The sequence below is a fragment of the Bidens hawaiensis genome, unplaced genomic scaffold, assembly GCF_021521415.1.
Source record: "Bidens hawaiensis isolate Kalapana, Puna unplaced genomic scaffold, B.hawaiensis_p1.1 tig00044231_1, whole genome shotgun sequence".
NCBI lineage: Eukaryota > Viridiplantae > Streptophyta > Magnoliopsida > Asterales > Asteraceae > Bidens > Bidens hawaiensis.
This window is the reverse complement of record NW_027497860.1, coordinates 89,369-157,018: the sequence shown is the minus strand read 5'-3', so window position 1 is coordinate 157,018 and position 67,650 is coordinate 89,369. Positions and strand designations below refer to the sequence as shown.

The 67,650-nt window shown below is 36.6% G+C and overlaps 2 protein-coding genes and 2 pseudogenes across 3 annotated transcripts; 2 read left to right on the top strand and 2 right to left on the bottom strand.

Moving 5' to 3' along the window:
• Nucleotides 1-7,041: 7,041 nt before the first annotated feature.
• LOC143594837 (protein FAR1-RELATED SEQUENCE 5-like) lies at nucleotides 7,042-16,274 on the bottom strand (annotated as a pseudogene). The gene is made up of 8 exons (XR_013146414.1): nucleotides 16,137-16,274; nucleotides 14,889-14,979; nucleotides 11,782-11,850; nucleotides 11,034-11,195; nucleotides 10,139-10,940; nucleotides 9,804-10,062; nucleotides 8,941-9,510; nucleotides 7,042-8,842 (listed from the first exon to the last, which is right to left on the bottom strand). The product of XR_013146414.1 is annotated as a protein FAR1-RELATED SEQUENCE 5-like (transcript).
• A 1,217-nt stretch (nucleotides 16,275-17,491) lies between these two features.
• Nucleotides 17,492-20,241, top strand: LOC143594836 (protein WEAK CHLOROPLAST MOVEMENT UNDER BLUE LIGHT-like 1 pseudogene; annotated as a pseudogene).
• A 499-nt stretch (nucleotides 20,242-20,740) lies between these two features.
• Nucleotides 20,741-23,167, bottom strand: LOC143594839 (uncharacterized). Its single transcript, XM_077074049.1, has 5 exons — nucleotides 23,154-23,167; nucleotides 22,592-22,915; nucleotides 21,344-21,539; nucleotides 21,138-21,269; nucleotides 20,741-21,012 (listed from the first exon to the last, which is right to left on the bottom strand). Exons 2-5 carry the CDS (start codon nucleotides 22,894-22,896, stop codon nucleotides 20,890-20,892), a joined length of 756 nt encoding a protein of 251 aa, XP_076930164.1. The 5' UTR covers nucleotides 22,897-22,915; nucleotides 23,154-23,167; the 3' UTR covers nucleotides 20,741-20,889.
• A 4,027-nt stretch (nucleotides 23,168-27,194) lies between these two features.
• On the top strand, nucleotides 27,195-27,675 carry LOC143594838 (uncharacterized). The gene has a single exon (XM_077074048.1). The coding sequence runs from the start codon at nucleotides 27,243-27,245 to the stop codon at nucleotides 27,435-27,437; it is 195 nt and encodes a 64-aa protein (XP_076930163.1). The 5' UTR covers nucleotides 27,195-27,242; the 3' UTR covers nucleotides 27,438-27,675.
• Nucleotides 27,676-67,650: the final 39,975 nt, after the last annotated feature.

Here is a 67,650-nt window from a genome sequence, read left to right as displayed (position 1 = left end):
CATCTTCATCATTACCTGTAAAACAGTTTAAAAATATGTCAGCAACACTTGCTGGTGAATAAGCTGACGCAAAAATATTTTATTTACTTATTTACCCCTTGAGACATAACTTGGGTATCGGCCCATTATGGCTTGAGATATGAACGGGTATTGGAGAGCTATAATATTTTATTTAAAGTTTGTTTTAATGGTTATTAAATTTATATTAGTGTTAATATATAAATACTTTTACTTAATAAGTATTATAGTTGTAGTAAATAATATATATAAATAATGATTTGAGATCGATCCATATTTGTGAAATTAAACATATTACATTGTATTATTATCAATAAAGATCTCTTTTAAATTAATATTGTAAATAATAAATTATAATATATTTATATAAATTATAATCTTTTATAAAATAATTGAACTTATACTATATTTTAATATTTTAATTAACGTGATTAATTTAAAATATATGTTTTAAACTAAAAACCTTTTTAAATATTAAAACCTTTATCAATTTTTAATAATTATTATATATACATATATATACACATATGTATATATACATATATATATGTGTGTGTGTGTATATATATAGAGAGAGAGAGAGAGCAAGGTTATAATAAGAAGTAGATTTTTCTAACAAGCGTAAAAAGTCTGTTTTTACCATTAGATCTAATAAAACACACCGCACAATAAACACATCGCAACTAAAATTAAACACACCACACACAAAACACACTTCCCATATCCACCATCATATCAACATATCTAACGCACCATATTACTTCTTACATAGACACACTTCATTACTTATTTTAACCCCACCTTATATATATATGGGGGATGGATCTTGCGAGAAGTAATCTTGTAGCGAGAAGCGCGAGAAGTAGATCACAACCATTAATTATATAGATCAATGGTATATGTTATAAGATGGCATGTTAGTAAATAAAGGGAACTTCTAACCAGATTTTAATTGATGTAGAGGGCAAACTAGTAAAATGAGTGTAGCTAATAAAATGGATTTGGTTTAATTGTCCCTTGTTTCATTCTGTAACCTAAAAGCCATAAACTAGCCGCGAACTATCCTATCGAATTTCAACTGATTAACAATCCGGTGAGTTGAGTTATGTCTACACAGGAATTGATGCACCAAATCAGCTCAAATATCATTGCAATTTTAAGCCACAAATTAGACAATAATCTCTCCATAAAATCCTCGGCGATATCCGATCAATATACACAATCGGGGGAATTAAAATTGTTGATTCCAATCGGGTGAGTCTAAGAAGCAACCATCTCTAATCAAGTGTTTGCCCTTGTTCTTCAATTCGAATCGGGGGTTTTCTTGGTCGCCTTTTTGGTCAAAGCCTACAGAAGTTTTCGAAGGTATGTTAATCAGTTGTTTGTGTAGTTGTTGTGTCGTTGGAGGTTTGATTATGTTAGATGTTTCGTGTTGTTGCTGAGTTGATTGTGTTACATGTAGCTTAATCAGATGATGATGGTGATGTATTGTCTATTATCATTGTATCATTGTTGATTGTATGCGTAGTTAAGTAAATATTTTGGTTTTCTATATGCATGGTTTTGTGTAGGCTATGTTGGTTGTATTTTCAGTAGGTTTGTATCTGATTAAAAGGAGAATGGTTAGATCCGCGTTTGCTGGTCGCTTTTAGGTGTTGTCATATATTAAAGTGTTATTGTAGTTGTCGGTGTGTAATAGTTAGTAGGTGTTGTGTAGATGGGTGAATCGTGTTGTTATGTTTAGTGTATTGCGTAGTCGGAGGAATTGTGATGTTTGTGTAGGTACTAGTTTGTCGGTTTATTTTGTAAAAATTGTGTCTTAGTGTGTATATACATGTTGTTAGTCATGGGAAATCGTTATGGTCGTAATGCGTTGGTGGACATGAAGTGTTATGTGTAGATGCGTAAGGTAGCAAGGTCTTTGGTTTTGGGTACATCTGTTAGTGTTACCTTGATGTTTGTGTAATGTAATGTATTGTATGTAGAACTGGTGTTGGTTGACTTTGTTGTATTTTGGATGTGTATCAAACTGCTGTGTAGGTGACAAAAATTGATACTTTAAAGTTTGTGTAATGTAATGTATTGTATGTAGAAATGGTGTTGGTTGACTCGGTTGTATTGAGGATGTGTATCGAACTGCTGTGTAGGTGACTAAAAATGTTACTTTGAAGTTTGTGTAATGTAATGTATTGTATGTGGAACTGGTGTTGGTTGACTTTGTTGTATTGTGGATGTGTAGCAAACTGCTGTGTAGGTGTTTAAAAAAGATAAATTTGATTTGATAGTTAGGTTTGTGTTGCAGGTAGTAAGCGGATAAAGCCAGGTCTTACAATGTCGTCAAGTAAGTTGATAATAAGTTTGTTTTTATTAGGTTATGAACATAATAGTTTCGTATTGTGTTCGGTGAGTTGTGAGAATAAATGTGTGGTTTCTGTTGCGTAGAGAGGAAAAGCGAATGGATTGCAAAGAGGAATAGCTTTTCAAAGTTTGTGAATGATGAGGGGAACCCAATTTATGTTGACGCGGAGGAGGAGATAAATCGTATGAGTGAAGGTTTGTTTATTTGTTTTTAATCTTTTTCTTAGTGTTTTAGAAGTCATGGATTTGTTTGAAAGCAACCCATGGTGGTGTGTTGTAAGTGAGTCAATAAATATTTATTAAGAACTATGTGCGTTTGTAGGTAATGTGGAAAATGTTTCAACAACCAATAAGTTGATTAAAGGACAACGTTCGCCGGCTATGAAGAAACAGAGAGGTATGTATATGTGGTATGAGATGCATGTCTACTATTTTGGTGTTGAAAAATTTTATATGGATGTTCACTAAATTTTTCTTAATTATATACGAAGTTCCAGTTGATCAAGCGGGATCTCATGGTGGGGGTGGGGCGTCCACGAGAGTCCTGGATGTTGATGAAGACTTTGTGAACGAGCAACCTGATGTAGTTGTAGGTAATCAGGAGCTACTCGTTCCAAAACAAGAAAAATTGAAAAGAAAGACGAAGCAGGAGAAGTATGACATGCCAAGTATTAGGACCAGATCGTCTCCACACTCATTCTGTAACGCAATGAAAAAACTTTCGAAAGCACAGAAGGATTGTGTGGAGGCAATGGGTTTTGGTAAGTTTTTAACGATGACGGTGGACGGTATACCTGGTAACTTGGGGTACAATGTGGTGGACAATCTTGATACCACCACAATGATTTTGAAACTTAGCGAAGGTGGAATAAAAATAACAAAGTCCGGTATTCATGCGTTGACGGGATTACCAAACGCGGGTGTTGTAATTGTGCAAAGTCGGATGATGCAAAGGCCATAATAAATGCTAGTAAAATATGGAAAGCTGTTCACGGTAAAGGTGATGTGAGCCCCCCGGATATAGATAGTAGATTAGGGGAGTATGATGAAGCGGGCTGGTCGTTTCAGGTGGATTTTCTGATGCTCTTCATTGCCACCATGGTTGAGTGTTCAGGCAATGGTAAATGTCTGAAGGCATTCCTACCATGCTTTAGTAAGGGGTGTGATTTCAAGAGGATTGATTGGTGTGAGGTTATTTACCAGAGTGTTAGAGAGTGTACGGACAGATGGAAGCGTGATGAGCGGAAGGCTTACTTTCTTGGGTCGTTGACGATTTTTTGTGTAAGTTTACTAAAACTTTATTGGTAATTTGTAGTGTAGTATATTGACTAATGTGTTTGAAGTTGATTGCAATTGGTTTGCAGTTACGTAACAGTGTCGTGATGGATGTAAACGTATGTGGTGTTTTGATATATATATATATATATATATATATATATATATATATATATATATATATATATATATATATATATATACGAGTAGGTTAACATTAACGTAATCAGTGTAGTGATAGTGGATACTAATTATTGATTTGAATTTATAGCTTACAAACGAGAGCTACGTATGTAGTTTAGAGTCTTGAAATTAATTATTTGTTATGTTGATCTTGCAGTTGTATTATGTTGACACTGTAACAAGTGACAACATACCACGCACACTATTTAATCTTGGGTTGTTTGGCTGGACTTTGGACAAGTTGAAGGAAAGACAGAATCTTGAAATGGCAGGGGGTGGGTTTGGGTTATGTACAATAAAGGAGGTCGGTGTAGCAGGTTGCAGTAGGAGTGGTAATGCCAAAGATAAGATGAAGGCCAGCAAGTCAGTCAATACATCTCTGTTGCATGTATTTAAGTAAACACGGTATATAGTTAAGGATTATCGTATTAACTGATGTATGTAAGCCTGAATTTATGAAACTTCATGTTGATATTTATGTAGGATAAGTTGATTCGTATGGGAGACGTGTTGGACAAGATCAACCAATGCAGGGATGAGTTTGAGCAAATAGCGACAGTCGCGTATGCTGAGTATCCAGGAAATGTTGATTTACGTGTACTTGCCGACAAGTACAAGGAAACAGTTGTAACACAATCAGGGTGGCTACCTAATGTCGGTACATGTGGAGATAAAAATAAAGGTGGCAATCTGATGGAGGTGCGGGTAGAAACTGATCAGGACATGGAAGTTTCTAATCAAGAGGGGAATCATTGTAAGAGAGAGGAGCAAAACATGGAGAATGAGCAAGGTAATAAGGCAGAAGGTGAAGATGAAAATTCTTCAAGAGAAATTGTTAGTGTATGTGCGGCTGAACCTATTTGCTCACAGTTTTGGAGTGATCCAGATGTAGTTAAAGAAATATGTGATACTATTGACAAGGTAAGTGTAGGAGGCAGTGGAGGCGGGAGTGGTGGTGCTGATGGATCTGTTGGTGGGAGTGATAGTGGTAGGTCGATGATGAATATGATGCCGAGAAATGATGAGAATTTGGATGTGCCGACATTTAGTTTGGGGCTAACTCAAGTTGGTGAAGCGAATTCTATGAAGACACCAACCACAACAACAATGTCCATTGATAAAAGGTTGGTGGATGATGAGTTGATGACACCGGCGAATGAAGATAAACAAGAGATGGACAGTGATACTGAGCACGTACCCTTGGGAGTGTTGTCAAGAACGATTGCACAAAAAGGTAATGGTATCGCGAGGGAGAAAAGAGAAATGCGTCAAAGCTACCGGGTTAGATCGCCGTATATGAAAAGGCCGGTGGACATTAAGAGTAAAGAAGAAAAATCAGAAACACTGGTGTGGAAATACATACATGTGACTGGTGGTCCGGAAACGTAAGTTTTTATGTTGGAATTCATATTTTGTTAATATGTCGGCGATATTGGTTGTAACCAAGTTGTGTTTCTGTGCAGAGAAACAATCTTTGTTACCGATGAAGGTGTGGCAGGATATAGAGGTGCATTTGACTCAATGCAGCCCAACATGGCGATAAATAGCAACGTCATCAAATGTTTCTCCATGGTACTGAATGAGGCGGAGGCGAGAGGAGCGACACGTCACTGTATCGGCTGTTCCTTGGACCCATCGAGCTTGTAAGTAGCTATAGTTTTATCTAATCATAATGGCTTGAATTAATTGTATATAATTGATTTTAGGTTTGTTGGTGTAAAAAGTTGTGAAGATAGTTAGGTGTGTCTAGTATGTAGTTATAGTTGGTGCAGTGTAAGTACAGTCTAGGTGTTTGATATGTTTATCGATGTTGTCTGGCATGCGTTAGTAGTATAGCCGTGTTATTAACTGCTTATGTTTTATTTACAGATGGGTAGCATGATAGGATTTGAAGGTGTCACGTTCACAGCAGGTGTTGGGATGATCAGGGAGAGTATTAGGGGAGCTGTGAAAAATGATGCGAATAAACTAAAAATAAGACCATATGAGATGTTTGTTATACCTCTTGTGTCTGGTGACCACAGCTATCTGGTGTGCTTTGATGTGAAAAATTTAGCTACTGATGTGTTAGATAGTGTTGACAAATTAGAAAACAAACGCCGGTCGAAAGCGGAGAAGAAGTTGGATGAAGAGTATGTTGGTGTATGCACGGGTACGGTCATGAAACTGGTTAGTATGTTTTGATTATTATAATAATTTTGATGATGTTTTATTGTTTGAGGCTATAGTTCCAAGTCGTTAGTTTAATGATTGGTGTTGGACGCAGAAGTAGTTTTTTGTGAGCTATTTGATAATTGTCGATCATCCAAAAGCAAGTCCAATGGAGGGGGTAGAACCAAGATGGTTGAAGTTGAAGTGCAAGATAAAGGGTTACGAGGAGTCTGGGTTGTTTATGATGAGGCATATGGAGACGTTCATGGGTGGAGTGAACTGCATATGTGGGCTCGGTGATCATTCGTTGAGGTCTAAAAAGGTGTTACTCGGCTTAAGGGTGAAGTACACAGCCAAGATCCTACTAGCTCCCATAAACAAGCATAAACGGATTATCGATGACGTGCTGATGAACGACGAAAATTTGACAACCTAAAGGCTTCTACCCTAGTTTAATTGTTTTATGTTTTTTGCTTTTATGTGTTATGGTTTTATGTCGTTGGATCTTTTTGTTTAACAGAGAACTATGTGTCGATTGGGCTACGCAAACGGATGTGATCTGATGTGTATTTGTTTGTGATGTTTTAGCCAGGATTTTGTGTTTGGGTAATGTAATCGGTCTACGTTATGAAGTTATTATGTTAGCATAAATTGTGTGAAAGTATAAGTGATTTTAGAAGTGTGTGAAGTTGGTTGTGTGTTCATGTTTAAAAAGCGGTGCAGGTGCGTTTCATTCCTACAAAACCTAACCAGAGACCACCCAAACATATGTGCCAACATAATAAGCCGCGTGGTCACGTGCTAGTGGAGACATGCTACCCACCGTTAGCGGCGTCACCATTAAACCGTGATTGATACATGGCAAAGGCGAGTAGGGAACAACTGTGTGTTGGTTCACGTGGTTACATGGTCGGACCACACGTGAATAGAGACACATGCGTGGAAGCAAGTATTTTCTTAGTCCAATGAGATTGTTTAAGACACATGGATTTGAGCCGTATGGACCAAGATGTAAGTGTACGTTGGTAGATCATGTGAGTGCAATCGTGTATATGCGTACACATGACTGGTGTATATGCGTACTGACGAGAACGTTAGTATATGGACGTACACACCCACGGATGTAAGTGAAATCGTGGGGGTGTAGATACGTACAATGTGAATGTGAACGCGCGTACAGATAAGTATTAACGCGCGTGGTCAAAAGTATGTATGCAGAAGTTTGTTAGAGTTACGTGTGCACGTTCGTGAACACGTGTGTTCGTACGTGCATACAAGCAGTTGCACTGTATGTCATGTGAAAGCATATGTTGGCGCCTACCGCTGAAGTTGTCGTAAGTACAAGCAGAGTTAAACATACCTTGCGACTTACATGGGTACATACGTTTATAAGTGCAAACACTAAGTTTTACAAAATTTGTTGATCAATTAAAGACTAGCAAATATATGGATAAACACATTAACTTTCTAAAGGAAAGTATGTACACATGGTTATACACACTGATCCAGGTCATAACATTCATGGTGAACAACTGGTGTTCATATGGCACTGCGTACCGAGAGTCAAGCGTACCATAGTTAACGAGATGTTGCTAATAGCTAATGGCTACGTACATACGTATGTGAAAAACAGATTAGGTATGCACGGACTGCGTACACAAGGGCTGTTAACCCCGAGGCTAGTCTAAATCTGTATTTACCCGGGTTAAAAAATCGTTGTGATACAAAGTTTGTGAAGTGTTTTGAACATACATACACACCTAGATATTAAGTTATACACACACATATTCTGATGCAATTTGTATAGAAGTTGATATACATCTTCGTTTAGAAATTCGTTTGTTAACCACGGGTGTTATTGAGATAAACCAACGTTCGTGCATCGAATGAGAGCAACATACAAACATATTGAAGATTTGTTCAGAATTGAAAATTTAATGATGGGTGTGTGCATCGGTAATTGATAAAAAAAATATAAACTTATGAAGAAAACTATCATTTATTAAACAAAAATGATAAAGACAAAGGCTAAGGTCCGTAAAATATAAAAGGAAAAAAGTAAGCAAAAACACTTTCATTCATGAGAACTCGGTTGGGTGTCACTGCTGTCATCAGAATCGTCAGATGAGTCTGTTTCAGACGTGTCTACCCATCTCGTCACTTTCCACATATTCCCTTCCCTGTTCCTCCATCATTGCAACCTTTTCTTTTCTCTTTTGGTCCCTGTTTTTTCGCCTTTGCTCCCTCTCTTTGCGTTTTTGTTCCTTCAGTAGCATAACTTTCTCATGGTTGCGTGAGTCGTGGCCATGAACATGTTTGTTACATTTTTTGCAGAACCTTTTTGGTTTCTTGTATTTTTTTTTGCCTTCTCCCCGGGACCTATCTTGCGCTTGCGAGAACCAGAACCCTTATTTCTAATCCTTGTCGGTGGAGTTATTGTGACTTTTGGGGGTATTTTGTATCCAACCAAATCTTCAATTATGGCAGACTTGCTATTATAAGACGGTTCTATAGGAATCTTTTCCCATATGTTGTTCTTCATTTGTTTCATTTGGTCGACCAGGGACTGAAGAAGTTCTATGTTACCGCGTGCCCGGTCCGCGCATTGATTGGCCAAAGACAAAAACTGTTGCCTTAGTTTAGACCTGTCATCGACCGGGACACCGTATCTTGATTCAATCTTGAAAAGTGACGATGGTAGGACGTCACTCCTCCACCGTTTTGGGATGTACTTTTCCGGGATTTCATCTATTAGCTCGATTTGGAAGACTTTGAAGATGTGTCTACACAGGTAACCAATACGAGTGAAACCCTTACAGGAACATGAAAACGTATCATCATTGGGATTGTGACACACCTGCAAAATACATTATAAAAAAAGGGTGAATAGTAAACGAAATTGAATTATGTAAACGATAATCCTAAACATTGTTTTTTTGGTGAAAAAATACGAACCTTAAATTCACCAACTAAACCATTCCTTTTGTCTTTGTGATTGATGTAGTGAATGTTTAGTCCGTCTTTTGTCTCAAGACGAGAACGGGCGTAGTGATAAAGTCCCTTTGTAATCTCTTTCTTAACCTATTTGAAAATTGTTATAGTGTAGACATAGGATGCATGGCGCTCAATTGGCAAACGGGTCTCTATTGGCGGTCTCTTTGTTGTGGTATCATTCTGTAGTTCGCGTTGCACATGTCGCTGAGCATTCAAAGCCATATCAAAACAGTTCATGAATTGAACAAGGTTGTTTCCATGGCTAGAATAAACTTTGAATTGTGAATTTAAACTCTCACACCGAGATGTAGTCTTCATCAAACAACACATTGGCAACTCTCTAAAGTAAGCGGGTACCCAACTATCCCTAATAGCAAACATGTCTTTCAACTATTTGTTTTCGCTTAAGTTGAACTCGTCAATCAATTCATGTCATCTGGACTCAAACGTCTCAGGCTTGATGAATACATTCCAAACCAGCTTATTAACACGACATCTGATTTCTTCATTAACCTGAATCTCGCCCTTCAACTTTTAAAAAAAATCAAATCAGTACTATGTTTGGTGCGGTAGGCACCGCACCAGGTTAATGAAATGATGCTAACATAAATTTGTAAGTACAAAATAATGAGACAGAATTGGGCATTGAAAGTATCCTAAAATGTAACAACATTTTATAGTTGCTAATAGGTGTGTATGCTGAATTAAAATAAAGCAAAGGGTAAATACAGTGATGAATTAAAAGAATGTAATGTTAGGAAAGCAATCAACACATCGGTCCAAAAAACTGAAGCTGACCATTCTAATGAAACGCATATACATACCTTAACGGGTATTTTATTTGTGACGTGCCACATGCACAGTCTGTGTGTAGATTCAGTCAAAACATTGGAAACTGCTTGTTTCATTGCTGCGTCCTGATCTGTCAACACCAACCGCGGCTGCTTGCCATGAGATGTTACAAAAGCATTTAGTAACCACTTATAAGAGTCAATTGTCTCATTATGTATCAAGCCAGCACCAAAGGTAACACATTTCTTGTGACAGTCAACGCCCGTGAATGGAACAAAAATCATGTTATAACTGTCGTTACAAAAAACTTGATTAACAAAAGAATAACAAAGCATGTTAATAATAAGCATTATACGCTGATCATTACCAGTTGGTAGTGTATGTAGCGTCGAAAGCTAAAACTTCACCAAACATGTTGTAGTTGCATCTTGATATGCCGTCAGACCAAAATATTGACGATAGCACACCGTCAACAGCTTTGTATTCGAAATAAAAATCCTCCAAATGACTCATGTTGTTGTTAAATCTATCCACAATCATTTGTGCATTCGCATCAACAATAACACCCCTTACATTGCGAGCATGGTTCTTAAATTCGGTCTTTGATCCCGCTACCAAGTTTTGGCCACCCTTCAAAGATGATTGCACACGGTGAGCAACGGTTGGACCGAAACCCGTAGTTTGAAGACAATGTATGAATTCCTTGTCTGAAAACTGTAGTTGTCTTCTTCCTCTAGTTAGATCCATATTAAAATCATCGACAAGTCCATGATTGTGAGCCTCTGAAAAATTATATATCTCGAACCCCACGGAGCTTGATGGAACTTTAAGTCTAATACATGCATTGCAACCAGTAACTTTGATATTAATGTTGCGGCGCTTAGAGGACGATGATGAAGTTTCCAAGGTATCCACATCTTTACAGCGTGGGCTACCGGCTTTGCTGCAAACAATGTACTTATGAGAAATAACACCCTTTGTCCATGTTGAGGTTGACTTCCTTACATCAAAACCAGCTTTCGCAGCGTAAGCCTTTTACATATTAAAAGCATCATCCCAAGATTTAAAATGTAGCCCGACATAAGGTTTCTCATCTGGAACATCTGGAATCCATTGTCTGGTACCATCAGGTGTGTAGCAACAGTTGGGATGCACGTATTGCACCGCTTCTGCAATTTTTATTAATTAAAAAATCTAATTAAAAACAAATAAATGATTACATTAAAGAAGCTCGGGTAACATTTAACATTATTAAGTCTAACCTTCATGGTTCATACCCTGTTGAACACCAGACTGGCTGAGTATTGTCTCGTTAGTTAGGGTAACTATGGTTTGTAGATCAAGAACATCTTTAGATGTATTTTCTGGGACCACGGGTTGTTTCTCTGTGACCACAGATTCATTCTCAGGAGCATGAGTAGCTGCTGTTAACATAAGAGTAAACGTGTGTAAAAATAATTATACACAAGCAAATTAGCAAGAAAAAAAAACGTAAGCTACTTTATCAAAAAGAAATGAAAATACAAGATACAGGTATACATATATACAGACACACAAAGAAATATATATGCATGCATACAGAGAAATAAAACGATGACTGACATGAATACGAAAACACATACACACATACGTATGAACATATACACATACACACAATACAGAACATAAACAAATGGACATACATACATCAAAGATGGACAAAAAGGGAACAATGGACATATATGATATAGACTAGCAAACCTACACAAAATACAGAACATACACAAATGGACAACCATACATGAAAACATACACATAACCGAACACACCTACGTACATAATGACATACAAACCTACATCCAAATATAAGAAACGACATACACACATAACAACAGATCCTTTATGGATTCAATCACGTTTAACCATATCGCTAGGACGGAAAATGAATACAACAAAGTCCTATGGATTTTTAAAGATAATAAGATGAATATGTCTACACTCATGATAACAATACACTTCCAGGTAACTTACCATCATAATCATCAGACCATACGCTGCTTGACTGACCAACATGTGTATTTGATCCAATTTCCATTACACCTATTAATAGATCAAATTAGAGAGAAACAGGGCAATTGAACATTGAAAATAAAGAGGAATACTTATACAAGGATATTACTTACGTGTTTTGTGTAATCTGAAGATAATAATTAAGAGGTGAGTATAATAAGTTAAGGATAACCAATAGTTTTATACTGGTAGTCATCCATTTATGGTTGTATATTCAGTTAATGATCTGTATGCATTAATGAATTAATCTTTGACAAATAATAACAAAATATCAACCCTAACATTAAAAAGATATAAGATTAATTTTTTAGTAATTGAAAATCAATACAAAACTTCAGTGTTACGTTCGGGAACAATAAACTCCACATTAATTTAATCAAACCCTAATAAATTAAATTATTATGATAGACATAATTGGGAAACACAATGAATTATTAAAACTGAAATTAATAGAAATAAGTTGAGATAAACCTGATGTTGCTGATAGAGAATATATGTATCATCGTCTGGACGTTCAATCGAAACAATCTTGATTTAGGGCGGAATAATATATGGCATAACAGACGCTTGGTGAATCTCATAATCGAAATTGGAATCATCGTTAACAATTAATCGGTAATCGAAATCGAAACGATCTTGATTTAGGATATTATGTGGCTATTTGACAGGGATTGAGTTCTGATATCTTATGTAACTATTTGACAGGGATTGAGTTTGATGGGACGATGGAGTGACCGGATTGTTTAGGATTATAATAAATAATTATATTAAATATATTAATTATTATAAGTTACCATTATTAGAATTAGGATAAATTGACCATAATAACCTTAAATATAAATAAATCAAAATAATAATAGAAAAATTCTGATTAATTAATATTACTTCTCGCACTTCTCGCTGTAAATTTACTTCTGAAAAGAACCAATACTTATATATATATATATATATATATATATATATATATAAGGGAAGGTAAACATACAAATGAAATTAACATGCTAAACGTGAGAATCAAGTAGAGTAATTATGTAATTACATCAGAGAGCAATTATGTAATTACTACATGATAATTACTCTACTTGTATATATAACTACTCTACTTGATTCTATTTATTACTCTATGATAATTACTCTACTTGTATATATAATTACTCTACTTGATTCTCACGTTTAGCACGTTAATTTCATTTGTATTTAATCCAAACCATATATATATACACACACACACACACATATATATGGTTTTAACCAAGGTTCGGAAAAACTAGTTAATATGTCGTTTTTGATTAAATAATATTTATTTATTATATTTATAGTACTTATAATTTAATTTAAATGATTTAATGAAATTACTATAATAGTTAAAACAATTTTCAAAACAACAAAGAGGCAAAACGGGCTATGGGTGGCTCGAACTCGCGCCCGGCCACTTACAACCTTAACACATCCACCCTAGCCATCTGGGCTAGGGTGTTATTTGATTATAAACTCGCAGTTGATTAACTTTAAACACACAGCCAAATACCCATCTCACACTATGAACCCTAACAAGATCAGTCGGCCAAATCGTTGGATGTTTGGCCAATTGATCATGTGGCTAATGATCCTTATAAGATGACAATCATAACTATATAACCAATTACCTTAGAAGATTAAAGAATGGTGATCAATTAGAGTTATCATAGGCCGGTTAGAACCCGATGAAGACTGGGTAATTTGAGGTTTATATAACTTAATTCATCATGGGGGGGTTTGAAGGCGACGGGTAAGAGGTGGTGCAGACGCAATTAATTGGTTTATGGTGAACAGAATAAATATAATCCCAATTAGGTTAAGGTCGATTTGTATATTAATCAATATGTATCACAAGGATCTTTTTTTCCTAATTGTAGCGTCGGTGAGGCCGTATATGGAGTGTATAACAATATGCATTGATCGATTTCCATGTTTACGTGAAGATTGTGGTCCAAGAATAACAAATGGGTAAACGGGTTGCGATATGAGTCACGGGTAAACGGGTGTGGGTATAGTGGTAAATGGGTTTAATATATTAATAATACATATTTTGCAAATAGGCCCCTCAAATATAGAGATGGAAACAAAAGGGGAATAAAGTTTAGTTTAGTTTAGGGTTAATAATGAATATTTATCAGAGTAGTTTTAATAATTAAATAAATATTTAAACATTAATATTAAAATAATAATGACTCGATAAACGTGATATTTTATCGGTAAAATTTCCCGAACATCGAAACGAGTCGGGTAATGGATAAAAATATTAAGTGGAAAAATCGAAGTTGTTACACTCGCACCCTTTATAATACCCTCAGCTATCGTGGTTGCAACATCCTTCTCATCAATTAACCAGAAAGCATGTTGAAGCTCCCCCGAGCTCTAACACATCAGTCATGGCTAAAATTTCCCTAACTCGTCCTCAATCCCTATCGGCTCCCATCGGTATGAAATGTCGAATCTTGAAATGCCCTAATGACAAACGACACTCTCCATATGTAGTAGGTAATCCTCTGGAATGACTTTAACCATAATAATACTTGTTATCTTAATCCATTGTTTGGTAACTCTTGGTAAAGCTTTGACTGGCTGACTACATGTGCTCCTATTGCCACGAAAACCCCTAACTAGTTTTTTCCAAATCTATCGCCTAGCTCGTTTGACCTAAATATACTCTCTATCGTTTGATTTATCTCCTGTAAAACGAACATTCTTCTGCCCATTAGACTCTATGAGCCAGACTTTGGTCATAGGTCTTCTTCTAAACTGGGGTGGTCCCTCCCTCAGACGGTAAACGAACCATGTAAATCAAACCTCTCTTTCTTCCTTGAGCTATGATAGTACTTCCTTTAACAACTTTACACTACTCATTCCCAAATTTAACCTAATTTCCTTGTTCATTTAGCTGCCCAATGGAAATCAACAATTTTTTTTAAGTCTAGAATCACCCTAACATCCTTCAAGATCCATGAATCGGCAGAAGTAACTAAATCCATGTTTGCTCGTAACATCAAAAACATCATTGTTCGCCAACCTTACCTTACCAAAATAACCTTCCTTCAAATTCTGCAATGTTTCACTATTGTAGGTAACTTGAAATGAAGCACCGGAATCCATGATCCAGGAATCAAAATTTCCTTCACACTATAAACCAGAGCATCATCATCGTCTGAGTATTATTCTGTGATGTTAACTTCTTTCACTTTTTCTTATCGTTCGTAGACTAATTCCTAAAGTGTCATGTCTCATTACAATTCAAACATACAATATCTTTACGAGTCTTAGACTGGCTCCTTTTTTGCTCCAACTGCCTCCTTCTTTTTCCCCTGCCTCAGCCTTTGTGAATAACATATTACTTGATGATCAATCTAAGCTTCTACATCTGGAATGGTCTCCCAAAATCAGGTCTTGGATCCCATCAAAGGTAATACTGTAGATGAACTACAAACTGCAATCATTGTTCCTAACCAACTTTCCGACAAAGAGGATAAGAACAAAAGGAGTTTTTAACTTCATCATCAAACTTAATGTCGACTAAAGCTAAGCGGGCCAAGATCGAAATAAGATTATTCATGTGCATTGTAATTGACCCATCTTGGGATTTTGGATGCAACCTGGATAATTCAAAGAGTCATGTGATAACTTTCAGATTAAAAGTTAATATGGTGGTTCTCCAAATTACTCTAATCGGATAAAACTCTGAATTGAGACAAGCATTTAGTTTGATTTCATGAGGAAGATGAAGTAGAGATCAATCAATTTAATAGGGCGTCATATTTATTTGCAAGAGTAGTTAGGGTTAGGATAACCGCCTTATGTAGTTATAATTCAAATTTTAAATTTAATAAATATGTATCCATATTAAATATTAATGATTATGTGTGATACAATCATAAATTAATTTTTCTAATGAATTTTTAACGAAGCAGCTTAACCCCAGCTAGGTGTTCTTCCATTTGGGCCTCTCTAAGGGTTGCCGCCCCTAAAACCCTGCAACCAGGGGCAGCGACCTCTGTTTGATAGGGGCTTCGGCCCTAACATCATAACAAACTAAAGCAAGCATGCACTCCGCATATTCCGAACTTGCTTAATATTTATTATGATTACATTGGTCGACTAGTTAATCCAATTACATTGAAATACTAACAGCCCACCCTCTTTCATTCTTGTAGGATTAGATAGACCATATTTGTTGTCGAGGGCTTCTCATACATGTTGGATAGTGCCTCCATGATACTACAAGTTGTGGTTTCTTTCATGACGTTAAGCATCACATCCTTCAACAACGATAGAATAATTACCGTCCTATCCTTCTTGTCTAACTTCTTCCAATTTGCTTGAGGCATATTTTCCGGTTTTCCATTCTCTAACGCTACATCCAAATATTTCTGACAAAGTAGCGTGTCAATATGCATCTTCACCAACAAAAAATTGTCCATCGGTATTCAGTATCGAAACCTTTCTATCTTCTATCATGAGAATGACTAAACGAAATATGGGGGGCGGGGGGGGTGGGACAAAGGAAAACACAGTGTTGGCACAGGCTTAAACTTCATGGGTGTTCTACAAAACTCTATTAAACAAACCAATTTGGCTAAATTGGTTGTTAAATAAGCCAAACCCTGTTCAAAGCCAAAACCAAGTTCCGATAACCCAATGCTCCAAAACCGCCAATAACAACCATATCATCTGAAGCTACCGAAAATTAATCAGAAATTGAAACGAACATGAAACGCAAACCTACTCTACAATTTCTTTCTAATTAAAATGAATAGAAAGCGTACAAAGCACGAACATGATACTACAAGAGAAAAGGGAACTTCTAGAAAAATCTCAACATCAACAATCATACTTAAATACAAAGCATGGGTTTTACTCGGAAACCGTTGGACTGGATAACGTTGTCATGTCATGGGGGCATGAAGAGTAGACGTATTCGGTATTAATCGACTCTTTACTCCTCAAAACTTTCTTTTGTATTGTTTTAGTATGATTGTTGACAACGGGAATATGGTTATGAAAGGATGACAAAATGAGTAAGTAATTTTAGTTTCATATTCAATTGTAAAGCCGCGTTTCATTATCATTTATTTTATAATTCAATACTAAAACGGTTTGTCGATACCAGGCCCCTTGGTCTTACCTACACTCCCATACTCTAAAAAGGGTAATATAGTCAATTCTTGTCACCAACCTGCTCAAAATCAAAAAAAATCACAAAAATATTCATCTAAAAATAGACTAAGAAATGGAAATTTATGAGAAATCAGGCCCGCCTCTCAGATTACGTTGTGGTGAAAAAAATCACACAATGTCATTCAACCCCCTTGGTAATTTCGATATGCAAATCCTTTGATTCTTCTTCATTCAGACTCGTAAAATTTCAAAATTTTCTTCATCCGGAGGTAAATTTTATTTGTATTATGATATCTGTTTTTCATTCCCGTATATAATTGATTCCAATTTTGTTATGCAGTGGATTTGTTGGAGTTTCGGGGGCCAAAATCCAGAGGGGTTTTGTAATACGCTTCTGGATTTGACTCCGGGTACGTACGTGAATTCATCTCATGATTTTATGTCGTGTTCGATCGGGCTCCAAATGAAATGACTATTTTTTCAGATACTCTTGGTTTCTAATATTAGTACTGGAATTGGAATGGATGCAAATCCTGGTGATGAAAGCTCCTCTGATGTTGGCAGTGAGGATTCATTTTTAACTCCAGATTCATCTTCAGGACGTTTTGATGTTCGTATTTCTCCAAATGGTTCATCTTCAGGACGTTTCGATGTTCGTGTTTCTCCAAATGATTCATCTTCAGGTTGTTTTGATGTCCGCGTTTCTCCCAATCATCTAGTCAAAACTGCTTCAGATAAACACCTTGACAAGTGTGGCTCGAAGATTGATACAAACGCACCTTTTGAATCGGTTAGAGACGCGGTTGCCAAGTTTGGTGCCATCGCCGACTGGAAAGCTCATAGAGCTCAAACAAATGAGGTATATATCTTTAATTTCACTTTTTTTTTTAATATATCATGCTATTGGCATTGTGTTTTTTTACTGACATACATTAACTTATAGCAGCGTTATTGATAGGATCCAATATAGGGTTAAGGAGAGTGTGATGAAGATAAACCTTACCTTTATTTATCCTAGGGGATAGAAAGCCTGATCCTGTTAAGACTCCAAAAACTTTATGTTTCATTTTATTATCTGATCCATAAAATATGATTAGAAAAACTATACTGAGCCAAGTTTCAATACACTTTGCGCAACTTTTAACCCGGTCATTTGATGGTTTTCATTTTAAGCATTACATACAAGTGTGATATATGAAGATAAACCTTACCTTACCTCTGTCCGTGATAGATGCATTGCCATATATCATATGTATGCATTTATGTTTGCATTCATGGGAAAATTAATGTCATGCATCATACATTCAGAAAGATGGTTATTTTCATGATTTTCTCAATAGTTTTAATACGAAAACTGCAAATATTAACGTTAAAATCTTGTGGGCTTACGCAGAGACGCAAGTTCATCGAACAAGAACTCGAAAAAGCCCAAGAGGAGATCCCCATATTCAAACAAAAATCCAAGTTAGCCGAACAAGCGAAACAAGAAGCTCTAAAACACCTCGACAACACAAAACGGCTACTCCAAGAACTCAGCCTGCACCTAGAACGAGCACAAACCGAAGAGCGCCAAGCCAAACAAGACTCTGAACTCGCCCAACTACGCCTCCAAGAACTCGAACAAGGAATCACCAGCGAATCAAGCGTTGCAGCCAAAACCCAACTTGAAGTCGCCAAAGCCCGCCACCAAACCGCAGCCTCTCAACTTATAGCTGCCAGAACCGAGCTCCAAGAAACCCGTAAAGATTATGAAACATTAATATCCGAACGGGACTTTGCGATTGAGAAAGCCCGAGAAGAAGTGTCTGTAGCTAAAGAACTCGAGTCAGAAGTTGAAAACTTAGCTATCCAGCTAATAACAACGAAAGAATCGATCGAGTCGATTCATGTTTCGCATTTGGAAGTCGAAGAACACTGGGTTCAAGAAGTCAATGAGCGGGATCAAGAGCTGTTGGATTTGGATCTTGAGCTGAAGAAAACCGAGGCCGAGTTAGTCAAAGTCAAGCACGAGATCGTGTTGACCGAAGAGTTGAAGTCAAAGCTCGAAAGCGCCTCTCGCTTGCTTCGTAGTTTGAAAGATGAACTCGCGGTTTATATGCAAGGAAAGATACCCGAAAAACACGAGAATGAGAAGTTTACGCGAAAAGATGTACAGTCGGGTGTCGCGGTTGCGAAGAAGAATCTTGACGAAGTCCACCAAAACATCGAGAAAGTGACCGAAGAGATTGTGAGTTTGAAAACCGTGGCCAAGTCGTTAAATGCGCAACTCGAGAGTGAAAAACAAGTTTTAACGAGTATACGAAAGCAAAAAGGGTTAGGTGCGGGAGCGGTTGTGAACCTTGAAACCGAGATCAAACGGGCCCGGTTAGAACTCGATGAGATTCGGAGGCGAGAAAAAGAAGCCCAGGAAAAGCTTGCGGACCTCCCGACACGGTTACAAAAAGCAAATGAAGAAACCGAAAATGCTAAGTTGTTTGCGGAGGGGGCCCGTTTGGTGTTGAAAAAAGCGAGAGAAGCGGCGAATCAATCGAAAAACGAGGCGAGTCAACTATCAAGTCAACTCACTAAAACCAAGAAGGAAATCGAAGCCGCACGAGCTCAAGAAAAGTTAGCTTTAGGAGCGATTAGCGCGTTACACGAGAGCGAGTCAGCCCGAGGTACAAAACGCGACTCGAAAGGCGGGATCACGATCACGTTAGTAGAATATTATGAGTTAACCAAACGGGCCCACGACGCGGAGGAAGCAGCTAATAAACGAGTTGCGGAAGCCACGGCCCAAATAGACGAAGCAAAAGAGGCGGAAATGGAGAGTTTGAATAAACTTACAGAGTTGAACTCAGAAATCGCTGCCCGAAAAGAAGCTTTAAGTGTTGCATTGCAAAAGGCGGAAATGGCTAAAGAGTCAAAGGCGAATATAGAGAGCGAGCTTAACAAACGGAATGGTGAGAGTCATGATTTGAACCCGAACACTCAGGATGACCGGGAATCGGATGATGTTGCGGAATCTAGTGTTTCGAGGTCGGAAGGTAAAAGTAACAGTAAGAGTAAGAGCCACATGAGTCTCATCGGGAAGTCGACTAGTATAAAGGGGTTGTTTAAGAAGAAGAGGTTCATGCCGAAGTTTTCGTTGATGTTTGTTGGGAAGAAAAAGTCGAGTTCGCATAAGAGTTCTTGAGTATTGTTTTGGTTTGGTTTGGTTTGGTTTATTATTGTACAAAATATGTTGGTTCTTTGTTGTATCATATGCTCATGTTGTCTCTCTTTGCATGTTGGTTGGAAGCTGTAAAACATGGCCGGTTAGGGTTGTAACTAGCTAGGGATGGATGGATGGATGTTTTCATGGTTGAAACAGTTTTTATGAATAAAGGTTAAACGGCATCTTCACTCAAAATGTCTAAATCTTTAATTTGTACAGAGATACACAATCAAATAAACATTATCAGTACATAAAACATCATACCGTTAAACCATCCCAAAGCAGGGATCGAACCGTCAAACGTCTTCAACTTGGACAGTTCTTTCGATTTCGCTATATACATATGCTGAACTACTAAAACCAAGCCCTTGGTCAAGCAGGCTCAACGGGTGATCACTTTTGTTTAAAAGGTTCAGTCGGTTTGATCGAATACCTTTTATTTGTGGAACAACGAACTACATAGGGAATAAATCTAAATAGAAAACATTAACTAAATCATTTACATGCAACAAACAGGCTTCTTAAATCTTAAAACCAGAATCATGGGTATTTTTCTCAGTTCAAATTTCCATCTATAAAGTAATTGAAATGCTGATTTGTGGTTTTTTTAGCACATCCATCAACAAATTGTAAACATACAAGTGATGGATATTCGTAAAAAAAAACGAACAAATGTACCACACCACATGGTGGTTAACGCAATACTTTTACCAATTAACTTGTCACGCGTTTCGTTCAATAGCATTTCCATGAACCGAGACCCCAGGCCCGTATATCAGACGACAACGGTCGTCGAAAGAACTAACTATTCGAGTTACCACTTCCTTAAAAAACATTGATGCCATCTGCAAATCACAACTTATCATATTTAGATATTAAGATAATAATAATAATAATAATAACAATAACAATAATAATACTAATAATACTAATTATAATAATTGTGTCGGGTTTGCAAAATGATTATTACCTGCGAATACAACGGTGACTGGAACTTAAAATCCACAAAAAAATGAAGATCACATGTTCCTGGAACAGGTCCAGGATTAAACTCCCAAACGTTTATCAAGTGATCAAAAAGGCTGCTTTGTGATGAAGTCGTCTGCAATTGTAACAAAATATATTAAAACCGATTACAAGCATTTGTTGATTTAAATATACAAGAAAAACGCTCACCTTTACCATCTTCGGTTTAACCAACTGCACATGCGATACATAGCTTTCAAGAAGAAATTTAAAACCAATTTCCAGCTCAGCATCAAAAGACAAATCTGAATGACGTTTAACTATATCCGAACGTTGACACCATGGAAGGAAATCCTGATACATGTCTACAGCAGCAACTACTGCAAATAATTGCTCTGGAGAATATCTGTAATAAACCAGATCGAATGTAAACGAACATGGACACAACTTTTTGTTCCATTGATTAAAGAAACAAACTCACTTCCAGCACGCTAATTTACGTTCGCGGACCTTGATTTATGTTTGTTCATTTACGTTCATTCATTTAATAAACGAACGAACATAAACACCAACTTTTGTTTAATTAAACAAACGAACTCATGCCTGGTTTGTTTTTTTATGTTCGTGAATGTTCATTACGTTTGTTTGTTTAAATAATCATTAAAATTTATTTATTACTACTATTAAATTAAAATCCACTTGATTTCATACTTTAAGATCCTTTGTTAAGATATCTATGTTAACTTTTGAAATCTTGGATGTAATGATGATAATATTTTTTAGACTTTAGTTTGGATGTTCAAGTGTACCTTTAATTGGTATTAGTTTATATGTGCATTTGTGTTTGTGAGTTGTTTGTTTACTAACAAGCGAACATAAACAAACATGAGCATGTTCATTTTCTTAACAAACGAACACAAAATGAAAATCCGCCTGTTTAATAGTTTGTGATCGTAAGGGTGTTCGGTTAAAGGTAAAACGAACAAACATGTACACACTCAGTTTCCATTATTAACCGTTCGTGGTCGTGTGTTTGTTTGATCAAAACTAAACAAAGGAACACGGAACACGTTCATTTTTTTAACAAACGAACACAAAACAAAAATACGTTTGATTAAGTGTTCGTGGTCGGTGGTCGCTTGTTTGTTTAGTTGAAGTAAAATGAACGAACACACTCATTTTCTTAACGAACAAGATAATCCGTTCGTTTAACTATTTGTAGTCGTTTGTTCAATTTAACTTAAATGAACGAATACGAACACGTTCAATTTCTTAACGAATGGACACAAGCGCGCTCATTTTCCATTCGTTGAAGTGTTTCTGGTCATTTGATTGTTCAATTAACGTCAAACAAACAAAGCCTTGTTTTTATTCATTCGGTTTACAACCCTATAACCTAATGGTTACTAGTTTACTTACAAGAACTAAAACATATTAAACACAAAAACGACTAATTACCCCATAATACGCTTCTCCTCGTGAATTTTTGACAAGACATTACTTCCTTCATCTCCATCACCACATCCCAAAAATCCCCTCCTCTGAACAATAACACCCGAGGACACATTATTTTGCAACGAGAAAGGAATAGTAGCAACAACCGTTTGAGAAAAAAACGGTAACGTTTCAATAGTCCCAACAGTTTTAATAGGTCTATTTTCCAATTCAGGTTTGTTCTGTAAACACCTCATTAACCGTCTGCAGACGGTTTTGGATGCAGTGAACTGTCTCACAGCCTTTGAAGTTGACTTTATTGATAACATAGCAGTAACTGAATAATACCTGTAAAAGTTTAATCTATGTTTAGTTGTGTTGCTGTATTACTCAATGTTCAAACCCTAACGTGATTTTAGTCTGCAAAGTGCAAAATGAAAAGAACTTGCTACGGGTGACCCGATCCGGATCAAACCCAGTTAGGGTCCTAAGAATACAACTTGCTCAAATATTCATTCGTACAAATAAAATTAACATCCTAAAACCAAATAGTATCGAGAAATGATATGAAGATGAGGATTAATACCTTGGAAGGAAGGAAGAAAGCGTGATTTGGAATGAGAATGGAGATAGGGTAGAAAATTGAAATTTTGTTAGGTGTCAATCGGATACAAATTCCTTCGGTTCGGTTTGTGGCGGTGACGGTGAAACCGGCCGGTCGTGTGTGTTTGTTAAATTAAATATATTATTTGATGATCATCTTACTCGTTTTGTGTTTTCTTAATTTATTTCTACACGTTTTTATTTCATTTGCCTCATTATTTTCATAACAAAAAAAAATTACATAGATGATATCTGAGAGGATAGAATTAGGTCTAGTATGGATGGGTCCACTTGTTCGTTTAAAAAGGATTGTCTTTCGATGTGTACAAGTTGTGCTATGGACTTTTGATAAATTATCCAGCGGGGTTCAACAACTATCCTGACTAGCCTTATGAACCAACTAAAACTAGAAATGAGCATCGGTTTTCTTGTTCTTTAGAGCTTCAGTGTTGTAAAAATCTCAACTAGGCATTGCTTTCCTGATTAATCAATAGTTCTCATCCTATCGCTCGACTAACGACTAGCGGTTTTTACAACATTGGCTTCAATATGCTTGAATCACAGTTAATTACAAAATATCACTGATTTATACTGACCTTATTTTTTTTGTATTATGAGCAAGTTTGAGATTGCGTTTGAAAACTGCTTATTGGCTTATTTCTTTTTTAAAAAAAAACCATTTTGAAAAGCAAAGATTACGGGGCTTTTGAAATTGTTTATTAACCTTTCATAAAAGCTAAAACAAAAAAGATTTTTATAATTGTTAAACACATTTTAACTTATTTATTTTTTAAAAACACCAGTAACCAATAAACATTTTCCAAACTCAATCCCAAACATGTCCTATTTAAGATATGTTATGAATTTTGTTTTATTCATCTCTAAACTTCGTGGATGAAATATGTATACAAAAGTCATACGTAGGGTAAACATAACTCATTTTCACGTACTATTTCATCCACAATTCATATGTTTATGTGACAAATACACGATGTTAAACACAATAATAGGTTCTTTTAAATAATTATTAACTAAATTACACTAAACTATACACTAAGTAATACTCTAGACTTTTTAAAACTCGACTAAACTACTGACCAACAAGTTAACTATTTGACTCTTGTATAACTAAGTAAGTCCGGATATCGAACTCACAAGACTTTTTAAATTACGTATATTAACTAATTCGACTCAACTGAATGACACGACTATTTATTTTATAATTATTAAAAGGGGGGATTTTAATTTAATTAATATTAACTAATAAAAACAACCAATTAAGAAAAAGCAAATATTAAAACACAAGATAAATAAGGTTGACTGACTCAGATGATGATGAAAAAAAACACCTAGGCTGGAATCCCCAAAGTTTCAGTTTATCAAATAGTTGGAAAATAATAGTTATGAAATTGGTATTGTAAAATAGATACTTAAAAGAAACCCAAACAGAACCTCTGACCCTTCTCAAGAGGACACCTATGGATTTCTAATAAGTTTTAAGACACACTAGTTTTATAAATTAAACTTCCTTACAGTTATCTAATTAATTATGAAAGAGTTTTTTTAGTGAAATCCTACCTTGCAGCGCGAAAATAAAAGGTAATTTAATAAACTTAAATGTAATAATATTATTCATATGATCACCTTACAACTTTATATGTTAACAACTAATGGAGGATGTTGGAGATAAATGGATCAATGAAAGAATGTCATGTCAAATGTCGCTTTTAGATATTTATAAAACTAACACACTTCACTTTGCCATTAACATGGGTTGCCAATGAGCTCTCAAGTCATAGTCAAGTCACTGGATTTTACGAGCCAATTTTCTCTTGGAACAGGTTGGCGTCAGTCTCGAGCATCAAACTAACGATGGATGGTTGAAATTCCGTGTGAGGTATGGACATACCACTAACCACGAATTTGTCATCACCGTTAAAATAAACATAAAAAAACAAAACACACCCTTAAACCATTAGGGTGATGGAACCTGATTTTAAAAGCCATTGATGAACACGAATTGTTGGTTGCTTTTTCAAAACCAGGGGTACCCGAAGATACCCCTAACACCCTGATAAGTAGCATTATTCCAAACTGGATACCGAAGTTTTGAATATCCGGACATTTCAGATAGTGGTTTTCAGTATTTGATTCCGAGTCCAAAATTTTGAATATCCGATCAGATAGCGAATTTGAGATCCGAAAATTTTGATAAAAAAGCTTATTTTAATAATAAAAAACATACATCATCTCAGTTTTCAAAAATCCAACTAACCCAAACACAAAACAACCAAATAACACACAAATCATGGTCAACGATGGGAGTCTGGAGTTCCGTGGAGGAGAGGAGGGGGAATGTGGTCAACGTACTGGAATGAACAAAGAAGGCAGTGGAGCTGTGGAGGAGAGTGAAGTCTGAACGATTTAAGAAGAGACGTGTTTTAAGAAAAGATCTAAGGTTACTTAATACTATTTGTTATACAAATTAAAATAAAAAAGTAGTAAATTAATAAATCAGATAGTTCGGATATCCAAACTATCCGATTCAAATAGGTCGGATACATATTCGAATTCTGATTTATTTTTTGATGTATACCAGCCGAAGCATAAAAGGAATCATCAAGTCGTTGTGGTTTTCGAATCGCTGAGGTATTCGACTTCTCACTTTCGTATCCTTCCTCATATTATCCCACCAATTTACTATTTGTTAATGTTTCACTTGATGTAATTGCCTATTTCACCGGTATCGTTAATCCAAATTAAAGATGTTTGATTGTCTGCTTATTTTCATCAGTATCATCTACCTGTTATCCAAAATAGCATTTTTATATAATAAATAATATATAGTTGCTCAAATCTTGCTATAAAACTTGACAATTTGGTCAAAACAATAATGTTACAAGAACATGTATAACTATTCATGTTCAAGTTTATATGCAGCAACCAGTGTTTAATATGGTGATAATGTGATGAATAATCTATTATATTCTAAGTTAGGTATCATTTGATTCATGTTATATGTATTTTCAATTTGCTTACAAAGGCATTTTCTAGATATTATTGTTCCTTTTCAGTTTCTAAAATGAGTTGCAAGTTTTGTCTGCACTTCTCGTCGACCAATCACAATTTCTGCTTCAATAGGTTATAATAGGGAAGATCATACTTCTGTTGGTATGGTATGGGTACCCTATAGATTATATCACATTTGCTTTTCTCGCTTGCCCTTGTAATTCAAATTGGTCTTGTTGTGATTAGAATGCAATATGCTACATTTGAAAAAAATATAAAAATTAGAATACATGGTTTAAAGTTTAAACTTCTCGTTTGCCAATTGAACTGAAGTAAATTACCGCCAATTCATAACAGTAAGTGACCTAAGCCTATACATAGACCGCACGTTCATGAATCATGCAACAGAATGTTCATTTTTTTTAATAAAACGGACAAACATGAACATAATTTTTTTCATTTAGTTGAACGTAGAATATGAAAGCATGATTCGTTCGTTCATTTATGTTTGTTTATATAAGGTATTTTGACTCATTACAATTTAGTTTTTTTTTATAAAATTAGAATACCATCTCTTACAATTTAGTCTAGCTTTATTAAATTTTTAGGTCAAGCATATATAACTCTGTTCGTTCCTGACTCGTTCTTTAATACTATTAACAAACAAACACACTCGCTTTCTTAATGAATGAACACGTACAAGAAAGCCAACCCTGTTTTGTTAATTGTTTGTGTAATCGTTTGCTCGGTTAGGTTAAATGAACGAACACAAACATGCCCATTTCGTGTTCATTCGGTAAGCCTAGAGTGACCCGTTTATTGTTGGAGAAAAGACAAATTGGCTATTAGTTAAGATTGTAAATAGAGTAAAAGGGAAAACATAACAAATAGATTAAAATTGCCACCTTTAGCTAGCTAACAAGCGGGGTCACATCTGATATATGAATGAAGGTTTTCATGTATACTTTAATTCTACGCAGTGTATTTATTTGTGTTAAGTGATTCACAGATTTTTGATGGCCGTGTTGAATTCTATGTAGGTTAAGATTATTGTTCGAGTTAGATGGCGGGATTTGGGAGTCTGGCACCGAAGACTAAGAATCTGGTGGTTGCAGGTGGTTTGACCGGATTTGTATTTGGGGTGTACTTTTACACCATGAGAGCGGTTGGTGGTTCAGATGAGCTTCAAGTAGCTATTGATAAGTTTGAATCTAAAAAAGTCAACGAGTCCGAGCCAAAACTTGCATCCAAGGTTTGACCTGATATGAAGACTAGAAAGTTTGCATGTTTCTTAACGAACTTCTGTCACTATGATGTTCTAGTGTTTTCATGACCGTTTAGTGTTTTGAGATAAGTTGAGTTGTGCATTAAGTGATGTAAGTGATTCAAATAAAAGACCAATTTGAGTTTATTTTGGAGTCGAAAATTTGGTTTTTGACATTTTAAAGACGGTTTGTTTTGATTTTACTATTTTAGCTTGAAGTTTTTAGGCTAAAAAGTTGGCTCAATATCATGAATTTAGGTTTAAATATTTTTGTTAAGTATTGATTATTATTCAGTTGAGCAATATTTGGGTTATACTATTTACTAAATTTTCTGTAAGTTAACATTCAAAATAAAAATGAAAATCTATAAAGTCGGCTTAGTTTGATTTTAATTACAAAAAAAGCAACTAAATCAAACCTAAAATCTAGTGCTTACAAAAACATAAAACCAAACTATTAGTTTTGTTTGGTTTAAGCTATTTTAGTTTTCGGTTGCAAATTGGTTTTCATTAGTTTCGTGTATAGTTACATACATCTTAAGCTTTCTTCGTTTTCTCTCATAACCAATCACAATACTCGGTGATACCACAAACTTGCTAGTCTGGGTCAATGTACTTTTAAAGTTGAAGTGATATGCTTGATGTTAGTGTTATTTTACATTACTACATTTTATATATGTTAACGTATATATGTATTAGCATATTCGGCAGTACTATTAAAGTTAAGGATTTTTAGGGAGAAAGGAATTCCTTAAGGTTTCTATTTACCTTATTTTGGTCACATATATATAGTATTAGTATATTCTTCCCATTATTATTATTATTATTATTATTATTATTATTATTATTACTAGTATAATTGTTGAACTTTAGCTTCATTTGTACTGCTTCATACATATGTACTTTAGAGCTGAGGGTATCTCTGGAAGCCACCTCTTTATCCCTTTGGATAGAGGTACAGTGTGCCTACATCCCACCCTTTCCAGACCTTACATGTAGCTTTGCTGTTGGTGGGACTTCACTGGATACGATTGATTGATATATATATATATATATTCTCAGTACTATATCTTGAGAGGAATCGAGTTTGAAAGTGAGGGTTTAACTTAATACTTCTATTTTATTTATGATGTTAAATCATGTCAAGTTAAAAGATTATGTGTAGATTCAAATATTGTGTGCGTTAAATCGTTTTTTTAATTCTAAACTAAATTACTAAAATGATTCATATCTAACTATCTATATAATTGTCTATCATGAAATCCTGTGTGTCGCTCTCAGGTTGTTTCCCACATTCTTTAGAGACACCATATTGCTTGATTTCTAAATTGAGGTTTCTCATGCATTTGATCCGAATTAACGGGTATGGGTCTTACCAAACTCAGATAGTTTTTAAATGGGTTATAACATCTCATATATTTATGAAACTCTTTCATAATCAAACAATAATTTTTGTGCGTCATGGGTCTCACCAAACCCGGATAACTCCTAAACGGGTTATAATATCTCATTTATTTGTGAAATAACCCCTTAATCATCAAAGAATAATTTACACGGGTTATGGGTCTTACCAAACCCTAATAGCCCTCAAATGGGTTATAAGATCTCATTTATTGGTAAACACTATCTTTAAACCCTAATTTGATTCATCTCTTTTACATGTTCTCTGTTGCTGGTCTATCATCTTCATCGTCGGTTAACTTCCGATACTACCCACCATTGTCAACTACATGTTTGTTCGTTAAAAATCTAAAAAGCCTACACATCTCAATTGAAAAACTCAAACGCTAAAAAATATAATAACTAATATATATGTATTAAATTAAAACTAAACTACGTTAAAAAATAAAATAAATCATTATTTAATAGCAAAACAATTAAAACAAAACTTGAATAAACCCCCGTAACACGGAAGGATCAAACTAGTAGTATATACATAGTTAGGGATTTGGTCCCCGAGTATTTACATTGATGTAAAATAGATGGTCGTCAAATAATAACTCAGTCAGCTAGTCCACAAAACTTTAATTTTAATTATATTTTAAAGTAAATCAATTAAAAAAAATCTTTAATTTTATATTATAGCATTACACTCCAACCAGGCTTGTTAAAAAGGTCATGTTACAGGTTGGCAAGACCGGCTCAACCTCTTTGAAGGCCTAAAACGATGTTTATTAACATGGTTTTTGTAAAAAGTTATCTTGCTTTCACTCTATAGAAATAAGTAATGCAGTTTCTTACACATTCTCAGATCTAATTCAGTTAAACGCCACTCAAATCACACACACTAATCCAAGTCCCAAAATACAAATGTATAATTATTATTTTTGTTTTGTAAATTGGAGGCCTAACGCCTTGGCTTCATTTCGCTTTCCCTATAGACGGCCATGTAGGTTGGTGGGTTATACCTTGCACGAACCCAAAAGTTTTAAAAAAACTCAAACATGACACATGTATTCGCAAAAGCGGCCAGTGTTCATGCTATTAACATGAAAAAAAAACTATTCGTATTTATTTTATATTAATACTAGAGTCTAGATTAAGATATTATTATATTGTGTTTAAGCTAGGCTAACATATTTTTAACTTTTCAATTTTGGCATAAAAATACCTAAAATACATAAAAGCACATTTAAAAAAGGATATTGGTTTTAAATACTTTCAACTTTAACCCATTGGTAGATAACACTCCCAGCTTACGAAATGTTTCCCAACACTTCTAACTTTTAACATATTTTCTTTTGGCACTCCCGGAGTAACGAGACACTAACTTCGTTTGTGTTTGGGACAAAAAATGTCATTTTTCCAAAGTTCAAGTGATAAAATCAAAATTTTAATTTATTATATATTTCACATCATTCTCCACCCAACCAGCACCCCCGCTTCCCTGCCACCACCGCGACCCACCTCTCTGCCAACAACCACCGCCATCGAAGACCCCAACGAAAGAATCTGTCACCATCACTGTCTTACTTACCCTCGCTACTAGATCTGAGGTCACCGCCTTACCCTACCACTGCCCTGCTATCATCACCATCTTCGGCCGACCCCGTGTTTCTCTTTGCTTTTATGGTAAGTGCACCGCCATCATCATCTCTGACACACACACACAAACACCGTCGCCATCATTATCTCTGTTTTTTGGATTTTAAAATCGGGGGTTTTGTAGTCAGGCTCGTATAAACCTAACGGGTTCCATTTATTTCTGTGAGTGTTTCGGTACTCCGGGAGTGCAGAAGAAAATATGTTAAAAGTTGGGAGTGTTGGGGAACATTTTGTAAATTAGGAGTTTAAAAAAAAGATATAAACAGAAATAAATGGAACCCGTTAGGTTTATACGAGCCTGACTACACTAAACTAGTGAGTGTGCTGAACTGCTGATTGAAACACAAGTGCAGAGTTCCAAACTTCAAATGTGGGCTGGTCTTAAATAACAGCCCACTGTCATAAAACCAAATTTTGAATGCGATCAAATTAAAGGCAATTGTGTTCCATCTCAACAATTTATTTCGAATGCGATTGGGGAGGGTGAAAAGTATGCAAAGAGCACGGAGAATGGGTATCCGTGATGGCAATGGATGCCTTTATCACGGATGATACCATTGCACGCTTACAATCGTGATTTTTATGTTACTTAACGATTAACGAATAAATTTTGGCTACCTGGATTAACCCAATAACAAAAGACGACCTCATATGCCCGTGATCGAATACAAATCTAGGTAGCCCAAGTCCCCCTACTCCTGTTTTGGGAAATCCCACCACCCGAACTGTGGTAAAACCTGGTTGGGTTCATATTCGAACTTAAGTGTTGATCAGTTTTTCATGTTAGTAATTGAAAAACATGATAATATAACCAATAATTATATGCATACCTGTTACAACAGGGAGAATAGTAACCGCAACAAAGTATGATGTAGTCGACATGTTTGTCATCTTGATCGAGTTCCTCTTTAGGATGTATGGTTAAGGATGATGTTAGGATTTATGAGAGAGAGAAGACACGTCTTATGTGTGTGAGATTAAGTTATGATGTCAATTTATTCTCTCTACATATACACCCAAGGAGAAATCTTTTATTAGTATAACTTTCGTCCTTTCTCAAACCGATCAATTTCAAGACGTTTTTTATTATCTTTTATGTCCTTTTCGTGGGTACGTTTGTGTTATTTTTATGTATATTTCTATAATTTAGACACTTCATGCCATGTTAAGCTTAACTTAACATTAGTATTAGTTCATAAAAAACGAACTTGATCGCTTACGTATTTATTCGGTTCGGTTTAGTCATTTTATATATCCACATCTAAAACCAAATTCTTTTAATATATTATTCCATAAATATTATTTTACCAAGTTGGAAACGAACCCGGTTGAAAAAAAGTTGAGTTCGGGTCTGGCCAAAAAACGAACCACTCGCTTAAACTCATATTTGGGTCGTTTGGGATTTTTCTTGAAACAAGCCCGATTTAATAACATGACTAAGAAATATTATAACCCAACCTTTTATAAATAATTAAAACTAACCAAATTATAAACTTTACGACAGAAACTCTAAAAGAATACAATTATAGAGTAAATATATATTTTTTTCCAAAGGTTTAAAACACTAAACCGTGAACCGAATCTTCTAAAGACTGCCATTTTCGTTTATTTTCGTTAATCCTATATTGAATCTAGAAATATTTTCTAGGACCACTAGTCGAACCAAACTTTCCCGGTTTAGCTCGTTTAAACGCTTAATTTCATCTTTCGCTTGCTAGCTTTATCAAGTGAGTTTCCCACACCCCCTTTTTAATGCTTTTACAAATTTGGGGGTAACAAATATATCCTATCAAATCAATTGTTTACTTATTTATTTACAAAACTATAATTCACATCATGGACTTGTGTGTTTACTTTATCACTTGACCAAAACTTACTTGCACGTGGTATCCTCAATAAGTATGCTCATACGCCCCTCTTAGCACTCATGACCATTTTTTAATGAGTGAAAAAGGGATCCCTGATCCGAGTACGTTGGTTGTTACCAACTGGAAATGACCTTACTTGCTCTATTATCCAAGTACGTTAGTTGTCACAAACTGGAAAGTGTCACACCCCGAAAATCTCAACTTAACACAGCGGAAGTCTTAACTTAAGCCGTTCGGGTTATGACAGATGCCGATAGCCAACAATAATAAACAATTAGTAATAAAAGCATCAAATTTTATTATAAGAAAATATTTTACAAAATCAGAGTTTATTACACATGCTAATGCACGGTTTACAATACTTCAACTTTGTTCAAACACCACACGCTCTCCTTTACATGCCAACTCGAAATCTTCATTTACCTGAAAAGCATATTAAAATATCGATCAACACAACGTGTTGGTGAGTTTCCCTTTATTTCAAAATAGTCCATATATATATATATATATGAATCGAAAACATAATCCGAATTATAATTAAATCTGATATCAATTCGTGTGTAATCGTCACTACACCCCGAATTATATCTATAATATATTCCGTGTATAATGGACTATTGCCATTATATCACAAATCCGTGTGTAATGATCTACCGTCATTACATCACAAAACAATAGGCATTTCATTTCTTAAACAAATTGAGCCGTTGTAAACTAGCTAAGAATACAACATTACGTATGACTATCATAGTTGATAACCCGATACATACAATACTCAAAATATTCCCACTTTTAACCCAACGCGATTGGAAGTGGGGGGCGTCACCCCAATAGATCTACTAATATTTTTGTGCCCCCTTCTAGGGTTAACTGTTAACTAGCCAAACAGACTCATCCCGCATTATACACAAATTTGTAAAATAAAATGCCTTTAAAAAGAAACATCAACGAAAATAATATGTAATAAAGAATATGTTTTTCCCCCAAAACACAATTAAATATCGTTTTAAAAACATTTTTAGTTAAAAATCGAGGGGGGTCGATAGAGAAACTCACTGTCTTGTAGCTTTTCCAAAAATCCCGTGTCCTATATTAGAACACGTTTTGTTAATAAAAACTTTATTTTAGTTTTTATACAAAACTCTTTTTAATTTATTAATTTTACTCTAGTATACACATTAGCACATAAACACATAAGCACATAAGCGAGTACACATAGTTCGGTTTTTCGTTAGCTATTAATTAATTTAATTAATTAATAAACAATTAAAATATAAGAACATAATTTAAGATTCAGTTGCTGGAATTTTTCAAGAAAATATTAATCTTTTATTTTTCACAAAACTTGACGGTTTCGTCTGTTTTGTCGGTTTTATACTTAAAATGCGTTAATTCGGTTTTCCGTTAACATGTAACTTATAAATTATGAAAAATACTCGTTACATAAATATTAATCAAGTTTTATAATTTTACTTGAGAAAATATATTATTTTCATTTTTGTTAATATTTTCTTAAAATAGCAACTTTTTAACGTTTTCGTGTCGGTTTTCGCGACACGAACCGTTTAGGACTAAGTTTTATCATCTTGTCGCTTTCTCATGTATTAAATTATGTTATACATGGGTATCTTAACACTTTAGGGGCTGTTGTAAAACAGTCCCTAATAGTTGTGTTGGTTTTGCTTAAAAAGCCGATTTTTCGACCGTTTAAGTTACCGACGAGTCAAATAAATTACACAAGTCTATACTAATCATCCTATGAACTAAACACACATATAATAACATATAATTTATCATAAATTTCAGTTTTTGACTATATATGTTCATAAGATACCTTAATCGCGTTTTTCGGTTTCTAGTTCGTATTTTAAATTACATTAACAATGTTACTAGTTAAACTTGTTATTTATGTATATATGATTATGTTTAAATATTGTAAAAGTCCAGATTTTAATTTATTTTTATGAGTTTCTAATAATCCAAAATTTCACTTTTAAATTGAAGGTTCTTATTCTCTTTTCAAAAGAATCTAATCTTCATATTTTTAAACACTGTCTTTTTCAACAATATCAAGTATGATTATTTTAGATGCTTCCATACCTTTATAACTACTCACTTTTATGTTATTCCCATCTTTGTCAAAATGTTAATCATTCATTAAAAGCAAAGGATTATGGATTAACAAAATTTTCTAGGTGTTGTTCTTACAAAGTTTCCCATTGTAAGGCCCCGTTACCGGTGCCTCACATTTGGACATTGGATTTACTCTTAAACACAGTTCTATAAATCAGAGTTAATTGAAACTTTACGCGGAACATAAAACCTTCATTAAACAATTATAACAATTCATAAACTTGTCTTAACCAAACATCCTTGTCTTTCAATTATAAAACATTAATCATAAAAACATCTTGAGTCTTCAGATGCCAGCCTCTTATTTTTCCGCCATGTATCCCGCTCAAGCTATCTGCCTCATTCTACTCACCTGCGTGCATACTAAAATCAGCTGCGCTGAGTGAGTTCTAGTTAATCATATAACATGCAATACATCCATACACATTCTTATATACGAACCCGAAGGTACATATACATACATAGTTCCTTACCTTTCTTCATACATTCATACAATCATACTTTCATTCTTTCCTTTTATACATATATATATACATACACTTACCACTTAATGTAAGTGTAATAACTAATCACATCGAGTATGCACACAGCCCCGAAAACATAACAAGGAATGGGGCTAGAAACTCACCTGATCTCGGTTGCGTTCGTCGTTTAAGGTTATTCCCTACCTTTGTTGTGCGCGACTAACTGTTTAATAGATACAATATTAAATATTGTTCTAGCCCTTCTTACTGCTTACTTAACTAATCCTAAGCGTCTAAGCCGATTTTACTCCATTGATTCATTACCCGGTTAGTTAATGTTACACGTTAACCTTTAAAGGTATCTATCATAAATTAATAAAGTCCAGGGGCTAATATGTAATTAAACCATTTATTCTAAGTCCAAGGACCTTTCTGTCATTCTTTCAAACTTCTAATTCGTTATTCAGAATATAGCGTTCTGGGTGAGTAACGAATCACCTGATTTGTTATCTGATTCGCTATCTTTCATTATCTGATTCGTTAACCTAGTCTTTAACGAATGGCCACATAACGAATTGTCCTTTATAACAAATTAACCCTTATAGCGAACTGGACTCTTTATAATGAACTGATTTTTTATAACGAACTGGCTTTAACGAATTGAAGCTAGTTCGTTGTTCTTCCTTAACAAATCATCAGAACGAATTATTTAACAAATCGGAGCTAGTTCGTCATTCCTTCATTAACGAATCAGTTCAGGAATTAAGGCTAGCCCGTTAACGAATTACCTTTAATTCGTTAGTTTCACATAACGAATTAGGGTTAGTGTTTTAATATTCTTTTCATCCTTGTTTACGCTTTTCCGGCGCCGTCATCGCCGGAAAACCGGGATCTTACCCCGTTTACCCCGTTTTTCATTCAAAACAACTTATTTATGTTAAAGTTTACATCTTTCTCATATAATAGGGTCCGATTTACTATTCTACTCAGTTTCATGAAAAACCGACTTCGTTTACCCGTCCTTTTCATAAACCGAACACTACTCGTTTAACCCGAAACGAACCAACTAACCCGTTTACTATTAAGTTCATTACTTTATCAATAATCATGACACTATCTATCATCCTACCAACTTTCATGTAAATCCGTACACGAAAAGTAAACCTTTTTAACAAAAACGTACCTTTAATGTTTATAATCTAAATCACGCGAATAGACCAAAACCATATCAAACAAACTCGGAATTGAGTGATTCAAGCGGCCACGGAACCTTCTCGCCCCGATCTGCAAACCCAATAGATCTTCTTCGTCATAAAACGCCGCTACAGTCGCCGGAATAGCTGAACAGTCGCCGGAATCTTCACTTTTAAGCAGCTATGGTTTTGCTGATTTTTAACGGGACTTCCCGACCGCTGATCGAAGATCTTTTCGGTGGAAAACTTCATTTATATGTCCTGAATACTTGGTTAAAATTAGAGACCGATCCGACGGTTAGATCTCCGGGAATCTTCATGTCTTGGTGGGTGGTTTTCTCTAAAACGGGAATTGGGTTAAGTGTGTGTTTTGATGGTGTAGGCTATGGTGTGGAGATGTATGAAAATGGAAAGGATTAGGGTTTTAAGGGGTATTTATAATCCCTTAAGCCCGTGGACCTTAAGCCCATCTTTCCTTTTTGGTCCATAATTAATTACATCTAATTAGTCTACTTATCCTTCCATCTATTTTTATTTTACTATTTTTCTATTAACTCAAGTAAACTTTTCCATCTTAAATAAATAATATATTAATCATTTATTCTTAGAAATTTCGGGATGTTACAAGTCTACCCTCTTTATAAGAGGTTTCGTCCTCGAAACCTGCTTAGTCCTTGTAAAAGGAATACTTCCTGTATTCACATTCTTTGTTGAACCGGCTTAGCTTCCTAACTTACCGGTTTATCCTTTGTCTCACAATCGTCGAGTGATGTTAATTAGTTTTAGCTTTCTTAGGTAGCTTATCCATGAAGTCATCTACGATACGCTTCCTTTTCCAGAGTTTGCAAGTGCATATTACTTCCACAAGTATGGTCTCCTTTCTTGTCCTTTAAATTAGCACTGAATGACCATTCCGTCCAATTACAACCTTTTGCAAATATACTGCTTTTCAATACGTTCAATACATATTAATTCCAAAAATGAAACCTTTCCAGTTTCTCCTTAATGGTTACTTCTTAAAAATTCCTTTTGTCTATTCCTTGAGAGAGAACACTTGTTGCAATTCTTGAGTGCATCCATTGCATAATTTGTCGGAGAACTCCTTAAGTCATCCCTTATACCTTCTTTCATTCTCAGCTCTGCATTAACATGTAATGTTCATGAGTTATAGCTGTCCAAGGTAGCTTAATCATGAAGTCCATGATGATACATCTCCCTCTTTCTTGAATAATTAAGCCTCACATTGTCCTATGAATCCATTGTTGTTTGCCGTTGCATATCAGGCTGCCTGATCTATCGTAACCAATTACCTTAACCGACTTTCTTTCCGGTATGTCTTGACCTTCTTTTATAATACCATTCTATCCTTTCCGTTCCAGAGGACTTCCTGTGACATTCATGACAAAACGAGGTATACTATATTCTTTACGTAACAAGTAAACGATAAATCGGTTAATTCGTAGTGCTTAAACGAGTAACCGACCGATATTAATTATGACCCGTATACATACTGAGAGGTCATATCATATATGTTATAGAGGCTAACATATTGATATTTAGGCCTTAGTACGTTTAAAACTCTTTAAACGAAAAAGGTTTCGTTTATCGATACGCTATAAGCTTAAACGCAATCGTTAATGTCAAAACAAGCATTGTAGCATCCGTTAAGCCGAAAAAGATTTATAAAACACTTATATGACATGTTCTAAGTAATCCGTGAAAATATTTTGGAATTTTACAACGAGTTAGTACGTTTTTCTTATTTTACAAAAACAAGCTGAAAAACACTCGTTTTTGCGCTATTTCTCACACCCGAATTAATTTTCTTGCGAAAAACCGAACCCGAACTAAATTTGGACTGGGCTTTTCATGTTTGGGCCATTGGAATTAGATTATGGGGTCAAAATGGGCCCAAATTGGGCCCATACATTCTTGCGGCCGTCATTTTTATTATTAATATTATTAGTAGAAACTTAATAAGAAAGCAACTTAAGATAGTTTGTCAACCACTTTTCCAGAACGTGAACAAGGGTGATCTGCTGTTCTTACACAAACCCAACAAAAACTTAAGGTATTTTGATTATTTCATCATTTTTAACTTGATTTCATTAACTATAATTAACATATAAACATGTTTTAGTTAGTTTTAAACATGTTTAACCATCCAAAAACCCTAAAAATCAAGTAAAACCATGTTTTGATGTTAAACATGTTTACAAACCAGGAACATATACTTTTTTGGTCAAAAACGCGGATTAGAACATGAATACAACGTTTTTACGATTAGAAAGTTCGGTTTGAACCCAAAACCGAAACCCTAATTATCAAGGCTGTTACATGGATGATTTATGCTTGGTTTGATGTTATATGATATGTAGATATACTGAGTTTGCAACCCGAGACCCGGAAAGTCGTTTAAGCTAGCAAAATTCATCGAAAACCGACAAGGTAAACCCGTAATACTCGTTTAGGGGCTGTTTAGTATTAGGTTGTGACGTGCTTGTTGTTAGCTTGTGAAAACTTGCAGAGACATTAGGGATCATATAAATGAGTCCCTGTTCAAATTTGGTAATTTTTCGATAAACGGAGAATATTTGGTGAATTTATTCCCGTTTATGAGCGTTTATTTGGGAAAAATAGCTAAAAATATTGAAAAATTATGAAACTTGGTTTTGGAGTTTAATATGTGATGGTAAGATCACTAGTAAAGTTTGGGAATCATTGGAAATGTCTAAGTATGGTTTGTGCGATCATGGCTTAACCGAATTTTAACAGCCGAAAAACGCACAAAAAGGCATTTTGTCAAAAGAGTTAGGTTCTGGAAATTTTGCAGGGGCTATGTAATGACATTGAGGCCATTGGTAAAAATTATCGGATTTTTCGGAGGTCGTTTGATATAAACGGGCCATTTATTACACGATTATAACCTATAAAATGAATTTTTATAAATAAATAAATAATCATAAAATTTCTGAAAATATTTTTATAAAATTCTCCATGTCTTAATGTATTTTTACAAAAATTTACATAATTTATATATAAGTACATATTTAGTTATGATTAATCAAAGAATTAAATTATAATTGTTTTAACGAAACCGGCAGTTTTGTGTTTAACGGACTAACTGGTATGTCAAAATGTCAAAAGTGGTCAAAGATCATATTTTTGAATGATATTAATAAAAACGAACTTTTTACGAGAATTCCGGACAATTCGGGTGGATTGCGCGCGTTTTGTATAATCAAACCCGTGTAAAAACGGAAACGAACCCTGCAATCAAACCAGACACCGAAACTTTAAAATTCTTTCATAAATCAAATCATTTTATCAATCAATATATTTACTTAAGTTTTATGTGATCTTACCTAATCCCGAAACGTATAAACGATCAACTGAGCTAGGCTCGGAAAACGGTGAAACTGAGCCAAATCCAGTTTTAAACATTTCATAGTATACAACGTCACAATCTAAGACTATGGTCATGTTCTGGGCCTAACAGCTATACCCAGATTATCTATACAGCCCGACTTAGCTTGAACACTGTACTAGTATTAACGATACGATACCGTTTATAGGAATCAGGCTATAAACGAGACATCTGACTATTTGATACGTGATTTCTGTGCGAACTACGATAAGGTGAGTTTCACGACCCCCACTTTCTAAACTGTTTTACGAACTTTTGGGGTGAAAATCATGTTTACATAAACTGTTATACTTGAAAACGTGTGATGATGTGGATTATCTAAGTACTAACACTTGACAAGTCCCCACAAACACAAGTGATTAACTTCGTGCCGGTGGCGTGTGGATAGTACTATCGGTTTGACAAACCCAACTGTGACAGAGCCGGTGGGGTAAGCCGGAACATATGTAAAACCAGTTGCACATTGTCATTATATATTTACATACTGCTATGTGGTGTTAGACATAGTACATACATGGGGCAAAATGGCTGTTAAATGCCAACAGGAGTGCATGGGCAGGAGAGGCCATGCAGTATAGCTCGTTTCGGTTTCACTTGTGGCTTAGTATAATACATCATACACATACATGTACACATACACACTGTAAACTTTACGAACTCGTGTACTGATTTCATTGATACTCGTGAAACTTGAAACTCACCAACTAGACGTAGTTGACCCGTTTTAACATGCTTTTCAGGTAAAGCAAAAGTGGAATGATTTGCTTACATGCTTGGTGTTAGGAAGAAAGTTGAATAGCTGTGAATAGACGCTGATATAATACTGTATAAGAAGCTCGTAAACCGGTTATGTGTTTTTCTCATCTAGTTTGTAAACTTAGTACCAACCCATGTATTATGATGTAAATTAGTTTATGAATTTCTTTATAAACAATGTTGTTGATACCAGTGTTATCTGTTACATTCCCGTATTACGCTTCCGCAACTACCAAGTCGGGGTGTGACAGAAGTTGGTATCAGAGCCATTGGTTATAAAGAATTAGGATGTCCCTTAGGATAGCCTAAGATAACCGTAGGCTCGATTAACTCTGGGAATAAAATAATATTAAATAATATACACGAATGATTCTCGTGATGAACGCGAATGGACAAGTGGGTTATTATGGTCCGGAACGTAATAACAGACTTGTTTGTACGAGGAAATTCGAGAATAAGTCGATAAACAATCGAATAGGTAAAAACAGCAACATATGTGTATAAAATATAATAATAGATAAATATTTGTGTATATAAACGATTATTTGTGCTTATGTGTATAAATACCTGCACGTATCTTAGTATGATTAATATAGAAGGATATTATTCTTATCACTAACAATTGTGCAGGAATATGTCAAGATCTACTGATCGTGTACCTAATACCCTACCAACAGGGCCTGAGGAGGAAGAGGAGGATCCGGAAGAGTAAACTGAGGAGGAACCAGAGGAAATGGAAGAAGGTGCAGATGCGGTAATTCCTTACGAGGTACCCGCAGATCAACCCGACTTATCGGGTTACCGTTGTGACACCTACCCCCCTAGGAATGTTACAGGACAGGGAGCTACTAGTGCTTATCGTTCACCTGTTAGAGCACCCAGATCCCCTACTCCACCTGTACAGCATACACCAGTACCCTCACCCACTATTAGAAACCGTCAGACCGCTCGCATTTCAGTGCGTCCACCTGAGCACACTTCTCTCCCACCTCGATCTACGTACCATAGGGGAGAAACATCACGTGTCCAGGTCACTGAGATACCTATTCCTACTTGGGGTTTACCCGCCCCGGTACCCGAGCCACCTCGTCATTCTGATTCAGCATGGTTTGGTTTAGCAACTGATCAGCTTTTAGACCACTCACATTCTATAAATAACCTAAACCAACATAGACATGATATGTATGATCACATGAGGTATATGCAGCAAGAAATCAGAATTGTGCAAAGATCCAGTGCTCACAGCCACATGCGTCAGGATCGAGCGATGATACTACTGGGGGTGTGTTTAGCGGTTAATGCGGCCCTAGTGGCTGCTGTCGTTTGGTTGTGGTTCCATGTTGCAAAGAATGGATAGGACATCGTAATCTAGTCTTATGTATATAGTCTTTTGATATCCCAAGCAGCATTTTGTTACAGCATGTTGGGCTGACTTGGGAGTTATTTGTGGTTTAGTACTATTTCAAGCACTGGCCCTTATCGGGTTAAGTCTACATGTCACTTGGTGACAAATTTTGATACGCATATACAAGCGCGGGCCTATACCAGGTTAAGCCTATGCGCTAATTTTGGATGCATATGTACAGTAATGATTATAATTAATACAAACGTGTTTTCTTTGGCATAGTTATGTGTTGTGAAGGTGTAATATCGTAAAGTTGTGTTGATCATAGTGAAACGATATTGATTATTCTATAGAATGGCCCCGAAGAAAGCAAACCCTTTGTCTGAGGCGGAAGTGGCCGCAATGATTGCTCGTCAACTACAAGCAGTGATACCAACAATTGTAGCACAAGTCACTGCAGGCATACGTGCTAACAATACTGTTAATCAACCTACGAGCACCACCACGGCCACTGTTAATATACCTCCGCCGGACACTAATGTAGCCCCGGGTGTTACTACCCCGGTGAATACTGATAATGTTATAAATAATAATAACACTCTCCCAACTATGAATGTCACTGGGAACCTAGAACCTGTTGTGCACCCTGATAATATCCCGAACCCAAACCCTGTACCGGTTGTTAATACAACTAATAATGATAATACTCGGACCAATACCGATAATAATAATAATAATAACCGAGAACCCTCGCGTCAGGAGTACTCATACAAACAATTTACATCATGTAAACCGATTGAGTTTAAGGGTATTGAAGGACCTAGCGGACTGGTCAAATGGATAAAAAAGACCGAATCAGTAATTAATATCAGTGAGTGTCCACCGAACCGCGTGGTCAAATATGCTACCAGTATGTTTCTAGACCAAGCGCTGATATGGTGGAACACGGTAGTCCAAATAAGGGGACAAGATGCTATTAATCGTATGTCATGGACTGAATTAAAAACCCTCATGCTAGAGCATTTTTGTCCTAAAAGTGAGATTCAGAGGTTGGAACACGAGTTATGGAATCTGGAAATGAAAGGAGCAGACCATGTGGGATACACGAATCATTTTAACGAACTGTCCCGCTTAGTTCCATGGTTAGTTACACCGGAAGCGAAACGAATTGAACGTTATATCTGGGGACTGACCCCTGCTGTGAGAAGTATAGTGAATTCAGTTGCCCACCCGACATTAGAAAGTGCTGTATCTCAAACGGGTGTCGCTACTTTTGATCTGATGAGAAGTGGAGTGATAAGGATGCCAGGTGAAACAACAAGTTTAAAACGAACTGATTATGGGACAAGAATGCAAGGAAACCCTCAGAACAAACGGGCTCGTCCGAATACCCGAAGTTATGCCATGACCAGTTCTAATGTAAAACAAGAGGCCTATAAAGGGACGTTACCGAAGTGCAGAAGGTGTAACTTTCATCATGTGGGTGATTGCAAACCGATCATTTGTCAAAAGTGTGGAAGAACGGGACACTATGCCCCCAACTGTAGAACCCCCACCAACACTGTTAACCGTCCACCGCAATCAACTCAACTCCCTCGACCTCAACCAACCCGCCCACAACTCAACCAACAAACCCCACCTACCACGAACCTCCGTGCCTGCTATGAATGTGGCAGTACGGAACACTTTCGGAGATACTGCCCCAATTTGAACCCGGGTGCAGTGAGAAGGCAGAACCAAGCACAAGCATCAACCTCCAATGCAGCTAAGGGACGCGCGTTTGTATTAGGACAGGGTGAAGCGCGTCATGATCCGAATGTGGTGACAGGTACATTCTTAGTTTCGGGTCAGTATGCTTCAGTTTTGTTTGATACGGGCGCCGATAGAAGTTTCGTATCTGTTAATTTCTTACCTTTAGAAAATATGCCGGTTAGTGAACTAACAAAACCATATACTATAGAACTCGCTAACGGTAAGTCTATACTTGTTAACCGAATAGTCCAAGACTGTTCCCTTATCCTAAACGACCACCCATTCCTTATTGATTTACTTCCAGTAGAATTGGGAAGTTTCGATGTTATAGTCGGTATGGACTGGCTATCTAAGTATAAAGCTGAAATTGGCTGTAAGGATAAGACCGTTAGAATACCTCTTTCGAATGATGAAGCTATGATTGTTCAAGGTGAGAAATCTGGTACGGTACTGCCTCTTATATCTCAACTTATGGCATTGAGATATTTACGCCAAGGTTGTACTTTATACTTGGCGAGCGTAACAGTTAGGGAACCCGAGGAAAAACGAATGGAAGACATCCCAGTGGTACACGAGTATTCAGATGTATTCCCCGATGAGTTGCCTGGTTTACCACCGACCCGACAAGTAGAATTCCGTATTGACTTGATACCAGGAGCAGCACCCATTGCTAAGGCACCTTATAGACTTGCGCCTTCTGAAATGCAAGAACTGTCCAACCAGTTACAAGAATTACTGGACAGGGGTTTTATTCGCCCTAGTTACTCACCGTGGGGAGCACCAGTGTTGTTTGTAAAGAAGAAAGATGGGAGTTTTCGAATGTGTATTGATTACCGGGAATTGAATAAAATGACTATAAAGAATAGATACCCCTTACCTCGAATTGATGACTTGTTTGATCAACTCCAAGGTGCGAAGTATTTTTCAAAAATTGATCTTAGATCTGGTTATCATCAAGTAAGAATTCAGGAAGAAGACGTGCCAAAAACAGCTTTCCGAACTCGGTATGGTCACTATGAATTTTTGGTTATGCCGTTTGGGTTGACAAACGCACCTGCAGTGTTTATGGACCTCATGAACCGAGTTTGCAAACCTTACCTTGACAAGTTCGTGATAGTGTTTATCGATGACATTTTGATATATTCGAGAAGTAAGGAGGAACACGAACAACATTTGCGGGAAATCTTAAAATTATTGAGGCAAGAGAAGTTATACGCAAAGTTGTCCAAATGTGAGTTTTGGCTACAAGAAGTACAGTTTTTGGGACACATTGTGAATCATCAAGGAATCCAAGTAGACCCAAGTAAAATTGAGGCCATTAAGAATTGGCAAGTGCCTAAGTCACCAAGAGAAATTCGTCAATTCTTAGGACTAGCCGGGTATTATAGAAGATTCATTGAAAACTTTTCAAGTATTGCACAACCTCTAACCCTCCTAACTCAAAAAGATCGAGCATATGAATGGGGAGAAGAACAAGAAATGGCCTTCCAAACGTTAAAACAGAAGTTATGTGAGGCTCCAATATTAAGCCTTCCAGATGGAACTGATGAATTGGTGGTATATTGTGACGCATCTCGTAAAGGTTTAGGATGCGTACTGATGCAAAGAAAGAAAGTAATAGCATATGCTTCCCGACAATTAAAAGTACATGAAAAGAATTATACGACCCATGATTTGGAATTGGGAGCGGTTATCTTTGCATTGAAGATTTGGAGACATTACTTGTATGGCACTAAATGTACCATCTATACTGATCACAAAAGCCTACAACACATATTCGATCAGAAAGAGCTAAACATGAGACAAAGGAGATGGGTAGAACTGTTAAATGATTATGATTGTGAGATTAAATACCATCCGGGTAAAGCCAACGTAGTAGCCGATGCTTTAAGCCGAAAAGACAGAATCAGACCATTAAGGGTACGAGCACTCGGAATGATTGTTCAAAGTAGCCTAACCGAACAAGTTCGCGTTGCACAAGATGAGGCCTTGAAGGCAGATCAACTAGAAAAAGAAGAACTACATGGAAATGAAAGGAATTTTGAGAAGAAAATTGATGAAGTATATTATTACAAAAACCGGGTCTGGATTCCAACACTTCATAAACTCCGAAAGCTGATACTTGATGAAGCACACAAATCCAAATATTCTATTCATCCAGGTGCTGATAAGATGTATAAGGATGTTAAAGAATTTTACTGGTGGCCTGGTATGAAAAAGGATATAGCCGTGTATGTAAGTAAATGTGCAACATGTGCAAGGGTAAAGGCGGAATACCAAAAACCTTCGGGAATGTTACAACAACCCGAAATCCCACAATGGAAATGGGAACAAATTACCATGGACTTTGTGACATACCTTCCTAAAACCTCTAGAGGACACAATGCAATTTGGGTAATCGTGGACCGATTAACCAAATCCGCACAATTTATTCCCATCCGTAACAACTACACCACCGAAAAACTTGCTCAAATTTACATTGATGAAATAGTATCTCGACACGGAGTACCTCTTTCGATTATTTCCGATCGAGACAGTCACTTTACTTCACATTTCTGGCAAGCAGTACAAGAAGCCTTGGGAACCCGAATCGACCTAAGTACAGCTTACCATCCCCAAACCGATGGTCAATCCGAACGAACCATCCAAACCTTAGAAGATTTACTTCGTGCTTGTGTACTGGACTTCAAAGGGAATTGGGATCAACACCTCCCGCTCATTGAATTCTCTTACAATAACAGTTATCACAGTAGTATACAAACAGCACCTTATGAAGCTCTATACGGGCGAAAATGTAGATCACCACTATGTTGGACAGAAGTGGGTGATACTCAAATTTCAAGATCCGATTTAATTCAGGAAACCACCGATAAAATTCACCAGATTAAGCAAAAATTGAAAGCTGCCCGTGACCGACAAAAGAGTTATGCCGATGTTCGCAGAAAACCGTTATCTTTTGAAATAGGTGATAAGGTATTCTTAAAAGTATCGCCATGGAAAGGTGTTATAAGATTTGGAAAGACTGGTAAACTAGCCCCGAGATACATCGGACCTTTTGAAATTGTCGCAAAAATTGGTCCCGTAGCTTACCGATTAAAACTACCCTTAGAACTGAGCACTATTCATGACGTGTTTCATGTATCGAATCTGAAAAAGTGTTTGACTGATGAAACGACAATAGTACCACTGGAAGATGTTCAGATCAACGAAAAACTCAACTTCGTAAAGGAACCGGTAGAAATTGTAGACAGGAAAACCAAACAGTTACGACACAACAAAATTTCCTTGGTAAAAGTTCGGTGGAATTCAAAACAAGGACCCGAATATACTTGGGAACGAAAAGACGAATTCCGAAAGAAATACCCACACCTGTTCCCTAGAAAACCGATGACACATTAAATTTCGGGGACGAAATTTCTAAACGGGGGGAGAATGTGACATTCATGACAAAACGAGGTATACTATATTCTTTACGTAACAAGTAAACGATAAATCGGTTAATTCGTAGTGCTTAAACGAGTAACCGACCGATATTAATTATGACCCGTATACATACTGAGAGGTCATATCATATATGTTATAGAGGCTAACATATTGATATTTAGGCCTTAGTACGTTTAAAACTCTTTAAACGAAAAAGGTTTCGTTTATCGATACGCTATAAGCTTAAACGCAATCGTTAATGTCAAAACAAGCATTGTAGCATCCGTTAAGCCGAAAAAGATTTATAAAACACTTATATGACATGTTCTAAGTAATCCGTGAAAATATTTTGGAATTTTACAACGAGTTAGTACGTTTTTCTTATTTTACAAAAACAAGCTGAAAAACACTCGTTTTTGCGCTATTTCTCACACCCGAATTAATTTTCTTGCGAAAAACCGAACCCGAACTAAATTTGGACTGGGCTTTTCATGTTTGGGCCATTGGAATTAGATTATGGGGTCAAAATGGGCCCAAATTGGGCCCATACATTCTTGCGGCCGTCATTTTTATTATTAATATTATTAGTAGAAACTTAATAAGAAAGCAACTTAAGATAGTTTGTCAACCACTTTTCCAGAACGTGAACAAGGGTGATCTGCTGTTCTTACACAAACCCAACAAAAACTTAAGGTATTTTGATTATTTCATCATTTTTAACTTGATTTCATTAACTATAATTAACATATAAACATGTTTTAGTTAGTTTTAAACATGTTTAACCATCCAAAAACCCTAAAAATCAAGTAAAACCATGTTTTGATGTTAAACATGTTTACAAACCAGGAACATATACTTTTTTGGTCAAAAACGCGGATTAGAACATGAATACAACGTTTTTACGATTAGAAAGTTCGGTTTGAACCCAAAACCGAAACCCTAATTATCAAGGCTGTTACATGGATGATTTATGCTTGGTTTGATGTTATATGATATGTAGATATACTGAGTTTGCAACCCGAGACCCGGAAAGTCGTTTAAGCTAGCAAAATTCATCGAAAACCGACAAGGTAAACCCGTAATACTCGTTTAGGGGCTGTTTAGTATTAGGTTGTGACGTGCTTGTTGTTAGCTTGTGAAAACTTGCAGGGACATTAGGGATCATATAAATGAGTCCCTGTTCAAATTTGGTAATTTTTCGATAAACGGAGAATATTTGGTGAATTTATTCCCGTTTATGAGCGTTTATTTGGGAAAAATAGCTAAACATATTGAAAAATTATGAAACTTGGTTTTGGAGTTTAATATGTGATGGTAAGATCACTAGTAAAGTTTGGGAATCATTGGAAATGTCTAAGTATGGTTTGTGCGATCATGGCTTAACCGAATTTTAACAGCCGAAAAACGCACAAAAAGGCATTTTGTCAAAAGAGTTAGGTTCTGGAAATTTTGCAGGGGCTATGTAATGACATTGAGGCCATTGGTAAAAATTATCGGATTTTTCGGAGGTCGTTTGATATAAACGGGCCATTTATTACACGATTATAACCTATAAAATGAATTTTTATAAATAAATAAATAATCATAAAATTTCTGAAAATATTTTTATAAAATTCTCCATGTCTTGATGTATTTTTACAAAAATTTACATAATTTATATATAAGTACATATTTAGTTATGATTAATCAAAGAATTAAATTATAATTGTTTTAACGAAACCGGCAGTTTTGTGTTTAACGGACTAACTGGTATGTCAAAATGTCAAAAGTGGTCAAAGATCATATTTTTGAATGATATTAATAAAAACGAACTTTTTACGAGAATTCCGGACAATTCGGGTGGATTGCGCGCGTTTTGTATAATCAAACCCGTGTAAAAACGGAAACGAACCCTGCAATCAAACCAGACACCGAAACTTTAAAATTCTTTCATAAATCAAATCATTTTATCAATCAATATATTTACTTAAGTTTTATGTGATCTTACCTAATCCCGAAACGTATAAACGATCAACTGAGCTAGGCTCGGAAAACGGTGAAACTGAGCCAAATCCAGTTTTAAACATTTCATAGTATACAACGTCACAATCTAAGACTATGGTCATGTTCTGGGCCTAACAGCTATACCCAGATTATCTATACAGCCCGACTTAGCTTGAACACTGTACTAGTATTAACGATACGATACCGTTTATAGGAATCAGGCTATAAACGAGACATCTGACTATTTGATACGTGATTTCTGTGCGAACTACGATAAGGTGAGTTTCACGACCCCCACTTTCTAAACTGTTTTACGAACTTTTGGGGTTAAAATCATGTTTACATAAACTGTTATACTTGAAAACGTGTGATGATGTGGATTATCTAAGTACTAACACTTGACAAGTCCCCACAAACACAAGTGATTAACTTCGTGCCGGTGGCGTGTGGATAGTACTATCGGTTTGACAAACCCAACTGTGACAGAGCCGGTGGGGTAAGCCGGAACATATGTAAAACCAGTTGCACATTGTCATTATATATTTACATACTGCTATGTGGTGTTAGACATAGTACATACATGGGGCAAAATGGCTGTTAAATGCCAACAGGAGTGCATGGGCAGGAGAGGCCATGCAGTATAGCTCGTTTCGGTTTCACTTGTGGCTTAGTATAATACATCATACACATACATGTACACATACACACTGTAAACTTTACGAACTCGTGTACTGATTTCATTGATACTCGTGAAACTTGAAACTCACCAACTAGACGTAGTTGACCCGTTTTAACATGCTTTTCAGGTAAAGCAAAAGTGGAATGATTTGCTTACATGCTTGGTGTTAGGAAGAAAGTTGAATAGCTGTGAATAGACGCTGATATAATACTGTATAAGAAGCTCGTAAACCGGTTATGTGTTTTTCTCATCTAGTTTGTAAACTTAGTACCAACCCATGTATTATGATGTAAATTAGTTTATGAATTTCTTTATAAACAATGTTGTTGATACCAGTGTTATCTGTTACATTCCCGTATTACGCTTCCGCAACTACCAAGTCGGGGTGTGACACTTCCCTTCCATGATCACATGATTATCAATAACTCACTAATCATTTGTGTCAAGACTCAATAAGTCTAAACCATATCTACGCTTTCCTTGCATGTCTTTCCACATTTTATCCTTGGTTTCTAGCATTCTCTTGCAGTGTGACTTTCGGCTCCACATTCTTAACATTTGTGGTTGTTCTTATCCGTTTTGACAAAGTATCATGTCTATCCACAAGTGTCACATACCATGGACTCATCTTCATTTGACTTCTACTTAAGCATTTCACTTCTATAAGTATACGCCTTCATTATAACCGACATCTAGACTTATGACCTTCATCTAGGATTTGACATCGAAGATATCCATGACGTGGAATCCTCAGGCGACCAAATCTGATTTTCACATCATAAGTATTATATTTTAACTCTTGGTGTAACTAGAGAGTTCCTTTATTTTTCATCTTGCTCTCATCATTTATAACTTTTAGTTGCACCTCGTGGATCTCGCTCATGCAATCCAAAGTACTAACTAATTTACTGTCACACCCCCATTCTAGGCCTAGGAGTGTGAACCATAGTTGGTACCATGTTTGTAAATAAATCAGAGTAGCGGGTTATAGCGGAAGTCTTTATAAAACATAAGGATCGATAATAAAAATATTTACATTACAAAAGATGAGATAAAAGTCTCGTTTAATATTTACTTGTTTATATGTTTTACAAAACCATCATATTTTAATATTTACACAAAATTATCCGAGCCATCGGATTCTTGAGCTTCTTCGTCCTGTAAGCTCTAGCCTTGGTTACCAGCAGAATGTTATTAAAATACGTCAGCAATGAATGCTGGTGAATATGCTGACGCTAAAATATTTTCTTTACTTAATTACCCCTCGAGACCACGTAAGTCTCGGCCCATCTGAGGCATGTCAGTCGGATACCCATATCTTAGAGGTGGGTCGCCGTAACCCATCATCACAATATCGTAGTGGTTCTTGGGATTAGGGTATGGAGTTGCCGTTCCATCAGATTGGTAATTGAAGAAAGCATTGGCAGCCTCATTTTGTTCTTGAATTTCTTTTACTTGCTCTTCAAGGGATGGAATCTCACCTTGGTATGGTGGGAAGCTTGATGACGCCTTACCCTTGAGTTCCTGGAGAAATTTCATGTATGGATCCACAGAACCATAGCTTGGAGCTGAGTGTTGTTCTTCCTCCGGTGTGGTTACTTCATTTGGGTTATCGAGAAATTCTTCTTCCTCAGGATCTGTCTCCTCCTCAGGTTCCTCTTCTTGTTTCTCTTCTAGTTCCTCCTCGGTCATTGCGGGCATGTGAATCTTCTCGTATTGCATAGTCACCCTCATCTTGGGTTTGTGAGAGGGTCCTTCTTTGTTGACATGGGAATTAACAGTATCCATAGTTGAAGTGCCGGTATGCCACCTTCGTTGATCGGAGTGACATTGCATCCAGTCGGATGAAAAAGATTTCGGTTCCTCTTTTATTGGTATGTTGGAGAGGAAAGCATAAGAAGGATGTGGATTTGGTGGGTAATGTGTTGAATCTCCGGATGGTTGATAAGTGGGAATTTCAGTAGGATAATACGTCGGCATTTCGGATGGTTGGTACATCGGAAGGTTTGATGGATGGTAGCTTGAATGCCTTGGGGGTTGGTATACTTCATGTGGAGTGTTGTCTAGGTGATAGATTGGACTTGTATTGGGATTTTGATTGTGTTCTTCGTTGAAGAATGATTCAAAGTAGTCCTTGCTCATGATGCCTTGTGGGAATTTGTAATATTTCCTTGCTCTTCTTGCCTCCTTATCATAATATTCCATTAACTTCTCATAAGACATTTTGATAGGAAGTTTAGATTGAGGAGAGGGAAAGAAAAGGTTACCAACCAATCTTATCCCTATCCAAATAAACAAATAAATATTTCCTATGCTTGAATCGAAGCTTGGGTATTGTTTTATGATACCCAATTCACTAAGATCGATGACTCTGATACCAACCTGTCACACCCCCATTCTAGGCCTAGGAGTGTGAACCATAGTTGGTACCATGTTTGTAAATAAATCAGAGTAGCGGGTTATAGCGGAAGTCTTTATAAAACATAAGGATCGATAATAAAAATATTTACATTACAAAAGACGAGATAAAAGTCTCGTTTAGTATTTACTTGTTTATATGTTTTACAAAACCATCATATTTTAATATTTACACAAAATTATCCGAGCCATCGGATTCTTGAGCCTCTTCGTCTTGTAAGCTCTAACCTTGGTTACCTGTAGAATGTTATTAAAATACGTCAGCAACGAATGCTGGTGAATATGCTGACGCTAAATTTTTTTCTTTACTTAATTACCCCTCGAGACCACGTAAGTCTCGGCCCATCTTGGCTTAGGAATAATCAAGTTAAAACAATCATCATAAACTTGAGTCTCTGCACTAGGTCACCTCAGCGAAACACCGCAGCGTTTATGACATAACTTAGGTACCATAAATATACACATGGCCATTCCCCAATCGGACGTAACTTAGGTCCGGCCCATCGTGGCTGGAGGTCGTGACCAAGCGTGGTGCGATATGCCCACCGCATTCCACATATGTAAGTATCCAGACAAACGTATACCATAGCCTGAGGGCTGGCTTATACTCTTATTTATAATGTTTTTAGAGACACGTAGCCTCATGTAAAGTTTTACACATAACACGTTTGTTTGTTTGAAAACAAGTTTGTAAAAGTGGGGCGTATTCACCTTTTCAATAGGATCGGCTTCCAACACCGTCCGTAGATCTCTTCTTGCAATCTCGCACCTATAGTACGAGTATAACATTCATTAGTCGGATACACGATCCGGCTTAAGACCTTTAGTCTTATCATCTCGATAAACCTTTAGTTCATTATTTCTTTTACTTTAAAACCTTTAGTTATAAAGTATTCTTTATAAAGCTTTATTTTATGTTTAAAAACCCGACGTTTCTTCTTCTTTAAGAAACATATTTCTTTTATTATTTAAGCATATTCATAATACTTAAATAATATATTCTATAACAAAGAATAATTATATACTTATATATATATATACTCATATATATATATTTATTTTCTTTTCTTTCTTTTCTTTGTTATTTATTTTCTCTTTTTATATTCATCGAGTATAATTCCGACTTAGGCATTAAGCCTTTATAATATTTTAATATTATTTGGTCGGGCATTATGCCTACCTTGCTTGGCTTAGAAATACCCTAGACACTTGGGCAGCACTTCGACGCCGTTCAATCGATACTCTTTTCTTTTCAACTCCTTCTCCTCACTTGGCACGCTTTTCGAGACACCAATGGCACGTACTTCGAGGAAATTACCGGGTCATCGGGCAGCACTTCTTTCTTGTTCGGGATGTCGGGGAGTGGCACGGAAATCGAGATAACGGGCACGAAAAACGAGGTTTGGGGCATGTTTATCGAGACGGATCGTTGGCACGAACTTCAAGGTAGTGAGAGAAAGCTAGAGAGAGAGTAAGTGTGTGAAACCTTGGTGTGAGTTTGGGAAGAACCCATGGCCGCTATTTATAGGGCTGATTTTGGGTCCCATCGCAGTACGCGATGGGTCCCCTAGCTTGCCCGTTGCGTACCGCGAAGTAGGTATAGCTAGTCACACCCCTAGACTTGCCACGTGACAACACGTGGCACGCGCCGAGCCACGTGGCGACACGTGACGGCAGACGCTGCCACCGTGTGCCACGTGGCACACGTGTCACTGGATGTCAGACACCCCATCGCGGTACGCGATGGGTGTCTTTTTTGACATGTCGCTTAGCGCGAGGGTTCAAAAAATCAAAATTTACAATTTGGTCCCTTGAGTTTAGAATTTGGCAGAATTGGTCCCTCGACTTTGAAAATTTGACATTTTTGGCCCGAAATTTACGTAATGTTACATCCTCCCCACCTTGAAATATATCTCGTTCTCGAGATTGCTTAAGAGAACAAGTGAGGGTATTTCTTTCTCATTTCGGACTCAAGTTCCCATGTATATTCGGGTCCTCGTCTGGAATCCCATCTAAAAATCTTGTTGGTTTGAAAACTTAAACATGGTGTTTGATTATAACTAATGATTCCGATCCTGTTAGTTCACACCCTCTGACGGTAAAACTCCATTAGTGGATTTTTGTTTGACACTGGAGCTGATAGGAGTTTTGTATCGAAAGCCTTTAGTAGATTCTTAGACTTAACTCCAACCCCGTTAGATGCTAAGTTTCCAGTTGAATTAGCTGATGGTAAGTCTATAAAAACAACTCATGTACTAGCGGGATGTAAGTTGAAACTGTCGGGTCATACCTTCGATATCGACCTCATACCCTTTACGCTTGGTAGTTTCGACGTCGTTGTCGGCATGGACTGGCTATCCGAGAATAGAGCTGAGATTATATGTCACGACAAGATAGACCATATCACTACCCCTTCCGACGAAATCATCTCGATACAGGGCGAGAAGAATGGCATGACTACAAGCGTCATCACTCTCATGAAGGCACAAAAATATTTACGAAAGGGTCATCCGGCGATTTTAGCTCATATTGTCGAGAACCCGCGGAAGAAAAGCGGATCGAAGACATACCAATTGTGCGAGATTTTCTGGAAGTCTTCCCGGAGGATTTTTCTGGACTCCCACCTATTCGACAAGTCGAGTTCCAAATCGATTTAGCCCCCGGTGCTGCACCCATAGTACGAGCCCCGTATCGGCTCGCACCGGCGGAGCTTCAGAAGTTGTCCACTCAACTACAAGACTTGTTGGACAAAGGTTTCATCCGACCTAGCAAATCACCATGGGGAGCCCCTGTCTTATTTGTTCGAAAGAAAGACGGGACTTTCCGCACGTGTATCGATTACCAGGAGATTAACAAGGTGACGATCAAGAACCATTATCCACTACCCCGAATTGATGATCTGTTCGACCAACTTCAAGGATCGAGTTACTACTCGAAGATCGATCTGCGATCTGGTACCATCAATTAAGAGTGCGCGAAGAAGACATTTCAAAGACGGCTTTCAGAACTCGGTACGGTCCCTATGAGTTTTCGGTTATGCCTTTTGGCTTAACCAACGCACCAGCCATATTTATGGATCTCATGAACAGAGTATGCAAGGCGTACCTCGACAAGTTTGTGATTGTTTTCATTGATGATATCCTCGTTTACTCCAAGAATAAGACCGACCATGAAGAACACCTGAGGTTAATCCTAGAATTGCTAAAGAAGGAACAACTGTACGCTAAACTCTCGAAATGAGAATTTTGGCTTCGCGAGGTTCACTTCTTAGGACATGTGATCAATGAGAATGGTATCCATGTCGATCCCGGCAAGGTAGAGGCCATCAAAAACTGGGACGCACCTAAGACTCCGACTGTGGTGCGACAATTCCTAGGACTGGCTGGCTACTACCGACGTTTCATCGAGGGACTTTCCAAGATTGCTCAACCTCTCACCGCATTGACACACAAGGGTACTAAGTACAATTGGGGTGATGCGCAGGAATCTGCCTTCCAACTATTGAAAACCAAACTCTGTAGCGCCTCTATCCTAGCCCTCCTCGAGGGAACGAAAAACTTTGAAGTGCACTGTGATGCATCAATACAGGGTCTCGGTTGCGTGTTAATGCAACTTGAGAAAGTTATAGCCTATGCCTTTCGACAACTACGGATCCACGAGAAGAACTACACGACCCATGACTTGGAACTCGGAGCTGTGGTATTTACTCTTAAGATATGGAGGCATTACTTGTACGGTACCAAGTTTACCATTTACACCGACCACAAGAGCCTCCAACATATCTACGATCAAAAGGAGTTGAACATGCGACACCGTCGTTGGTTCGAGCTACTTAAGGTTTATGACTGTGCCATCAAGTACCACCCGGGCAAGGCCAATGTAGTGGCCGATGCTCTCAGCAGAAAAGAAACTGATAAGCCTAGACGGGTGCGAGCATTACAACTCATGATTCACGCCAACTTACTTGATCAGATTCGGGATGCTCAACTCGAAGCCTTGAAAGACGATAATCTCCCATCAAAACTCACGCGGGGCATGGATAAGCAGCTTGAAACCAAATCGGACGGGGTCCGATATTTCGAAAACCGGATTTGGGTCCCTCGATACGGAGACTTGAGAAATCTAGTGATGGACGAAGCACACAAGTCCCGATATTCCATTCACCCTGACTCAAATAAAATATACCATTACCTAAAAGTACTTTATTGGTGGCCGAACATGAAAGCCGACATTGCCACCTACGTGAGCAAATTCTTGACTTGTGCAAGAGTCAAAGTGGAATATCAGAAACCATCTGGTCTGCTACAGCAACCGGAACTCCCAACGTGGAAATGGGAACACATTTCCATGGATTTCATCATAGGATTACCCAAACCGCCGACGGGATGCGATACCATCTGGGTGATCGTTGACCGGTTGACTAAGTCTGCGCATTTCTTAGCGATCAAGGAATCGGACAAAATGGAAAGACTGACTCGCATCTATATGAAAGAAGTAGTGTCTAGACATGGAGTGCCTGTCTCAATCATATCTGATCGAGATTCTCGTTTCACTTCGCACTTTTGGAAGTCACTATAGAGCGCACTAGGCACCCGCCTTGATATGAGCACAACATACCATACTCAAACGGATGGGCAAAGTGAACGCACCATTCAGACCTTGGAAGACATGTTGCGTGCATGCGTGTTGGATTTCGGAAAAAGTTGGGAACCCCACTTGCCATTGGTAGAGTTTTCGTATAATAACAGCTACCACGCAAGCATTAAAGCAGTGCCGTTTGAAGCGTTGTACGGACGGAAGTGTCGATCACCTCTTTGCTGGGCAGAAGTGGGTGATAGCCAAATAACTGGTCCAGAATTAGTACTTGAAACCTCTGAAAAGATTGTCCAAATCTGAAACCGCATGGCAGCAGCACGAGATCGTCAAAAGAGTTACGTCGACAAGCGCCGAAAACCTCTGGAATTCCAAGTGGATGACCAAGTTTCACTCAAAGTCTCACCTTGGAAAGGTGTAGTTCGCTTTGGAAAGCGAAAAAAACTTAACCCACGATACGTTGGCCCATACGGGATAACTGAACGCGTTGGTCCGGTTGCATACCGATTGGATTTACCAACAGAACTCAGTGGCGTACATAACGTTTTCCACGTATCCAACTTGAAGAAATGCCTTTCTGACGAAACACAAGCAGTTCCTTTGGGCGAATTGCAAGTTGATGAACAGCTACGCTTCATCGAAGAACCAGACGAAGTTTTGGATTGGGAAACCAAAACACTCAAACACAACAAGATTCCCATCGTCAAAATCCATTGGAACTCGAGACGTGGACCAGAGTTCACGTGGGAACGCGAGGATCAAATGATGCAAAAGTATCCTCACCTTTTTGAAGGGTTGACCAAACACCGAAAACCGCGAAAGTCGACAAACCATCAGAAGTCACCAGAGGTATGAATTAAATTTCGGGACGAAATTTCTTTCTACTAGGGGATGATATGACAAACTGAAAATTTTTTGCCTTTTTCAGACACCCGTCGCGACTTGACACAAATTTTCGGGACGAAAATTCTTTCAACATGGGAATGATGTGACACTCGTCAATTTCGGGTTAACTCCGTTAATTTAAACTTAAGATCACACGAACTATAACGCATATCTCATTACATTTAAATTAGAGTTTTAAATGACGCATGACAATCACTACACAAGTAGTCTTTTAGAATTTCACCGAAACACACACGAGTCAACTCAAACCGTTGGTGAACAAACGATAAGTATCATAAAGAAGTTGATAATTATGTGTTACGTTTATGTGCTACTTGGTGTTTACTTGCATAATGTTAATTCATGTGGGAAATAAACTAACTTGTGCTAGAAATTGATTAACTAGAAGATTAGGGGGTTAAGTGTAATATATTAATATTATAATCAGGTTATTACACAACCCTAATCCCCCTCCCTCCCACATACGATCGATATCCCCCCCCTTCCCTCTCTTGGCGACCGTAGCCCACACACACACACACATACAACCTCTTTTTCAAGCTTGTTTTGAAGGATTCAAGGTGCAAGATAGGTAATTAACATCCCCTCTAGCTATTCTAATGATTTAATTATGATATTGAAGGTGTTAATCAAAACCCTAAATCTTGAAAGTGATGATTTAAGATGAGTTAGGGTTTATTTATGTGTTTGTTGATGATTGCTAGTGAATTGATAACTAGTTATGTTGTTATTGATTGTTAATTACATGTTTCTTGAAATTGAACTTTGAAGTAAAACCCTAATTGCATGTGTAAAGTGAAATTGAGATGCATGGTTGGTGAATTATGCATCTAGAGGGTTGTATGTATGAGTTATAGTTCATAGGTTAATGATATGTTTAGTTTTGATGAAAACTAATGCTGGACAAATTATTGAATTCGTGTTTAAATGACTGTAACTCGATTTAATTACATGTTCTGAAGTGATTTTTGATTCTATGATGTAGTAGGTAGAGTCTAGTTTCTAATGAGTCCAAATTTGTAATTTTTGGACGTGTAAAAGTTTGTTTTTATTATTTTACAAAACTGCTGTGCAAGGCTGATTCGGGAAGCCTGTTGGTAAGCTGTTTTACGACTAAGATATATCATAAACGACAAAACTAAATGGGTTGATTCCACTTCTGGAAGTTAATATTGTGAGTCAGGAATCTAACCCAATTGGTCTTGCATTAATTGGATTTGTCATTTAACGGGAATAACAAATAACATTCTATTGCGCATGATAATGATTGCTGTGTGTTTGCTGTGATGTTTTGATCATTGTGATAAAACCGTGTATGATAAAAATATAATAAAAATATTTTTAGAAACCTAAGTCACGTATGCTTCTGTGATGATTTTTGGTGATTTATTTGACATGTTAGGATTTATTAAATAGAGTAATCTTGTCGAGTGAAAATCTGCCTGGACAATTTAGCTGCTGAATTACTTGAATTATCATGAAAAGTGCATAACTGATCGATGTTTGCTATGTTTTGACTATATTGCCCTTGTGGGGGATAGTTTCTAGTAATGTACAATGTTAATACTTGACACTTAAGTAGTTGTTCACACATGTAACGTATCACCAACGTGTTTGTCGAGTCGCACTTATTTCACAAACGAAACACGAAACGCATCTCATGCATAAGTTGTATGTGTCGAGTCTAGGGACTCACTCGTAGTTCAATACTTAGAAAATCTCGTTTTTTGTTTTTAGAAAACTAGTGAGGATTTTTCTGTGACGCACACCTTTCTCGGATCTTTTTGGTTATCTTTGCAAACAGTGAGTTTCACGTCCCCTTTTTACTCTTTTTAAACGCTTTATTAGGGGGAGATAACATACTCCAACGCTGTAGATTTTGTTTTGTTTTTATATATCACTTGTAAGGCTAAGTGGCAAACAAACCAACCAAAGTCCTTCATAACATCGAACCGGTTAATAGTTGTATAATAGTGAGTCACTGTTGAGTAGTACTACTGGGTTTGACAAATCCCACCCAACTCTAAACTCGACTGTAGGTCGAGTGGGTATAATCCTGGCTAACACATTACCATGGTCGTGGTTAACATGGTGGCAAGGCAATTGATAAACAGTCAGCTTCGGTGTTGAACACTTAGTAATACATGCTTGATCGGTTAGCTACCTATTGATATATAATTGACTTAACACTATCTGGTAACGCAAAACGTAAACGCAAACGCAAACACTTTATTTATATAAACTTGTGAACTCACAAACCCTGTGTTGACACTTTTAGTATGTTATTCTCTGGTAGCCGAGGCGGGCGCGCGGTATAGGAACATGCATTTGCTAAACACCATTGCTTTAGAAACTTCTTTTAATTATTATCTTGATAACTTGGGTTTTTAAGTCGTCTTGTGTGGCGCAAACCTTTTAGTTTACAATTTACGCTTCCGCATTTTATTTAAGACTAAATGTCTTGTTGGTTTGAAAACTTTAAACATGGTGTTTGATTATAACTAATGATTCCGATCTTGTTAGTTCACACCCTCTGACGGTAAAACTCCGTTAGTGGATTTTGAGGGTGTGACATATAAAGCAAATAAGCACATAAACAAGTAAAGTATAAGTTGTTAACATATAAGACAAAGTTGTAGTTTTGAGTATAAGTATATATGAAAAGTATATTTACGCATATGTCCCCAAAAGGTGGAAAACAAGTAAAATAGGGGAATATGGTACTCACCTTAGCAATAAGCAAGAGATAAACGAATAGGTAAGAAAGCGATAAGTCAGGCTCTACGGGATTTACCGACGAGAATCCTAATAACAATATTTGCGGGAAAAATAAATATGATTTCAACAAGAAAACTAAAACTAAGTAGAGATTCAGAACTTGATACTCGGATGCGATCAAGCGAAAGTTAAGTATTACTTTAATTTATTATAAATTTTATTACGTTAAAATGCAACTTTTATTTATCAAGTTTATCGTAAATATAATTTGAAGTATATAAAATACACAAGGATACTTAAATATATATTTAGAAGGATTTCTTAGTTTATATAATGAGATCTGTTTTAAATACTTATTTTAAACTAATAATACGTTAAATGTATTTATATTTATATTATTAATAAAAAGTTCTTTTAAGTAAATAATAGTTAATAAATTATATTATTATATACAATATGATCTTTTATAGAATACGTAAACTATAATTTGCAATAATTTATATATTTTAGATTAGCACCCTTTATAAGCATTAAAATCATTAACAAGTTTTAAATTAACTATTGTACATGTATATATATATATATATATATATATATATATATATATATATAGTGTTAACAGAGATTTGGAAAAGTGCTTGGTTTTTATAAAAATATTGATTAGTTACCGTATTTATGATATTCATAATGTTAATTAGATGTTTAAAGTAGATATATTAATAGTTAACAATGAGTTTTCAAAAACAGATGTATAAAACGTGCTAGGGGTGGCTCGAACCCGCGCCCCCAGCCTTGAAGAGTCTTAAAACGCATCCCCTAGCCAACTGAGCTAGGGGGTTAGTTGGTTAACTGATTACAATATTAACTTATAACAAACAGACAAAGGACTTATTAACACAAGAACCCTAGATCGATTAATTGATTAAATTTGTTAGCTTTGGTTCAATTAACCTTAGGGATTTTGTTTATGATAAAAAGACGAATTCATTGAATGTATATATTACCTATAACGATGATCATTGAGGGTGTATTGACCACAAGACCCGACGGCCTAACAAGGATCACGAACAGGTATGAAGCGGCTGTTATAGAGCAATTATGTATATGGGTTTTGATATCGCTGGACTAAGGGTGGTGTGAGTGAAAGCAATTGAATTATAAAGCTTGTTACAATATAGATTAATGATTAAAGAGTGTCGGCCAAGTATATCAAGAAAGACGTATCATTTGCGATCGATTAACCAAATTAAGAACGTCGGTTGGCCGAAAAAGGCATGAATAACATAACAACAGATTCAATTTCCATGTTTATTTACGTAAATTGTGGTCCAAGACAAATCGATTGGGATCGGGTTTCGCTAAACGGGCAAGGATTTGGGGATAGGATCTGGATACGTGTCATGATACCCATTTGGGAAAATGGGTTGTAATAATTTTCACTTTGAACCCTTAATGTTTGAGGTTGGATACAAATATGAATAAAAGGTTTTATTTTGGATCATTCTTGCCAAAGTAAGAAAGTTATAGTTATATAATTAAACAACAATAAAAATAAATTGATAAGCGAAATAAATTTATAAAATGACCCGAACACCGAAACGGGTCGGGTTTAAAGTTCCGAAGAGTCCGAGTTGTTACACCGAGCTTGCTTGAGAGACACATGGCTATCTTGAACTGGCATCTTCTTTCTTTTTTTACTTAAATCCCATTCTCTGTTCGAGTCTAAGCATGTAGGATGCTTAAATCTCTCAAACTTTGCTCTGATACCAACTTGTAAGGCCCCGTTACCGGTGCCTCACATTTGGACGTTGGATTTACTCTTAAACACAGTTCTACAAATCAGAGTTAATTGAACATTCATAACAATTCATAAACTTGTCTTAACCAAACATCCTTGTCTTTCAATTATAAAACATTAATCATAAAAACATCTTGAGTCTTCAGATGCCAGCCTCTTATTTTTCCGCCATGTGTCCCGCTCAAGCTATCTGCCTCATTCTACTCACCTGCGTGCATACTAAAAGTCAGCTACGCTGAGTGAGTTCTAATTAATCATATAACATGCAATACATCCATACACATTCTTATATACGAACCCGAAGGTACATATACATACATAGTTCCTTACCTTTCTTCATACATTCATACAATCATACTTTCATTATTTCCTTTTATACATTCATATATACATATACCTCGTCCTATAACCTTCGCAGATATTATTAGGGTCTGTTTCCTACATTCGCGGATATTATTAGGGCCCGTTCCCTACATTCGCGGATATTATTAGGGTCCATTCCCTTTCTAACCACACCTTCCATACCTTTCTATACATTCATAATTAATACTTCCATATGTACATACATCATTTATATGTCATGTATATATATATATATATATCAATCATATCTTTAAACAATCCCTTGACGGTACATGCAATATCCGAAGATCGTTCATGCATTATCAAGCATTCATCCATACATAAATCATATAAGACATACACTTACCACTTAATGTAAGTGTAATAACTAATCACATCGAGTATGCACACAGCCCCGAAAACATAACAAGGAATGGGGCTATAAACTCACCTGATCTCGGTTGCGTCCGCTGTTTAAGGTTATTCACTACCTTTGCTGTGCACGACTAACTGTTTAATAGATACAATATTAAGTATTGTTCTAGCCCTTCTTACTGCTTACTTAACTAATCTTAAGCGTCTAAGCCGATTTTACTCCATTGAGTCATTATCCGGTTAGTTAATCGTTACACGTTAACCTTTAAAGGCATCTATCATAAATTAATAAAGTCCAGGGGCTAATATGTAATTAAACCATTTATTCTAAGTCCAAGGACATTTCTATCATTCCTTCAAACTTCTAATTCGTTATTCAGAATATAGCGAACTGGGTGAGTAACGAATCACCTGTTTCGTTATCTGATTAGCTATCTTTCATTACCTGATTCGTTATCCTAGTCTTTAACGAATGGCCACATAACGAATTGGCCTTTATAACGAATTAACCCTTATAGCGAATTGGATTCTTTATAATGAACTGATCTTTTATAACGAATTATTTAACGAATCGGAGCTAGTTCGTCATTCCTTCATTAACGAATCACTTCACAAATTAAGGCTAGCCCGTTAACGAATTACCTTTAATTCGTTAGTTTCACATTACGAATTAGGGTTAGTGTTTTAATATTCTTTTCATCCTTGTTTACGCTTTTCCGGCGCCGTCATCGCCGGAAAACCGGGATCTTACCCCGTTTACCCGTTTTTCATTCAAAACAACTTATTTATGTTAAAGTTTACATCTTTCTCATATAATAGGGTCCGATTTACTATCCTACCCAGTTTCATGCAAAACCGACTTCGTTTACCCGTCCTTTTCATAAACCGAACACTACTCGTTTTACCCTAAACGAACCAACTAACCCGTTTACTATCAAGTTCATTAATTTATCAATAATCATGACCCGATATTTCATCCTACCAATTTTCATGTAAATCCGTACACGAAAAGTAAACCTTTTTAACAAAAACGTACATTTGATGTTTATAATCTAAATCACTCGAATAGACCAAAACCATATCAAACGAACTCGGAATTGAGTGATTCAAGCGGCCACGAAACTGTCTCGCCCCGATCTACAAACCCATCAGCTCTCCTTCGCCGGAAAACGCCACTACAGTCGCCGGAATAGCTGAACAGTCGCCGAAATCTTCACTTTTGAGCTGCTATGGTTTTGCTGATTTTTAACGGGACTTCCTGACCGCTGATCGAAGATCTTTTCATTGGAAAATCTCATTTATATGTCCTGAATACTTGGTTAAAATTAGAGACCGATCCGACGGTTAGATCTCCGGGAATCTTCATGTCTTGGTGGGTGGTTTTCTCTAAAACGGGAATTGGGTTAAGTGTGTGTTTTGATGGTGTAGGCTATGGTGTGGAGATGTATGAAAATGGAAAGGATTAGGGTTTTAAGGGGTAATTATAATCCCTTAAGCCCGTGGACCTTAAGACCATCTTTCCTTTTTGGTCCATAATTAATTACATCTAATTCGTCTACTTATCCTTCCATTTTTATTATTTTACTATTTTTCTATTAACTCAAGTAAACTTTTCCATCTTAAATAAATAATATATTAATAATTTATTCTTAGAAATTCTGGGATGTTACAAGTCTACCCTTTTTATAAGAAGTTTCGTCCTCGAAACCTGCTTAGTCCTTGTAAAAGGAATACTTCCTGTATTCACATTCTTTCTTGAACTGGCTTAGCTTCCTAACTTAACGGTTTATCCTTTGTCTCACAATCATCGAGTGATGTAGTTTTAGCTTTCTTAGGTAGCTTATCCATGAAGTCATCTACGATACGCTTCCTTTTCTAGACTTTGCAAGTACATATTACTTCCACAAGTATGGTCTCCTTTCTTGTCCTTTAAATTAGCACTAAATGACCATTCCGTCCAATTACAACCTTTTGCAAATATATTGCTTTGCAATACGTTTAATACATATTAATTCCAAAAATGAAACCTTTCCAGTTTCTCCTTAATGGTTACTTCTTAAAAATTCCTTTGTCTATTTCTTGAGAGAGAACACTTCTTGCAATTTTTGAGTGCATCCATTGCATAACTTGTCGGAGAACTCCTTAAGTCACCAGTTATACCTTCTTTCATTCTCATCTCTGCATCAACATGTAAGGTTCATGAGTTATAGCTGTCCAAGGTAGCTTGATCATGAAGTCCATGATAATACATCTCCCTCTTTCTTGACTAATCAAGCCTCACGTTGTCATATGAATCCATTGTTGTTTGCCGTTGCATATCAGGCTGCCTGATCTATCATAACCAATTACCTTAACCAACTTCCTTTCCAGTATGTCTTGACCTTCTTTTATAATACCATTCTATCCTTTCCGTTCCAGAGGACTTCCCTTCCATGCTCACATGATTATCAATTACTCACTAATCATTTGTGTCAAGACTCAATAAGTCTAAACTATATCTACGCTTTCCTTGCATGTCTTTCCACCTTTTGTCCTTGGTTTCTAGCATTCTCTTGCAGTGTGATTTTCGGCTCCACATTTTTAACACTTTTGGTTGTTGTTATCCGTGTTGGCAAAGTATCATGTCTATACACAACTATCACATACCATGGACTCATCTTCATTTGACTTCTACTTAAGCGTTTCACTTCTATTAGTATACGCCTTTATTATAACTGACATCTAGACTTATGACCTTCATCTAGGATTTGGCCTCGAAGATATCTATGACGTGGAATCCTCAGGTGACCTAATCTGATTTTCACATCATAAGTATTATCTTTCAACTCTCGGTGTAACTAGAGAATTCATTTATTTTTCATCTTGCTCTCATCATTTATAACTTTTAGTTGTACCTCGTGGATCTTGCTCATGCAATCCAAAGTACTAACTAATTTATACGACTTAATTGTCGTGATAACCTCTCCACCTTTACGACTTAGTGCGTCAGTGATCTCATTAGCCTCTCTGGGGTAATACTTGCTTTTACGATGATAATCCTTTATCAGCCTTGCCCATATTCTTGCCTCGTATTCCGTTCTTTCTGCTTGAAGAGGTATCCATGTATCAATGGTGCACCTTGAAAACCTAGCATACAATTACTCTTTCGTCAGCATCTCCAACACTTCTCTAAAGTGTTCAGCATGATTGGACTTATTCCTTGAATATTTCAAGATTATCATCAACAAAAGCAATGTCAGATTTGTCCATGATCGGATGACACGCCCTATTCATCATAACCATATATGTTGCTGGAGCATTCTTCAATCCAAACGATATCACGAGAAATTCTTAGTGTCCATATCGTGTCGGAAACGTTGTCTTAGGGATGCCTGCCTCTTTCACCTTCAACTGTTAATAGCCTGCTCTGAGGTCTATTTGCGAGGACCAACTCGCACTGTGCATTTGATCAAACAAATCATCAATTTGTGGCAACGAATATCTATTCTTCACATTAAGCTTGTTCAACTCGTGGAAATCTATACACCTTCTCATTCTTCTGTCTTTTTCCTTCACGAACATCACCGGTACACCCCGTAGGGAAATACCCGGCATAAATCACCTTCGTCGAAGAGTTCTTGTAGTTGGGACATTAACTCTTTCATCTTGGACGGTACCGGGAGGTAATGTGCTTTCGCGACGGGCTGTGCTCCATGGGGTGGGATGGGGTAAGGGGGAGCCGGCCTAGGTATGGGGGCTGGGTATGTGATGGGTTTTAATCAATAACTAGGTGATTTTTGGTTATTCGTTTAACGTATTTCGTGTTTTAAATATCCAAATGAATTCCGTTTTCAATAATATTTGCCAGACCTTGAACGATCGAATTCCTGACAGTTGGACCATAAAAACCATTTTCTTGAAAATAGTTTATGTGGGGTCCTTTCCGGGTCCTGTACTGGCTCGGGTTTGCTTATTTTCCAATTTCTGTGATTTGAGCATTCCTAGATTATATTTTTATGTCGTCTCACATGTTTTCATATTTATTTTGAATTTTTGAGATTGTTTAATTGATCTAATGATTTATTTACTTTCTGGCTCACTGCCCGAGGTATTTGCACATTTTTCTATTTGTGTCAAACTTGGATTTTTTTGACTTTGCAAGATAATAAACCTTAATAAAGAGAGATTTTATTAATAAACGGATTTCGGGATGGATAATCATGATTACATTAATGAAATTTTTTTCCAGATGCTACATTCCCCCTTCCTTTAAGAAATTTTGTCCCACATTTAGGAAGTGTTACTTGATTCTGACTCTACTAGAAACAGATGAGGATATTTTCGTTTCATTTGGTCTTGTCGTTCCCAGGTGAACTCGGGACATAGTCTTGAGTTCCAGCGAATTTGACCAGCTTGATTCGATTCTGTCTGAGCTTCTGTATTTTCCAGTCCATGACTTCTATAGGCTCCTCGGAAAATCGAAGCTTGTCATCAACTCGGATATCCTCAACAGAAATAATCAGTGATTCGTCGGATAGGCATTTCTTCAAGTTTGATACATGGAACACGTCGTGTATTCCATTCAATTCTGAAGGTAATTCGAGTCGATAAGCTACTGGACCAATTCGATCAATGGTCTTGAATGGTCCCACGTATCTAGGACTCAGCTTTCCTTTCTTTCCGAATCTAATTACTCCTTTCCAGGGTGAAACTTTCAACAGAACTTGATCTCCCACTTGGGATTCCAACGGCTTTCTGCGATTGTCAACATAGCTCTTTTGTCGGTCTGCTGCAGCCTTCAACCTGTCTTTGATCTGGACGACCCTGTCGGTGGTCTCCTGAACAATTTCAGGTCCTGTCAGCTGTTTCTCTCCAACTTCAGCCCAACAAAGAGGGGATCAGCATTTTCTCCTATACAAGGCTTCAAACAGTGCAGCCTTAATACTGGAGTGGTAGCTGTTATTGTAGGAAAATTCAGCTAACGGTAAATGAGTATCCCAACTTTTGCCG

What these genes read in the sequence shown, in the direction of transcription:
- LOC143594839 (XM_077074049.1), bottom strand. Translation starts at nt 22,896, where the DNA reads ATGTTATCAATAAAGTCAACTTCAAAGGCTGTGAGACAGTTCACTGCA. An exon ending in GAGGAGAAGCGTATTATGGG is followed by an intron (nt 21,540 to 22,591) that starts GTAATTAGTCGT and finishes GGTTTATTACAG; the next exon opens with ATATTCTCCAGAGCAATTAT. An exon ending in TTAAACCGAAGATGGTAAAG is followed by an intron (nt 21,270 to 21,343) that starts GTGAGCGTTTTT and finishes TTACAATTGCAG; the next exon opens with ACGACTTCATCACAAAGCAG.
- LOC143594838 (XM_077074048.1), top strand. Translation starts at nt 27,243, where the DNA reads ATGGCGGGATTTGGGAGTCTGGCACCGAAGACTAAGAATCTGGTGGTT.